Raw genomic sequence first — 72,089 nt, 5'->3', positions numbered from 1 at the left:
TATTTCCTTTCCCTGCCTAGGTCCCAAGCTAACTGAAAAAAGAAAAAAAAAAAAATCCCAGTTAGCCAGGCTGTTCCAGTGGCGCACTGAGTTCTATGATGGCAGGAATTCTATGAATAATAATAGGACGTGCCATCCCGTGCAGGCTCCCGGAGAATTCAGTCTAATCACCCGGAAATTCTGCTTGGTCACAGTTCTTTCTCTTTCCATAAACTGCTTTGGCTCCCTGTTTGCTTCCACATCACTGAAGCCTTTCTGCCACCCTCAAATCCATTCATGGGGCTTCCACGGATCCTCATCCTGGGGTATCCCAGGACTTCCCAGCAGCTCTGGTCCAGAGCCCTCCTTTCGGGACCACACCTACTCTTCTAGAACGTTCAGGCTACACGGGACAGAATAAGGAACAGACATTTTCCTAAATTCTCCACCTAGAGACATCCTCCGCCAACAGACTGGAGACCATTCTTCCAGATGTCTCCCTAGCATTTGTACATTTTATACGTACAAATGATGCCACACCACACATGCCATTTTATAAACTACGGTTTGCTCAACAATATACTACGGAGATTTTTTTCCCATATCCCTGACTCCAGGTCTGCACATTCTTTTTAAAGGTAGTGTCAGAGTCCATTATCCAGGTACTCCTTATTTATCCAACTATGCCCTTTTTTGTGGGCCAATTAGCGTGTATCCATTTTCTTCATATTATAAAGAACATAGAAATGAGCATCTTCGTGCAAACATTTTTGAGTACTTCTCTGGTTAAAGAGGAATGATTGGGTCAATGGATCTATATAGGTTTGTACACATGTGGTTAAGCTGCCCTCTGGGGATGGATTACATAATACAAATCTTCCCAGCTGAGTTTCTATAGGCAGGATGCACAGTGGCTGGGAAGCGATACCAACCTGTATAAATTCAGCCTCTCCCAACCAGCAGCTTGCATGCCTTCAGACTGTGGTTGTCTTGTGTTCTCTTTAGGTTGTCCCAGCAATTTACAAAATAACTCTGCTGCCTTCTCCCTCTTTCTTTTTCTTACCTAAACAGCGTAAGACATTTTGGGGACCAACTTTCTCAGGCTTTCAAAAGTCTCTTGAATTATTTGAACAGGTTGCATACCTAAGACAGAAATGTTAATCCTTATATTTTGTATGTCCTATGATTTACTTGGCCTGTGGGTAATCTATCCACTGCTTTCTCCAGCTTTGTCATCTTCCCTTTGTCATTTTATGTGTAAGGGTGTACCTTGGCACATGCCACACACTCTAGCTGTGGTGGAGATTCACTCTATTTTATTTTTAGTCAACAGTTCTTGAAATTATAAAGCCAACATTGTCCAATTCCATAAAGATAGAAAAGTAGGGGGGGGAACCCCACCATTTCTCCGAGTTGTGACTAATCTTCATTGATCTATGTCTGTAGTTTTGTACCAATATCATACTGCTTTGAGTGACATCATCTTCAAAATGTCTTCCAGAAGGTTACACAAATGTTTGCCCCCTTCGTGAAGCCGCCACTCTCTTGTGATTGAAATGTGATATTTCATCTTAAACCAAAGATCCATAGCTACAGGGATTTATGAAATTTCAGAACATTGGCATCTCAAAGTAAACAATGTTTTCTCTTTCTAAAATAAGGTTAATTTAAGGGTTAAAAAAAAAACCTATTTCTACCAGTGCAGTACATAGCACTTGTTTGGTTAAAAAAGAGGGTACCTGGGTGGCTCAGTCAGTTGAGTGTCCAACTCGTGATCTCAGCTCGGGTCATGATCTCAGGGTTGTGAGATCCAGCTCTGATTTGGGCTCTAAACTCAGTTAGGAGTCTTATTGAGATTCTCTCTCTCCCTTTGCCCCTCCCCACCACTCTCTCTCAAAGAAAAGAAAAAGAAAAAGAAAAACAAGGAAAGAAAAGAAAAGAAAAGAAAGAGAAAGAGAGAGAGAGAAGGAAAGAAAGAAAAATGAAAAGAAAAGAAAGGAAAGGAAAGGAAAGAAAAGAAAAGAAAAGAAAAGAGAAAAGAAAAGAAAAGAAAAAAAACAGAAAAATACTGGCCTGAGTATTCATGATTTCATCATGGAGTAAATGACATACCTTTTGTAGAATGAAGTAATGGCAACAAACTTTGGGTCCTAGTAAATGAATTTCTGAACGTTTGGGACAACTTTCCACGGTGGTGTAGGAAGGATGAAGACAGCTGAAGTTGTAGATGTGATCTCAAGATTGGTCCGTCTTCTGTGTTGTCCGGCACCTCCCCTTCCTGCCTCTCCTCTGATGCGACAGCAATCATCCACCTCGACACGGGGTGTCCCCCGGAGTTTTGCTTCTTTGATGTGTGTGCATGGATTCTTGCTTTTGGATATTTTGACATTTTTCATTTCCAACAGCTGTGGGCTAAACACTTGCAGGCAGTGCGTGGTTCCATTCTGCTAGCTGCCAGGATCTTTGCCAAAATTTAATGTCCTCTTCTCTTGGATGTAAAGCCTTTAAAAATGCTTGGTTTTCTCTTATTTCCAGCAGTCTTGCCCTGTGTTTTAGATGTGGCTGCTGAATCTGGATGTCATGCTGGAGGACTGTGTTTTCATGGGGTTTAATTATTTCTCTCTATGAAACTTGCATGCACACTGCTTCCTCTTTGTAATCAAGAGTTGACTCATATTTCTAACTCCTACATTCACCAAATTGTGTCAGTAGAGAATTTGGACAGCATCTTTGATTCTAACTAGGTGGTTCCTGAAAATTGTTAAAATAGACACCTCTAAATGGAAACTAGAACCAGGAATTTAAGTCAAATTGAATCCCTGGAATGGGAACTTCATGAAAGCGTGGAGTGTTTTGTCTGTTTGTTCATTGCAATATCTCCGGCAGCACCCAGAACCTACAAAGCACGGGGTAAATATTTTTGGCATGAATGAAGGAGAAAATCCAATGAAAAAGAATGATATACTCTGAATAATTCAATGTAGTAGTGATTTAAAAGCCCTTCCTCACCTCTCATTGATTTTTAAGTAAATAAAATCTCTGTGACTTTGTCAAGTGTCTTGAGCTCTCTGACTCCCAGTTTCCTGTCTGGAAGGTAAACACTTGATAACTTCTAAAACCCCTTCCAGGCTTAGACCTTTATCATGATGTGTGAGGCACACGTACCAGTGATGGTCTAGCCTGTGGTCCTCCTGCCAGGCAGAACTGCTACAGGAAAAACAAAGTGCCAAACAGAAGTGCCAAATATTTGGGAATGAAGGTACTGAAGAATGAATGTGTAATCTCAGGGTAACACAATCGGAGGATAATGTTAATTTGGATGCACAGGTTCCCTTTCTCCCCCTCTCCCTCCTTCCCTACTTCTCTCTTCCTACTAGTCTTTGGTCTCATTGTCACTCCAGGTGATTCATTGGTGAATCACCATTCTAAGTAAAATGAATTTAAAAATGAATCAAACAAACAGTCAGAATAAATAAGGCATTTTCTAGAGTACAATACTTTGTATTTTCAAGCCTGGGGAAACAATATATGGCTTAAGTGGCATAGCTAGAATTTTCTTGGTCAATACCATCTTAGTTATAATAATGCAATGCTCTGGGCATCTGGGTGGCTCACTGGGTTAAGCCTCTGCCTTCAGCTCAGGTCATGGTCTCAGGGTCCTGGGATCAAGCCCCGCATCGGGCTCCCTGCTCAGTGGGGAGCCTGCTTCCCCCCTCTCTGCCTACTTGTGATCTCTCTCTCTGTGTCAAATAAGTAAATAAAATATTAAAAGAAATAATGCGATGCTCTGAAAAATAAATTTTAAAACAATATATTGAGTATAATCATATTTTAGAGGGAGCTGGCTTTGTTCTGGAGTGAATTTATTTTGTCTATTTTAAAATGAATTAAAGTGCTAGAAATTCTATTGCTGGTCACAGATTACTCTATGTTTTAGTGGCTCTTGTCTTTAAATGTTTTCATGTCATTATATTTTTCTCACTAGTTATTTTTTAATCCTTAAGGGAAAATGAGCAGTAAATCTCTTGATCCCGTGATATAATTTGACATGAACTTGTAATTTTATCACCATTTAATCCTATAAGAAAAAAAAATCCATCCATTTGTGCAGTTGCTTTTCTTAAAGTTATATGCCTAGTTCTAGTATATTAGTTTGCTGAACATTATTGCCCCGAGATACAGAGGGGATTATAAGGACTCATCCACTTAATATATACTGATACATTTTTGAGAAGGGAAAGAGAAGGAAAGAAGGAAAAGCCCCATGGCTGTCTGTAAAACAATGGTAAAAATGTCCTGTGGGCCAAACACACATGCTTCACTTTTAAAATTTAATGATGATTCCATTTTAAATGCTGGTCATTTACTTTTGTTTTAGGGAGATTTGTTAAAAAGGGAAAACAGAGGATGCCTGGGTGCCTCAGCTGGTTAAGTGGCGGCTCTAGATTTTGGCTCAGGGTCCTGAGACCAAGCTTGTGTTGGTCTCTGCACTGAGCAGGGAATCTGCTTCAGATTCTCTCTCTCCCTCTGCCTCTGCTCCTTCCCCGCTCATGCTTGCTCGCTTTCTCTGTGTCTCTGCCTCTCTCTAAAATAAATAAATCTTTAAAAAAATAAAATAAAAAGGGAAAATAGATATAAAAAGAGAGAGAGAGGAAGGAAGGAAGGAGGCAAGAAGGAAAAAAGGAAGGGAGGGAGGAAACAAACTAGCTATTGCTGAGGCCATGCCCCTTGGTTATCTGGGGAGAGAACATTACTGTGGTAAAAGCTTTCAAATGCCCAGCAGCTCACAGAACCTCGCTGTCCCCTCCTTCCTGCCAGTAGTCTCTCAGTTTCACCTCCCTTCCTTCCAGGTTTTTTCTTGGCCACTCATCCTCCTTTCTCCCTCTTGTCCCTGAGTATTTCTGCACTCTTGCTGTGATGTGCCCATCACTCGGGATCCAGCGGAGACACCAGCGGCATGATAGCACACACGTGGAGCTGACCCTCTCCTCGGGGAGGAGAGAGACAAAGCAGAAAATCACACGGACTAATGCAATTACAAATGCTGAGCAATACTGTGATGAAGGTGACAAGAAGGGAATAACCGTGGGACAAATCAGCAGAGAACACTCTAAGGAAGTAAAACAGTTCAACTGAGACTTGAAGGATGAGTGGAAGTTCTCCAGGAGGCAGGGGTGTGTGTGTGTGTGTGTGTGTGTGTGTGTGTGTGTGTGTTGGGTTAGAAGGTGCTGAACTCAGGCAGAATGATTAACAGGTACAAAAGAAGGCTGAATGTGTTAAAGATGTTGACTGGTGGCCGGAGCTACCGGGGGGGGCGGCGGGGGTGGGGAAGCGGGGCTGGAGATGACAGTGAGGTGAGGACCAACACAGATCAAGCCTTGTGAACGGTGTCAGCACTTCGGATGCTGTCTAGAACATTCATGGGAATCCGCTGAAGAGCACTGAGTTGGAGGTTAACATGATCTGAGGGTCTTTTTGTTTTGTTTCGTTTTGTGTTTTTTACATTTTACTTATTTATTTGAGAGAAAGAGACAGAGATAGCAAGAGAGAGCATGAGCTGGAAGGAAGGGGAGAAGCAGGCTCCCCGATGCGCAGGGAGCCCAACATGGGGCTCAATTCCAGAACCCCAGGTTCATGACCTGAGCCAAAGGCAGACACCCAACTGACTGAACCACCCAGGCACCCCAACATGATCTGAGTTTTAAGGAAATTTTAATAGTGTTAAGGCTTTTCTGACCATCCTCTAGGGAATGGATGGCAGCGATCTGAACTGAGGAAAGCCACAGTGCACCTATGCAAAGCGTCACCATAGAGCATAACCATGAGAGTCAACTCCTTGGGTTCAAATCCCAGCCCCGCACATAGTTAGCTGTGTGGTCTTGGGCAGGTGAATGAAGCTCTCTGCAAGGTTCCTTTATTCGAGGAAGTGGGATGAGAACAGAATGAACCTGAGGATGAACCAAGCACGACATCTGGCACGTAAATGCTCCATGACCATCAGCCATTATGATGACCCATTCCTGAAGGGAATGAAATCCATTCCCATTTCCCTCTTGTAAGACACAGGTCCGTCAAAAGGTAAAACCAAATGAAACTTTAAATAAATGGGATGGCATTGTAAATGCTTTCTCGGAAAAGTAGCCCATGGAGAATCTGTGACTAAAGTAAGTGAGCAAACAGCACCCTGTTATCTTTCTAGTTGGAAAAACCATTTCTCACAGGAGGTTGCTTTGCATGGGGATGGTCGTCACACGGCCTGAGGAGTCCTCTAAGGGCAGTGCACCAGCCCAGCCTTCCTACTTTAATTTAATCCATCAAATATCCGACTATCTCCTACCTGCAAGGTCCTGGTATAGGTTGAATTTGTTTTGGCTGCAAGAGACGAAAACTCTTCATCAGCTCCAACCAGGAAGCGCTCTGACTTTGACGTGTGAGAGATCCAAAGGTAGGGTGGCTCTGGCTCTGCCTCCATCTTTCTGGATTCCTTTGGCTCTGCCACCTTCTGGTGCTGGCTTCAGCAGGCTGCTGTTCAGATGGCCAACTTCGTTCCACATGTCTCACCCAGACAGACAACATCCCTCGTAAACAGAGGAACAACCTCTCCCTGTATCTCTTTTTAAAAGTGAAGAACCCTTCCCCTGAAGCCTTTCCACAGGACTCCCTCACACCTCATCGGCCACAAAAACTAACCTGCAACTAGGTTGGAATCGGTCATTGGCAAGGGGAATGGAGTCATCATGATTGATTTCGACTCCTCCTGGTCCATGTCCTTGGGCCGTGGCTTCCTCTAAAGCATAGAAACAAAGTTGAGAAGGAAAGACACCTAAACAAAATCAGGCTTGTGTCAGGATGGGGGAGAGAAGCATCTGAAGGTTAGGCAATGAACAGCATCTGCTATTTCCTTATAAGGCAAACCACCACCCTCAAAACCTCACCCCTGCAGAGGGAGATGGAGACACACACAGAATTTGAACATTGATCAGAATGCAATAATTGCTGGAATAGACTCTTGATCAAAGGACATAGGAGTGTGGAAGAAAAATTGATTGATTCTTTCCTGGCTGGTATCCGGGCTAGTGAAACCTGACCAGCTCATTGAGGAATTGAGCATGAATCTGCAGAAATATAGATCTCTTGGTAGGCATAAACCTTATTCATGAGGTCCCTAAAACCAAGAATGATTTTTTCCCCAATGTATTAAAAAAATTTAAATTATGGTAAAATACACATAACATACGATTTACCATCATAACCATTGTTAAGTGCATAGTTCTGTCGTATTAAGTATGGTCTCATTCTTGTGCAACCAACTTCCAGAACTTTCTCATTTTGCAAAATTGAAATTCTACATGCATTCAACAATTTCCTATTTCTTCCTCCTTCCAACATTTTACTGCCATTTCTGTGAATTCGATTACTCTAGATACTTTCTAGAAATAGAATCCTGCAGAATTTATTCTTTCATGTCTGGCTCATTTCACTTAACATAATGTCTTCAAGGTTCATCCATGTTGTAGCATGTGTCAGAACTTCCTTTCTTTTTAAGGCTGAATAACATTCCATTGTATGTAGGAGCCACATTTTGTTTATCCACTCATCCATGGATGGACACTTGGGCTGCTTCCACGTCTTGGCTATTGAGAATTGCACTGTTACAAACATTGGTGCATAATGAACCGTTCGAGTCTCTGCTTTCAATCCTTTTGCATAGATACCCAGAGGTGGAACTGTCAAGTTTGATTTTGAAATCTCCAATGGAAAACCGTGTTCTTTGCGTAACGCTAGTAGTTGAAGTTGGATGCATTACGTCTGTGTTTGAGTCTGGCCGCTCAGTGTGGTACCTGGTCTGGCAGCAGCTTTAGCAACACCTGGGAGGTGGTTAGACGCGCGGGATCTCAGCCCCAGTCTCTCTCAGCGCGCCAGCATCTACGAGTCGCCGGGAACCCCAACTGACTCAAATGCACGTTCGAGTTTGAGAAGCCCTGCTTGCCAGGACCCCTCGTTTTTCTTCCAGAAATTCATGATCAGATGTATCCTGCTGTTTGAAGTTTTACCTACGTTCAAAAATTTGCTCTGCTTTCCCTTCCGGCGCTACGGATGCATCATTTGCTTCTGGGGATTTGATGTGGAACGCTGCAGCTGCATTCGTCCCATTGACTGTTTCATCTGCCTCTAAAGGAGGGAGAAATTAGATCAGCAGGAGTCAGAAAAGAAGGCCCACATAGAGGTGACTGTTAATTAAGTCCCATCTTGAAGATTATTAGTTTAATACAGCGACAACGCAAACAAACGAAAAAAGAGCAAATTTGAGTTAGGGTTGAGAAGGGTAGGACGGGGAAACAGAGGTATGTGAAAAGAATTGCTAAGTGGCTGGTAAATGGGCTTAAGTTGTTTAAACTGGCACCGAGCGCAACTTAAACAGTCTGTTCCGCATCATCTAAATTTCCAAATACCTGGAGTATATTTGTAAACATGGCAATCTAACGTGTTATTGAACGGCACATTCGTATTCAAATGAGCATAAATGAGGATTTAACAGCTGATTGCACAGTGTGAATGATAGTAACTAATTGTCAAGTCGGAAAGTTGCAGAGATAATGGTACTAATGCGATCAGCCCGCGGCCGCGGCGATGGGACTTACAGTAGCCAATCCGCGAAGTTGCAGCGTGGGCTGCCCAGGTCCCTGTTCATAAAAGAACGGTTCTGGATTACGGCGATGTAGGCAAAATGGGCAGTCAGAAGGGAAAAGGAGGGCGAGAAAGAAGACTCAGAGCTAGGTTTGAGGGGCGGGGTGAGACTTTTCTTTCCCTGCACCTCTTTCATGGCAGCCATCAATGGGGCTCCCTGGCCATTCAGCGCTGTCCCTCTTAGAGGAAGCAATTGTTCAGAGGTGTGGCTCATTTCAGGCATTAATCTCCACTGAATGGCGGCTGTGTTACCCATTTTGTCTTTGCCCGGAGCCTGCAGGCAGCTGGTCAGTGGAAAGTAACAATGACCACAGGAGGAGAATGGGGCAGAGGCTTTGCTGCAGATGCTGCGTCCCCAACATTGACCTTGGTCATTTCCCTCCCAGGGTGGCTCGGCCCCTCACGGCGGGAGCCTGGCTCCCCTGGGCTGCCATTGTGGGCGAGGTGGCAGCTATCTGCGGAATCTGTCCCCTCCTCAGGACATTCGGACCCAAAAGGCAGGCGCAGGGTGGGCTGGACCCTGAGGTCGATGTGGATGAGGCTGCCGAAGGCAAGAAAACAACCCCCTCATTTCCAGGGAGGGACCTTTTCAGCCGTGATTAGCAGCTACATTCTCAGCAGGTCCGCTGGGGGGGGGGGGGGGGGTTTTTTTTGGGGGGGGGGGGGGGGGGGGGGGGGGGGGGGGGCGTTCTTCTGATCTGGAGCCTGGTGGTAGGCGTTTGATGGGGGAAGCAGCTGTTGCAGCCCTGTACTTACTTGTTGTGTCCTCCGGCCACCTAGCGCCACCACCAGCCGCCAGCCACCAGACCGGCCCCAGCTGTGCCGACCCGGAGCAGAGGACTCTGCTCTGGGGCGGTTGCAGGAGGAGAAATGTAACAAGCAATCCTGCTTCTGCCCACCCTTGCCCTTCTATACCTCTAACTCCCCAGGGGAGAGGATATATGCTCCTTATGTCCCTGTCCCCACACCACACCCACGTCATCCCTACCTCCTTCTCCATCTCTCCCCACCTCCACTCCCCCTATCTATGTATCTACGTATCTATCTATCTCTATCACCTCTATTTATCTAACACAGAAACACAGATTTGGTCAAATACCACTTACCACCTCCCTGATTAAACCATTAATGATTCCCCGTTGACAACGGAAAGCCCAAACTTTTTCCTAGAACACTGTCTTTCATAAACAGTCCCACCATTTTTCACCCTTTTCTTCCTCCCTCCCTTCCTTCCTCAGAGGGGACAGGCATGGTGGCAGACACAGGACACCCTGCCATTCCCTCCCACCTACTTCCCACTGACCCCCTTCAGCACCCCCTCACCGCCTCTCCCCCACCCTCACTACAAGGAGCTGGTCTGAGTCACATGAGACCTCCTGTCTTCCCCTCCAAATACTCCACTCACTCCCACCCCACTCTTTCCCTCTCTCAGCCTCTGTCTTTGAGGTGTCCTTTCTGGAATCCTTGTCCTTGTAAGCCCACATCCTGTGGCATGCACGGCTCCTTCTTTAGAGCTTCTACTGGTCAAGACCAAACACGGCTGCACCTCTCACCCGTCTGAGGGTTCCTTTCTCATTGGACCCCAGTGCCTAGAAGGGTTCCAGGTGAGTAATTTGTGCAAGTGAGGAGGAGGGGAAATAAGCTTCCAGTGCCCATTCCATCCAGACGGAAGTCAAGGCATCGGGCCCTGGAAAAAGGCTGACCGCACCATCCTTCCTCTGCCACTTGCCCGCTATGCACCCTCAGGCCACTTCCCTCATCTCTCTGAGCCTTGTTTCAACCAAGGCAGGGTGCAGCTCTGAGCACTGAATGACTGAATCAGTGAAGAGCTTGGAAGAGTGCTCAGGGGCCCATAGATGCTCCCACAGAGGCTCCATAAATACAATGTGAACTCCCTGAGGGCAGGGATGCCGGGTCCTTTCACTGGTGAGCCTTCAGTACCTAAGACTCTGCCTGGAGGGAGAATGAAGGGGAGGAGGGGGGAGCTCTAGCCACAGCCAGAGCTGAAAAGGGGAGCTATTCGTGGGTCCACAGGCTGGAGCAAACATGGACTAACCAGTAAACCCCTCTTCACTCTGCATTTGGAAAGCCTGTGCCTGGGGCTTCGCTCTTTGGTTCCCATTGTCCCAACACATCTGGAAACATGCATCTCTTTGTGCTGTCCTTCAGGGGGGCCTAGGACCCCGCACTTCCCAGTCCCTCTGCACAGTTTGAAACCGTGTTTTCAAAGGTGCCTTCCTCCAGCTCTGTACTTTGGAGATATTTCCCTGCTCCTGCACCACTGGTTGGGTCAGCTTGTTGGGAGGTCTTGGCTTGCTGTCCCGTGTTTACTCCCATAAGCTTCACGCGGGGCACAGCCAACACTTGAGTCCCCCACCCCTTATACATCTAGGTATCCTCTGACCAAGGTTATTTTGGTTTCAAGTGCCCCAGATGAACTGAAGTGACCATAAGGAAGACCAAAGCACTGTGTATGGTATGGTTGATTGGGAGGAATCAGGAGTAGCTCGAAGGAGTAGCTCGTAGAACTAACGGTCAGGAAAGGCTGTAGGAACCAGCAGTGGGAGCTCGGCCAGGAGCAGAGGTTACCTTCTCCACTGCACAGAGCCTGCAGATGGGCATGCTTGGCGGGATGAATGTGGGACGTTAGGCTCTGGACCTGTGTTACAAGAGAGCAGGTGCCACTCCAGGGCGGGCTGGAGGAGCGTTTTGGCTATGGAACCAAGATTTCCTGATTCCCAGTGGGATGTATGGTTTGCTGACAGTCGGTTTAGGAAGAGTTAGTTTCCTGAAGCAGGTTACTTTGGGGCTCTGCAAAAAGTGATCTTTAGGTAGTTGTCTTCCAAGGCAAACCTAGAGGAAGGGCATGCTGGAAAAAGAGAGGGAGCCAGTCGTTAGGGCCTGGTGCAGCTAGGGTCCCCCATCATGGGACATGGGACTCCGCTTTAGCTCAAGAAGGTGCCCTGAGCTGAGTCCACCCTCACACATAGCCGATCCCTGGGCTAACTCAGAGACCAAAGGACTTGGAGGGGGTGGGGACTGGAATTGGGACAGGAATGGGGACAGTGAGATACAGGTGACATGAGATAGAGTTTCTCAGGGATCCTCCCTCTGTTCCTCAAACTCAGGTTACACATTTCACACCTAATTTGGGTTTCTGGGTTACAAAAGGATGATTTTTAACCCCAGGATAAAAATGTGCATTTTAAGATTTTTGTATTGATGGCAAGTTGTTGAAGACTAGCATTGCTGCAAAGAATAGAGAGCCAGGTTCCTCTCTATATTTTCTTAAAGATTTTATTTATTTATTTGACAGACAGAGATCACAAGCAGGCAGAGAGGCAGGCAGAGAGAGAGAGGAGGAAGCAGTCTCCCCACTGAGCAGAAAGCCTGATGTGGGTCTTGATCCCAGGACCCTGAGATCATGACCTGAGCCAAAGGCAGAGGCTTAACCCACTGAGCCACCCAGGCGCCCCCAGGTTCCTCTATATTCACCCATTCACAGTGATGATAGGGTTTGTTTTGGGTCTCACTTTTCCATTTCAAGTAGAATTGTTTTTCTGTTTGTTTGCTTGCTTTTGACATTCTTCTTCTCTTCAAAGTTCATAAACTTTACTTTTTTAAAAAGATTTTATTTATTTATTTATTTATTTGACAGAGAGAGAGAGAGAGATCACAATTAGGCAGAGAGTCGGGCAGAGAGGGGGAAGCAGGCTCCCTGCTGACCAGAGAGCCCGATGTGGGACTCAATCCCAGAACTCTGGGATCATGACCTGAGCTGAAGGCAGAGGCTTTAACCCACTGAGCCACCCAGGTGCCCCATAAACTTTACTTTTGGGAGAAGCTTTAGGTTCGCAGAAATAGAATTGGTTTTGTTGTAGCTTTTACATGATTCCTATTTCACAGAAAATGTTCAAAATCTATACATCTCTATTTGTGTCCCGGTAAATTCCATTCTGTTTTACTTTTATAATTTTCACACAAAAGAATAAAAATGAGAGAAAAGTCAAGCTACCAACTGGGAGGAAATATTCAAGGATCGTACCTCTCAAAGGACTTTCTCTGGAATATATAAAGAATTCTTATCAATCAATAATTTTTTTTAAAAATCCATAAAAACTGGACAAAAATCTTTAATAAGCCCTTGGCAAAGCAAGATAAACTTGAACAGCCAAGAAATACATGAAAAGGTGTTCGACATCATTAGGCAACATACCTTGTTGGTGGAAGATATAAAATAATATAATCTTAGTTAAACATGTATCTACTTTATAATCCAGAAAATCCACTCTGGATATATACCCAACAGAAATTAACATGTACAGGTGCCTGGGTGGCTCAGTCGGTTAAGGGTCCAATCCTTGATTTCTGCTCAGGTCATGATCTCGGGGTCGTGAAATTGAACCCCATGTCAGGCTCTGTGCTGGACATGGAGTCTGCTTAAGATTCTCTCTCATTCTTCCTCTCACTCTCCCCTCCCTCTTTGTAAAAAAAAAGAGAGAGAGAGAGGAGAGAAATGAACACATATTCCCCCAAAAGATACGTCTCAGAATGTTCGTGATAACTCTATTTATAATAACTGGAATCACCAATAGGAAAATGGATAAACAAATTGTGATATGTTTTTACAATGGAATTCTATTCATCAGTCCAAAGGAGCAAATACAGGCAATTGTGGATGAATCTGAAAATGTTGTTATGTTGAGCACAAGAAGCCAACACAACAGAATACATATTTTACAATTCCATTAACACAAAGTTTAAGAATAGGCAAAATTTATCTATGGGAATAGAGATGAAAATAGTGCTGTTTGAGAGAAAAAAGGCACAAGGGAATATTCTGGGATGATGGGAATGTTCTGTATCTTGCCCTGGGTGATAGTTATATGGGTTCACGTTTGTCAAAATTCAAAGAGCAGTGGACTTAAGATGTGGGCATTTTACATTGCAAAGTAGTGCTGTCAGCACAGAAGAGAGAGAGAGAGAGAGACAAAGGGAAAGAGAGAGACTTGTATTTCAGGACTGGCTCTTGCATTCATCAAGTAACAGAAAATGAAAACAGCTCTTTCCCCCCTCAGATTATAGACATAAGCAATACACTGCCGAGACTGTATCCTATGCCTTTGGGTTCCTAGAGGACTTAAATTTTCTTTTCCAAAGTAAACTAGGGAATAATGATTCTCATTGGGGCAAAAACCAAGTTGAACTTGATTCTAAATTCAAGTCTGTGCCAGAGTTGGTAGCATTAGGGACTGCCTCCCCAAGCTCCAGGTCTCTGTGCAGCTCTAAAAAGTTGGCAGTTCTGCAAAGGAGACACTTCCTACCATCAGCTTCCTTAACTTGAAAGCCCAGATGGCTTGAAGATAACTGTGTCTGTACCCCCATAAGCCTCCCGCCTTTGACGGGTTTCTCCTCTGTTCCAGCTATGCCACAAGAGGCATTTTACTGGGCCCTTCCCAACAAGGGACAAAACTGCAAACATATCGGATCTATCCTTTTGTTTTGTTTCGTTTTTTAAGGAAGGACTGCTTACGGCCGAACCCCGTGATAACCACGATTATTAAATTGTAGTTGCTGCTGCTATGGCCTCAAGGGGAAGCAGACGGGCTGGGTCATCTCTTCGGAGAAATCAACATCAGATACCTGTAAAAAATGCTGGGTGCCTTTAGATGACCTGTCAATCAACAGTTCTTATTATTAATCCTGGAGGACTTGTATCTCTTTAGAAAGAAAGGGTGGGGAAGGTAATCTGCAATTCTCAGCTGTTCTCTGTGCCCACCACGGTAGAGGCAAAGTCTCTATTAATCCACGTAAATAAAATTGATGATTGTGAAAAATGAAAAGGTCAGGGAGCAGGCACACAGATTCCTGCAGGGCATCAGGCATCTTGTGACACAAGGATGAAGGCCACGCTAAGGATGTTTGGTCAGGGTGACAGAAGAGCTCGTCTCCTTGATGACATTGTTGATCTGCCAGTCCCCCATCTTCTCGTTCATGAGAAAAATTGACATTTTACTCGTTGAAGCCAGAGTCAAGATTTCTGTCACCCATTGCCAAACCCATTCCTTATTGAAAAAGATTCATAAATAGATAAATCAGGAGGTAGATATTACATATGTATATATTTTTTGTTTGTTTGTTTTAAAGCTTCAGAGATAGAGGATGGTGATTTTATTTGTAATTCTTTCCTCCGCTCCAGGTGTCCTCAACCTTCACCATGCTGCTTGGCCATTTGCTCATGCAGCACCAAGTATATTCCTGACTCACTGATACAGGGTGTGCCTATGATCTTGCTCTGGCCAACCGTATGCTGGTGGATGGAAATGAGCAGAGGCTTTATGTGTGGTGTGGAGTGAGGCTTATTTTGCTCCAGAATGTGCCCCTGGGAGCTGCTGCTCCTGCTGTGATAGAAGACAAAAGGGACCCCACCTGCAGCTTAGAGTTCACCCAGCTGCCCCCAGCCTGAGGGACAGCCGCCCAGCAGAGCCCAGCCTAGATCAGCCAGATTTCAGACAATCTACACACCATGAAGGTAACAGTAACTGTTTTCGGTCAGCCATGGAGAATGGGGTGTTTCGTTTTGCAGTAACATTGTGGCCAATCAGCCTAATATTAACCCTATGGTTTTATAGCGTAATCGTTTAATTAGCAATATATCGTAAACATAAATATGCTTCTACAACTTGCGTTTTAAAGGCTGAATAGTATGCCATAGTATAGAATATCCTAATTCTTCTAATCAATTCCCTGTCATAGGACAGTCAGGTGTTTCTAGTGTTTCTAGTGTTTCACTGATAGAAATAAAACTGCCATGAGTATCCCTGGGCATGATCTTATGCTCCCTAGAACAAATATTTATTATCTTTGGCTTTTTCCAAGATATTTATTTATTTATTTGAGAAAGAGAACAAGCAGAGAGGAGAGACAGAGGGAGGGGGAAAGGGAGAAGCAGGCTCTCCGCTGAGCAGGGAGTTTGATGAGGGGCTCAATCCCAGGATCCTGAGATCATGACCTGAGCTGAAGGAAGACACTTAACCCACTGAGCCAGCAAGGCACCCCTTCCCTGGAACAAATCTTTAAAGAAGGAATTCCTAGAAGAGGTATTGTTAAGCCAGAGCGTATGCACACGTTATGAAAAGTTAAGACTTTTCATACATATTGCCAAATGACTCTTCGCAAAGGTTGGAAAAATTCACATTTCTACCAGCAAAGAATGAAAGTACTCATTCACCCAAATCTTTCCAGATTAGATATTTATCATGTTTTATTACTTTGTGTCAAGTCATGATAGTTGGATGACAGTAACTCTTATTTTTTAGTGATTTTTTTATTATAAAGGAAATGTAGGTTAAATATGAAACTACAGGTTTGTGACTAGAATAAAATGCAAACCATCTCTCAGGCCATTTCCAAATGCTCTCCAAAGCTAATATTTTATATAAATCCTCTAGTAGTTTATATATTCATACTTAGGTTTAAGATACCTACACTTATGATAGTTACATGTTATTATTGGCAGGCCCAAGACTTTACTGGTCATACACTCAGATGTGAATAGAGAAATTTAGTTTATTTCTCTATAATGGAAATAAACTTGCTCTTAAGCCCTTAATCTAACTTGGTAGAAGAAAACACTTAACTCTGCTACCTGTTTTGGACTGAATGCTTGAATTCCCCCAACCTCAAATATCAAAGCCCTAACCCCCAGTGTGGCTGTACTTGAAGCAAGGAAATATTAAGGTTAAATGAGGTCATAAAGGTGGGACCTTCTCTGATGGACTGATGTCCTTATAAGAAAGGACACCAGAGAGCTTTTTCTCTGTCCTACGTGTACAAGAGAGCACGTGAGCACACACAGATATGGTGGCCTTCTGCAAGCCAAGACAGGAGGCCTCAGGACGAAACTTACTTTACTTGCACCCGGATTGTGGACCTCCAGCCTCCAGTTTAAGCCACCCAGCCTGTGCTTCTTCTTACAACAGCCTGCATGTAATAATAATACATGGCCATTTGGTTGTTTCAGGTTATAGATAAAACCTAGTGTTCAAAACCTCAGCGAAGTCTCTGTAGGAGAGTTTACCTTCCACACCTTCCTGACCTTCAGTTCAGGCTCTATCCCCAACTTCCTGAGGCTCCCAGTGCCTTTAGGTTAGGTTTTGGGAATCCTATGGTTCTATGGCCTTTGTGGCAACACACCCTCCGATGTGCCTTTGTTTGCAACAACCCCTCCTGTGGATCTTCCAGACCTTCCCTCTCAGACACATTTTCCATTCCTTTATTTGTTTTTTTGTTTTTGTTTTTGTTTTTTTAGGATTTATTTATTTGAGAGAGAGTGTGGCAGGGAGGCCGGGCAGAAGGAGAAGGAGAGAAAATTTCAAGCAGACCCCATGCTGAGTGTGGAGACAAAATGGGACTCAATCTTACAACCCTAAGGTCAGGACCTGAGCCGAAACCGAGGGTCAGACTTATTCAAATGACTGAGTCACCCAGGCACACCTCCATCCCTTTTAGATGCTGTTCTTTGCTAAGTAACAATAGCTGAGACGCTAATAATTTCTACTTGGTTGAAGTGTTGGTGTATTGGTTTCCTAGGGCTGATATCACAAAGAACCACACATAAGGTGACAAAATAGCAGCAATTTATTGTCTCAGTTCTGGAGGCTGGAAGTCTGAGATCCAGGTGTGGGCAGGGTTGGTTGCTTCTGGGGGCTGTGAGGGAGAAGCTGCTCTCTGACACTTGGCAGTTTGCCATCAACCTTTGGCGTTCCTTGGCCTGTGGCTCCATCATGGCAGTCTCTGCCTTCACATGGCGTCCTGCTGTGTCTCTTCACATGGTCTTCCTCTGAGCACATGTATTCGTGTCCACATTCTCCTTTCTTCATCAGGACACAAGTTACTTTGGACTCGGGCCCACCCTCATGACCCCATTTTCACTTCATTACCCCAGTAAAGACCACATTTCTAAATGAGGTCACATTCTGAGGTATGTGGTATGAGGTAATCTTCAGCCTGAACCTCAAATGGACTTCAAGCATTTGAACAGAGAAGTAGCAAAAGAACTAGAGTCGACCCTGGAAGAATGCAGGGATGAGGAACACATCATTTCAACACAGTTGAAAATCCATGTGTAACTTTTAACTCCCCCAAAACCCCCAACCTTCAGCATATATTTTGGGGGGGGCCCGTTTCAACCCATTAACATTCGGTCAGCCAAGTGGCACAGTTTCATTTTAACATAGCCTTCTGGATATCTGGATATCCACTGTGACTCTGGCAGGAGAATCTGAATGTGGGAGGGAGCCCGTTCTCCCCTCCCCTTCCCCTGGTCCAAATTACCTGACCCTCAGTCACCTCTCACTGGGGCTGTGTTCTCCGTGTATCACAGTGATGCCTAACCTCAAAGCTTTATTGAAATTTCCATCTCTGCAAAAACCTCATGGAAACAGTGCCAAGTGATGACATAGAAAGAAATGCAGCACTCGGGCGCCTGGGTGGCTCAGCAGGATAAAGCCTCTGCCTTCGGCTCAAGTCATGATCTCAGGGTCCTGGGATCAAGCCCCACATCAGGCTCCCTGCTCAGCAGGGGAGCCTGCTTCCCTTCCTCTCTCTCTGCCTGCCTCTCTGCCTATTTGTGATCTCTGTCAAATAAATTAAAAACAAAACAAAACAAAACAAAACACAAAACAAAAAGAAAGAAAGAAAGAAAGAAAGAAAGAAAGAAAGAAAGAAAGAAAGAAAGAAAGAAAGAAAGAAATGCAGCACTGAAGCAGGTCGAGTGTGTCCACAGAAAGGCTATGGATCTAAAACCAATGGCCAGGGACCATTATTTTCAACCAGAGGGGAAGCTGATGATAAGTATTAACAACAGAAAATGTTCTGGAAATCAGGCCAGCAAAACTCAAGCAGGAGGGTCATGTACAGCTTCTTATAAATGCTTCTTGTTTTCGTTAATCCTGGTTTTAATTTCTAGCCTTATTAAAGACTTAACGCTTTATCTCCATTCCTTCCCCCTGGAAAACCAGATGCGTGTAATGATCTTTATTTCTGTCATTTTCTCAGTGGTCACATTGTCTGTGCTGTTTAATCTTTTTTATTTCCACGTGGATTAATGAGCACTGGGTGGCTCTGCCTTTGTCCCCCTGATGAGTCCCAGAGACAAGCATCTGTGGGATTCAGCATCATTTCTGAAAGCTAGATTTTTTTTCCAGGTAGACAAATGCCACAGAGGAGGGGGCAAGTACTGGGCACCAGTTTGGCTGAAGTTGGTTGGAACAGAATCTGGCTTCACCAGCTTTTTGTCTCCCCACAATCATAATTATGTTCCACCCACGTATGCCTACTGCAAGCGCAAGCCGCCCCCCCAATAACACAGAGTAACAGGGAAATAATAATCATAGGGGTAGAGTCTTAGAGCCAGAAATGACCTTGAAGAGAATTTAATGCAGCCTTCCTTCAACAAAACAAAACAGAGCAGAGCAAAATATCACAGCGGATGTGTGATTTTCTGAAGGACATACAATGAGCCAGGAAGAGAAGATCTGGTCTTAATCTAATGTTCCACTGACTGTAGCCTAGTGACCCATTGGTAACCAAGGGTAGATGTTTGTTTTTCACCTGCTTTGAGAACGTGTGCAAAGTTACAGGGTGGAAATTTCAGTATCCGCTGTGGGCATGTCCTTATTCAATGAAGGGCAACAATCTTAATAAATACGTGCATTTTGTAGGGGAGCAGGGCTTCATATCTATGTTATTTTTCTTCCTCCTCAAAAAAAAATTGATCTGAGGACATTTCAAGAGCATAAATTCCAAAAGCGTATATGACAAATATTTTTAGAACGGACTTTAAGCATTTGAACCAAGAAGTAGCAAAAGAACAATGTAGGGGTGAGGACCACCGAACCCCCACCACAGGGGAAAATCCACATATAACTTTTGATTCCCCCCCAGAAACTTAACTACTAATAGCCTACCACTGACTGGAAGCCTTACTGATAACACAGCTAATATATTTTGTGTCTTTTAGGCATTATATACCATACTCTTGCAATAAAGTAAGCTAGAGAAAAGAAAATGTTATTAAGAAAATCATAAGGAAGAGAAAATAAATTTATGATACTGTATTGTATTTATTAAAAAATATGCACACAAGTGGACCCATAGTGTTTAAATCCATGTTGTTTAAGGGTCAACTGTGTACCATCAGTAAGAGACAGGGTATATTTATAGCTTTGGAATTAAGAGAAATAAGAATGTTTTAAGAGCTTTGTTCTATTACTCATGATGCATTGGCCACAATTAAAAATTTTCAGGATTTATATGAATCCCCTGCCTTTCTTGCTACCCTGAGCCACTAAGGGCTTGGGGTGCTGTCATGGCTGGTGGGCTCTATGGAGTTTCTAGGAGACAGTTGGTGTTCACCTGTGCATTGAGCTAACGATACTTGCAGGGAATATCTCCAAGACAAAGGAACTGGTGATAAGAAAGTTAGAATTTTACAAATGGAAAAAGAGAGGGATACAGAAAACATAAATTAGGATATAGGATTACAAATAGAAAGTTTTGCATGCAGGAAGAGTTTGGTTCAATGAAGATTACTTGGAAGCCAGGCCTTTGTTTGTTGGGTTGTGTTTCTTGAGTCCGAGTAAGAAGGTTGAATGCTGAGGTCAAAAGGAAGGGTAGAAATGAGAGGGTGGGGCTTAACTGTGGAGGGGGTAGGAGCAGCTGCGGTCCAATGTGAATAATTGCCTCTGTCCTTGCTCTTACCGAACTCACCAGCATACTTCCCCTCTGTATGGAAACTCAAGCCCCTCTGTGTGAATTTTCTAGGGCTACCATTACAAAATACCACTGACTTGGTGGTTGAAAACAACAGAAATTGTCTTTTTTTTCCAGAGTCCAAAGTCTCATATCAATTGTTGGCAGGACCATACACCTTCCAAAGGCTCTGGGGAGAATCCTTTCTTGTTTCTCAACTTCTGGGAACCTCAACATCCCTTAGTTTGTGGAAACCTAACTCCTTCCTCCACCTCCCTCTCCACAAGACTTTTTTGTGTTTTCTCTTCTTCCTTTTTTTTTTTTTTCAATATTTATTTACTTATTTGAGAGGGATGGGAGGGAGAAGGAGAGAGAGTGGGGAGGATGGGCAGAGGGACAGAATCTTCAAGCAGACTGCCTGCTGGCTGTGGAGCCTTACATGGGACTCAGATCTCACCATCCATGAGATCATGATCTGAGCAGAAATCAAGAGTCAGATGTTCAACCGACTGAGCCACCTGAGTGCTCCGACTCCTCTTCTTTTAAGGACAACAGATATCAAGACCCTCAATTGATTATACACACAAAGACTTTAATTCCAAAGAAGGTCATATTCTGAGGTTCTGGGTGGACATGAATTTTAGGAGGACACTACTCAACCCACTCCACCTCCATTTTGTATTAGTTCCCTTTCCCTTTGGTCAGAACTACCTGCTACAGGATGCTGCTGCCATTTCTTTCCTGGTAATTTGTCAGGAACATTTTGCCAAACATGAACAACCTCCTCTACATTAAAAATTTCTTTTCAATTTGAATCCAATCTCCGGAGACATTAGAAGGCTACAGGTTTAGGTCTTTCTTGAGTTTACCTCAGGAAGAGATGGAACCCTAAGAGGGTCAGATGGAGCTCCTCGTGACAGGCCAGATTGGTTAATGCCTAAGCGTCTCCCTTGAGAATGTCATAGACAGGCCCTGGTAGGGCCAGCTTCTGACAAATAGTGGGACCCAGGACATGCTGACCACAATGTTGCTGTTTTTCTTCATCAGTGGGAGTTCCCACTCAGAGGAAACGCATTCATTCATTCATTTTAAACGTACAAACAACTGAGGACTTCCTATGTGTATAGAAGCTGAAAGTGGCTTCTTTGTGTCCCCTTTCTCCTCTTTATTCTAAAGGACAATAGTTGCCTCTGAAACTCCGAGCATATGGCTGCTAGGGTTTCTGCAGCAAGGACTACCATTTCAAAGATGTTTCCTCCAGTTTCATTGGGATCTAACTGACATATAACATTGTATTCATTTCAGGTAGACAACGTAATGATTTGACATATGTACCAAATGATCACCACAGTTTTTCCAGTTAGTATTCATTATCTCACATAGTTAAATTTTTTTTTCTTATGATGAGAATTTTTAAGACTACTCTCTTAGCAAACTTCAAATATACAATCCACTGTTATTAACTGGAATCACCATGCTATACATCGTATCCCCAAAACCTTTATTTTATAATCAGAAGTTTATGCCTTTTTTTAAAGAAGATGTTATTTATTTGAAGAGCGAGCATGGTGGGGGGAGGGGCAGAGGGAGAAGCCGACTCCCTACTAAGTGGGGAGCCCGATGCAGGGCTCAATTCCAGGACGCAGGCAGACACTTAACTGACTGAGCCAGGTGCCCCAGAAGTTTGTACCTTTTCACCACCTTCCTCCGCTTCCCTCACCCTACGCTTTCCCTGTCTCTGGCAACCACCAATTCTCTGTATCTCTGAGTTCAGTATTTTATTATTTTTTTATTTTATTTTCTTAAGATTGTATTTATTTATCTGAAAGACAGATCACAAGTAGGCAGAGAGGCAGGCAGAGAGAGAGAGGGAAGCAGGCTCCCTGCTGAGCAGAGAGCCCAATGTGGGCTCCATCCCAGGACTCTGGGATCATGACCTGCGCTGAAGGCAGAGGCTTTAACCTACTGAGCCACCCAGGCACCCCTATTTTTTATTTTTTAGAGAGAGAAAGAGAGGTGGGGGGGGACAAAGTGAGAGGGAGAGAGAATCTCAAGCAGGGTCCATGCCCAGTGAGGAACCCGACTCAGGGTTCAACCTCATGACCATGAGATCATCATCTGAACTGAAATCAAGTCAGACACTTACCGACTGTGCCACCCAGGGGCCTCCTGAGTTCAGTATTTTTAGATTCCACACATAAGTGACTGAGATCATGCACTATTTGTCTTTTTTCTGACTTATTTCATTTCATATAATATCTCTAGCTCCCTCTATATTGTCTCAAATGGCATATTTCATTCTTTAATAGTTGAAAAATTCCATTATGTGATTTTGTGAGTGTGTGTGTGACATTTTCTTTATCCATCCATCTGTCGATGGGGATTGAGGTCGTTTCCATTAGCTATGATCATTAATGCTGCAATACACGGGGTGTCTCTGCAGATGCTTCTTTGAGGCAGTCATTTCATTCTTCAGATATATACCCAGAAGTGGAATGAGTGGATCACAAGTTCTATTTTTAATTTTTTGAGGAGACTCTATACTGTTTTCCCTAGTGGCGGCTCCATGAGTAACATTTTTAAAAGTTGATCTAATTTCATGGCTTCTTAAAAGATGTTCCATTGTTTCTGACTTTAGCATAGGTCCTTCTTTTTCCCCCTGTAAAGAACCAAAGAGTAACTATTTCATGGTTTGGGGGCTCATCACAAACACTCAATTCTGCCGCTGTACCACAAAGGCAGCCAGAGCAAGTGAGTGTGGCTATATCCCAATAAAACCTTTTCTGGATTTCATATGATTTTCACAAAATATTTTATATGCAACCATTAAAGAAATGTAAATTCTTAAATTTCTGGCCATATAAAAATAGGCAGTGGACCCTGGGCGGGCTCACGTAATCCAAGGAATTGTTGCCCAATGGAGAGGCAGGAAGGAAGGACAGAACTTAGCTTTAGGAACAACTGCTTCCTGGGACCCCACAAGTCCCCAGAACCTCCCTGCCTCTTGTATCCGTGTCTTCCTTCTCTGTAGCTGCAAACTGTAGTTTTCTTTATAGGGGAAACATGATCCCTGATGGCACTGAAGCCTCATGTCCCATTGCCATGGCCATGAAGACTTGTAGAGCTCACTCTATGTCTCAGTTCTACACATTCTGGGTCAGGGAGGTACTGGTGCAGATGGGTCAAGAACCAACCCAGGAACAGACATCTGAGGCTGGCAGATGGGGGAGGCAGGAACATGGTAGATCCCTTGGGACTCCTAAAGGTATGAAGGGCAACCCCAGACAAGTAGGAGCTTGGGGTGGACCAAGCAATAGCTGTCTCCCTCAGGGGCTTATGAAACTGTGAGTGTGTGTGTGTGTGTGTGTGTGTGTGTAGTGGGCAAGACAAGACATTCAGACATTATTACAAATCCCCATAGGATCTTTAGAACATGTGCTGGCTCAGTAACTGCACACATCACCTTTTAAGGACCCCTAGGAGTGATTAACAACAGTGCCAGAAAAAAAAAAATGTTTGAGGCAAGCTGTTGAGGAAGAGATGTTAACACTAAGTATTTTTCATTTGAAAATTTTAACATTCCTCAGGATTTGATAAGCATTTTTCACAGAAGAACTTTTTCTATCTCTGTACCCAATATTTGCTCTCATTTCAGAGAGAAAGTTTTAACGACTCTTGTTCTTCTAACAGGGAAGTTGCTGCTCTTTTTACAGAAGTTTAACTAATGGCTTCTCAGCAAGATCAGAGCAGACAGGTCGCCACAAACACCCAAAGGTCTCGGTCTCAGATGGAGCCAAAGGGATGGCAATACAGGGGAGGACGAGCCGGGGCAGGGAGTCAGCCAGCCATGTACCTGTTTTCAGCCTGTTTGCTTGTTAGTCTCTGGGAAAGCATGGGATCTCACAGTCTAAGCAGAGGAACAAACCCACATAGACCAAAAGCTCAGCAACAAAAAGGCTGGTGATGAGAGTCAGTGCTCATCAGCCTTTCTAAACCTGCATGTTTCCTCTTCCTCCTTAACTGTAGAAGGAATGCTGTCTGGTTTCCTTAGTTGGCCAGCACACTTGAAACAGGAATGCAGGGTGCTCGTGGACCCGTCACAGTGTGGTCTGTCTCTACAAAAATCATCCACAGCCACTGGGAAAAACTAAAATATTACCCAGACCAACCCATTTCAAAGCTAGTAGGTGCTGAAGGAAGCGGGTCAAGCCCCATGTGAAGAGGGGGCAAATTGCCTTTGTGCCTGCATGGTAAGGAGGCACATGCAACACACATTTGGGAAGTGGGAAACATTTGTCTTCTTGTCTCTCTTCATTCTCCTCTTGGTATCTCCTCTCACTGTTGACATCCTTATTCATTCACCAAACAGTAACTGAGAACCACATATATGTCAAAGACCCTCTTAGAGGGCCTGGGCTGAGAAGAAAGAATAACATGACTGAGGGGAGCTTACAGTCTGGGGAGATAATCACACATGTGGGCCAATAATTAGGATATAACTCGGTAAGTATTAAAAGAAAGGAAGACAATCAGGGTGGGCTTTAGAGAAGAGGTGACATTTGACAGAGGTCCCGAGGTATCAGTGAGCTCCACCAGGTGGCAAAAAAGAAAGGCTATTTTAGGTAGAGGAAGTGGCAGGAGGTGAGAAAAGTGGCAAGTTCTAGGGGGTAGAGAATTGGTGAGTGATTCAGGGATGAGACCTCAGGGCACCCAGCAGGTGGTGATTCGAGGAAAGTCTGGACGGTTGGATTGGAGACAGACTGTACGTGGTTCCTTGGCATGTATTGGGTGCTCAATTAATATTTATTCAAAGAAGAATAGCACACACGTAATAGTAAAAATGACCACGACAGTAAGAGTAACGGCTGTGTACTGATCGCCTACCTATTGTTTCACAGATTATGAGGTATTAAGAGAGGAATAAAGAATGACACAAATTCAACTATTATTACATTGCACTACATAACTATCCATCTGTCTTTCCACCATCTCTCATCATCAGTGACCCTTGATTAATCATCTATCTGTGAAACAGACAGTAAAGATTAAGAGCTGTAAAAGGGAAATTTGGGCTTCTTGGCTCTTGAATCCTTCTGAGATGTGATGACCATGGGGAAGAGGGGTGACGTCAGGCCATCTGCCCTTTCCGTTCTAGCATCTGTTCTGGGGAGTGGTCACTCGGAAGATGGGACCAGACTCCTATGAGATGCTGAGGGCAGCTTCTCAGGGGCAAGTTTCCTCCCAGGGGTCCCAATAATGCCCATCATGGACGCCTTCTTGCACAGTAAGGGCATGACCTCAGACAGAGTTCACCAAGCTGGCCAGGTCTGAGCCCGACCCTTGTGAGAAGAGGGCGTCGAGTTACCTGGCAAAGCATAGTGTCTTTTTCAGAACAAGGGCTGAGTTAAGAGTACATATGTTAACACGGAGACCCTTAAAGATTTTGGGGGATGAGCAACAGCAGGAGACATCTGCATGGATTTTCTGAGATGATCTTTTCACCTGTTCTGAGGGTCAGGTCACTGCCCAGGGCACCATCATCTGGCAGGTCAGTGGGAGGGAGCTGCTTTCAACAATGCAAGGAAAGTGTGTAACAGACCCCTCTATGTTGCAGAAATTCGATCTCTGCAGTAACCGGAGAGAAGACAGGAGGACTGAGCAGTAAAGAAGGAGGTGTCCACTTGCGTGCTTCAGGTAGGAGCTGGTTAGCACACATGACCAACAGCACACTCGCCCTGCTCAGCTAACTTTCTGGTCTGCGGTCCCCCGGGAAAGCTCCAAATACACTCCCCCACTGCATTGCCACAGTGCAGACATTTTGGGCATCCCCAAACTACTTTCAGAGCCTGTTTATGAGTCATAAAAGAAAGTGTGTCTCATTATCATCACGTCTCATTTAGGACCCTAGATAACACAGCCCAGATTGGTCCTACCTTATTTCTCCAGACAAAGTTCAACCACAACACTTGTAGTAGGTAACTGTTACTAATCTCTTCCTTGTGCCAGGCTCTGTGATGAGCACTTGGCATCATTTACTGTTCTTAAGAACACTAGGAAGAATAAGTGATTGTTTTCTCTATTTTATGGATGAGGAATCCAAAGTACAGATTTACCACTACTGATTATAATCAAAAGAATGCGCCTTTGGCTCTGCAAAGAATTTAGAAATAGGAGCCTCACACTGCTTTAAGTCAATTAGATACCAGCCCATTGAAATAAACATAACACAAAGGCTTTCAAGCCTACAACTTGGAAGAGGCAGCACCAACGCTGAGCATTGATTTGCATGTGGCGGGTGCACATACATGGGTCTCGGAGTAAGGCAGCACGAGGAAATAGGCATCACAGCAAATTCTGTCTCCGTGTCTCTGTGTCTCTGGCGAGGACGACAGTGACAGAATCCCTGAGTCCAGTGTCTACCATGGTGAGTGCTATGTCTGTGTGTGCCTGGTGGGTCAGTCGTGGGATCTTTGTTCCACAGTGTGGCTGGGTTTCTTGGCTCCCGATCTTCTGGTCCTCCTAAAGACGGTGAACTCCCTATGGAACACTTTGATAAGAAGCTTTTCTCCATAAGCTAGCTGGAGTAGGTTCTCTTCTTTGTTGTTGAGAACCCCACTTAGGGGCGCCTGGATGGCTCAGTTGGTTAAGTGTCGGACTCCTGATCTCAGCTCAGGTCTTGATCTCAGGGTTGTGAGCTCAAGCTCTGCATTGGGCTCCATGCTGGGTGCTGAGCCTACTTTACTTGGAAAAAAAAAAAAAAAAGAAAGAAAACCCCACTTATATCTCTGGGATCCTACTCCCTGCATATATTGACTTCCTCATGTACAAAATGGGGTTTGAAGCAACATTTTCACCTCGCAATATTTTCACAAGGATTTTATGAGATTCTTTAAGGAAAGATCACTTTGCAGGCTCTAAGTGACTGTATAAACACCAGTTATTTGAATTTAAGTTAATGGAAGCAATATGATGTGGCCACTGTGGAAAACAGTCTAGCAGTTCCTCAAAAAATTAAGCATAGAATTATCATGTAATCCAGCAATTCCACTCCAGAAGAACTGAAAGCAAAGACTTGAGTGGATATTTGTACAATGTTTATAGCAGCTCTGTTCACAATAATAGACAAAATAGACACAAAAGGAGTTTGGAGACAACCCAAGTGTCCATTGACAGAAGAGCAGATAAACCAAATGTAGTCTCTCCATACAACGGAGTATAACTCAGCTTTGACAAGGAATGAAATTCTGACACGTGCTACAACATTCTTGAACCTCGAAAACGTGCTAAGTGAAAGAGACCAGACACCAACACACAAATACCGTATGACTCCACTTATGTTAAGACCTGGAATAGACAAATTCATAGAGACAGAATGTAGAATAGAGGTTACAAGGGGTGGAGGGAGAGGAGGTGGGGATTTGGTGTTTACTGGCTAACGTTTCAGTTTGGGATGATGAATACATTCTGGAGATGGGGGGTGGCGATGGGTATGCAACAGTGTAAACACACTTAATGCCATTGAATTTCACACCTAAAAATGATTAAAACAGGAACTTTTCATGTTATGTATATTTTATCATGGTAAAAAAAGAAGCCCAAAAAGACAGAGAAAAAGAAATATCTGGTGATACACTAGATTTTCAGAAACTTTGGTGTCAGGTGTTTTTCATTTAACGGATTGGGGAAAAAAAAAAATCCATCAGTTTGGTAGTACATTCTGCTTGGGAGGCTGGGAGGAAACAAGGCATCCTTAGCCAAGGCTGGTGGGCATGCAAATGATACACCCCCTAGAGGGCAGTTGGGCAATATTTGTTAAACTAGCAAGTGTATCTACCCTTTGAGCAGCTTTTGTAACTGAGCCTGATTAATACACCTGTTATGGCCCCCACCTGTTCATATCGGGTCCTTCCATCCTCAACGCCACCTGTGGATATTGGTGGGACAGAGATCTCAAAGAGGGGGAGTGAGTGTGTATGAAAGTTGATATTTCTTCTTTGTATATAGCTGAATATTGGCAAGATCATGTTTGTTTAGAAAAGTTTTCACAAATCCTTTGTCATGAAGATTTCCAGGAAGGTGATGGTGAATCTTGTTAAAGTGCCATTTTATACAGCAATTAAGTGTCCTGATTCAAGGACTGCAGTACATGAAGAGAACTTGCAACAGCCTTGGGTGTATTGATCTGAGCAACTCATCAGTGTCCGATAGCTCCTTTGCTACACAAATGACCAAGCTTACAGTTTTTTACCCTCTCTAGCCTAGGTTTTCTTTCCCTCAGGAAATACAAACATTTCTCTGGCTACTGCCTCACCATCCTCCATTTTATGTCCTGGAAGGGGGAAAACTCACAGAAAGAAAAGCAATTTTTCCTGGTACTAATATGCTACATATGTGCAAAAGGGTAGTTTATGAATTTCTTTCAAAGATTGTATGATTTGAAGGAATTTGGTAAACTGTAATGGATAATTGTGAGAAATGAGAAATTAAAGGGGCTTGGAATCTTTTATATATTTTCAAATTTAAAAGCAATTTGGTCTCTGCATCATTAAAACTAAACCTTCACCTGCTACGAATTTCCTTCCTTGTTCCACAGGCTATTGTTTGTTTGAACAGAGAGGGAAGGAGGCTGTCAGGGGCCCTTCATGCAGCACGAATGAGAGCAAAACCCAGAGGGACCACAAGAGTTCATGAGAGAGTAGCTACTGATCAGAGGGTGGGCTTGGGCGCAGACACCTTATCTGAATTTTAAAAGATTTTCAGTTGGTCACTGTTGGCTACAGCAAAATGAATTACTTTTAGAAAACAAATATTGGGGGGCGCCTGGGTGGCTCAGTGGATTAAGCCGCTGCCTTCGGCTCAGGTCATGGTCTCGGTGTCCTGGGATCGAGCCCCGCATCGGGCTCTCTGCTCAGCAGGGAGCCTGCTTCTCCCTCTCTCTCTGCCTGACTCTCTGCCTACTTGTGATCTCTCTCTGTCAAATAAATAAATAAAATCTTTATAAAAAAAAAAGAAAACAAATATTGAAGGATTCAAGATGTTTTACATAATTAGGGGCACACTCGGCTCATGACTTAAACTTCACATTTAAGCAATCAACCCGTACTTAAGATACCTAGATCTCAATGTGTATTTCTGTACATATATTTTGAAAAGTATACACAGAGATATAGCATTTATATTGATACATCTAAAAATAAATTTCTTCAAATAATAGAAAAGTACTGCAGTTTCTTCCGCTACTGATTCACAGAAATAGTACTTAACCCATTTGTTGCGGATCTAGTATGTCATAAGCCAATCTGTCACATGGCTTTTCCATCCAATATTGTCTCATTTTATCTTCAGAACAACTTCGCAGGTCAGGAATTATTCTTCCCATTTTACAGATGTGGGAACTAAGGCTCAGAGGATAATATTGACTAACAACTGAGACAAATGTTTGAACCAGGGAGATGGATGGGAAGATGATGAGTCTCTGAGAAAGGCAAATAAAATAAAAGGCTGAGTTATTGTGAATATAGTAAACTTGATTAGAAAGATGAGAAATGTTACTCTCCCCCTGGAGTGGGGGCCAGTATCAGTGTAGGACACTGAAATGTAGAAACGTATTTAATATAGGGAATTGTGCTTCCATTAGTATAAAATGGCCAGAGAATTGGAAGGCAGGATGCATTCGCTAGTCATCAAGATCACATCACAACATGCTGGTCCTCAAAGCCAATGTCAGAGTGGAGCAGGAAATCTGGCTGGCACAATGCTTACATCGGGTGGACCGTACCCATTGGACACCATATCCATAGCAAGAACAATGAGTGGTGCCTCACCTCTGACATGCAAATCGTGCACAAGGGCGTCTGATTGGCAGGACCTACTTGCATCTAGCTTCCTTGTGGGACAAAGTCTGGGAAATTCAGTTCAAGGCTTCCAGTTTCTGAATATGTGCGGGCAATGAAAGAGGATGGGGGAAAGGTGGTCTGAACTATGGGACAAAAAGACTCCCCACGTTCAGTGCCTTTAGGAATAAAATAAATGTTTTGGGGCACTTGGGTGGCTCAGTGAGTTGAGTGTCTGACTCTTGATTTCAGCTCAGATCATGGTCTTAGGGTTGCAGGATTGAGCTCTGTGTCAGGTTCCGTACTGGGTGCAGAGTCTGCTTGTCCCTCCAAACCCCTTCTTTCTCTCTCAATTAAATAAATGAAATCTTTTTTTAAAAGAATAAGTATTTTATTATTCAGGTGATTGTCGGGGTAGGGGTCTGGTCAGTGGCAACTCTACTCCATACAGTCTTGCTGGAACTCAGGCTATTGATGACTTTGCTGTCTTGAACACGGGGCTTCCAAGTTTGTTAATCATCTTCCTGGTGTTCATCAACTTGGTCAGCTTGAGGAAGGGCAGAGCATGGAGGAACATGTGTGAAAAGTTTTTGTGGGTGTGACTGGAAGTGGCAACATCGTTTTTGTTTGTGTCCCATTAAAAAGAACGTAGTCTGGGATGTCTGCATGACTCAGTTGGCTAAGCATCTGCTTTCCACTCAGGTCATGATCTCAGGGTCTTGGGATCAAGTCCCACATCAGGTTTCTTGCTCAGTAAGGAGCCTGCTTCTTCCTCTGCCTGCCACTCCCTCTGCTTGTGCTCTTTCTCTCTGTGTCTAAAATAAAAATAAAATTATATATACTAAAAAAAGAATGTAGTCTGACAGCCACAGTTAACTGCAAGAGAGGCTAGAGGGTATTATATAGCTGGCAAATATGTGCCCGGTGCCTTTTCTAGACTGGAACAATACAAATATGGATGTTAGGATAGCTGGTTATCTCTTTTAATGGGTGGAAAGGATGCCATTTTCTAACAGGTGATATCCAGCAAGGAAATAGACAGTCTCTCTTGCCAATTTTTATTTCCCATTATTTGCAGGTGCGATTTGGAGTGAAGTTAGCCCAGAAGGAGCTACCTGTCTCTTAATAAGGGGAACTGTGCATTTCCTCCCTTGCTCCTCACAAAGATAAAAAGCATATTCTATAGTCCAGAATTAATACATTCTGCTCTAGCTGTGTTTCCATTTATGGTCAGTTGTGATGGTATTGCAATTTTAATTTCCCATGTCAAAATAAAAAATCCCCTGTGCTGACCTGCTGTTATATTATGTATTTTAGTTTATAAATTCACTATTGGAATATTTCTCTTCACCCTTTACATACCCTCCAATACCACCTCCCCCTGCAACACACACAGAATATTTTGCCTGCAATTACAGGTACTGCCAACAGGTGGTAGTAGTGTACAGCGAAGACTAATGTTCTACACTGAGGGCACAGGTTCTTAGAAATAAAACATAAATTTTAAACTGATTTTTAGAAAATAAACAATGTATTTGTTTAAATGCCAATCCTTACAGACTATTACTGAACACTACATTTTAAAACTACATATACACAGGCTTGAAGTCATTAAATTTACTAATGCACAAGTGAGATCATGACATATCTCCTAGGACTATTAAATTCATGTTCTCTAGTTCGATCCTTAGCTATTCTTACTCACAACGTGACACTTACTGCGTCCTCTGATCAAACTCTTGAAAATAGACTCAACTTCTTAACTCCCAGACTTTGCTCAAGCAAGACTTGAGAATCTTCCTGCTTGAGAATTTTTCCCCTTTTCACATTTCAGGACCAATCATGATACTATGGTAAAAGGGAGCTCCCTTTCTATAAACTCTCTACCTCTCTTAAGATCGTTACTTTTCCCTTTATGGTCAATTTGTTTGTCAAGGTCCCTCCCAGAACCAGTTTGCCATGATTCTGGTTGCTGCTGTTAGCAACTGACTTTAGGTAGAGAAATATTGGCAACCTTTAATTTTTTGTTTATTTCTACATTTTTTTATTGCAATAAGCTGTGTATAACAAAAGTTTACCATTTTAACCATTTTTAAATGTACAATTGAGTAGCAATAAGTATATTCACATTGTTGAGCAATCAACACCACCATCCATCTTCAGAATTTTCTTCTTCTTAGATTGAAATTTGGTACCCATTAAATAATAAAACTGCATTCCCCCTCTCTCAAGCCTCTGGTAATCTGTATTCTCTATATAGTAATCTATATTCTATGGCAAAGTAGAATATGACCATGACTATTCTAGATACCTCCTATAAGTGGAATAATACAGTACTTGTCCTTTTGTGTTTAACACATTCTATTTAACATAATGTCTTCAAGGTATACTCACATTGTAGCATCTGTAAGAATTTCCTTCCCTTTAAAGGCTGTATAATACTCCACTCTAAGTATATACGACAATTTGTTTATCCTTTTATCCATTGATGGGTGTTTGGGTTGTTTCAATCTTTTTGCTATTGTGAATAATACTGCTATGAATGTAGGTGTATCAATATTTGTTTGAGTCTCTGCTTTCAATTCTTTTAAGTATTAATCTAGAAGTAGAATTACTGGATCATGTGGTAATTCTATGTTTAGTTTTTCTGAGATCCGCCAGATTGTTTTGCACCATTTTACATTACTGCCAACAATACATAGGGCTTCCAATCTCTCCACATTCTCGCCAACACTGGGTATTTTTTGTTTTTTGATAATAGCTATCTTAATGGGTACAAGGTTGTATCTCATTGTGGTTGTTTCTGATTTCAAGTAATGAAACCACACTAATTTAATTTTTTAAAGATTGAAGGGAGAACTGTTTCTATTTTTCTTTCACATCACCAATTTATAGACACACTTCTCAGGGCTCTGTGATCATGCTGAGCAGACAACAGCTGACTTGACTCTTATCACATACCCATTCTTACTCTTCTGTAAAATGAGATGATGTGAGGAATGGGGGGAGTTCTACCTCAAACTGTTGGACCCATCGAGGGACATGAAAGCGTGAGCAGGGCTTGCTTCAAGGCAGTCTTCCTGGCTGGGAGGGGGCCCCATGGGCTATGATAGCCAATAATGGCTGCACTGTGTTTGAAAAATTGACTTAGCATCTGTGACTATGTGTGTGTGTGCGTGTCTTTTGAACAGTTTTATTGGGATATAATTCACATGCCTTATCATACACCCACTTAAACTATATACTACACTGGTCAATACAGGCTTCCAGTTATGGAAAGAATAAGCCATGGGAGTGAAAGGTGCAGCTTAAGGAATACAGCCAATGCTGTTATAATAGCATTATATGGTGACAGATGGTAGCGACACTTGCAAGCCAGCAAAACATAGAGAAGTTAAATCACTATGTTGTACACCTGCAACTAACATGCCATTGTGTGTCAACTATACTCAAATTTTTTAAAATGTAAAGAAAATATAAAGTGTATACTACAATAGTTTTGGTATATTACATTACTAATTTAAAATTTCATTTATATAGCAAACTGATGCCATGTGTCCCCCAACGTGCTACACTGTGGAGGACACCCATTACTTACATCGTACGTGTACCAAAAGTGCAGAACCTGACCCTATTCAGCTCAAACCCAGGTTGTGGCATAGCCTACAGAGCAACTGGCTTGTACTCTTCAAAAAATGTTAATGTCATGAAAGCTACAGAAATACTGAGGAATTTTCCAGATTAACAGACACAAAAGATACATGGCAATGAAATATAATACATGATTAAGATTGGAGTTTGGGTCAGGGGATAATTTCCATAAAGAACCTTCTTAGGATGATTGACAAATTTTAAATATGGTCTATATATTAGATAATAGTGTTATATGAATGTGAATTTTTTTAATTGACAACTACTGTGTTTATGTCAGAGAATATCCATGTTCTTGGGAAATACAGAGTGAAGTGTTTGTGGGTGAAGAGGTTAATGTCCACAGCTAACTCACACTGTTTAGGAAAAAAATGTGGGGAAGGTGAATTTCGGGTGATAGAAGTGGGGAGAAGGGGAAAGAGAGGGAGAGATTGAGGGAGAGAAGGAAGAGAGAACAGATGATTAAGAAAATGCAGCAAAATGTTAACAATAGGTCAATCTTGCTAAAATTTGTTTCTGCTCTGGAAGTTTTTGTACTATTGCAACATTTCGGTAAATTTGGAATTATTTCAAAGCAAGTAACACACAAAAATAAAGAATTGGCTGAAATGCAAAGAAGAGTCCAGCATCTAAGACATTTGCAATCCCCTATGGCCTCCTCCCTACCATGCTGGGTGGCTCAGTGGGTTAAGCCTCTGCCTTCCGCTGGGTCATGATCTCGGGGTCCTGGGATCAAGCCCTGCACTGGGCTCTCTCCTCAGCAGGGAGCCTGCTTCCCCTCTCTCTGCCTACTTGTGACCTATGTCTGTCAAATAAATACATAAAATCTTCAAAAAATATATTTAAAAAAAAGATATGAACCCAGTTCATCTGAAGCAGGTCTAACCTGAAATTGAGAAGGACCAACATCATGGCTGAGATTGGGAGCAATCTGGGACATGGACATTGTAATACCAGAAATAAAACAGCGTTTGTCACTTAAAGTAGCTGTCCAGCTCCTGGGGCCTGCAGGAACTTTTATCCAAGAGTTGGGGAAGATTATTACCACAAAATATTCAAAGTGATGGCGCGAGACCAGAGATCATGGTGTCCCCTCGGTGAGTTTCCCATTGCTGGCCCATGAGGAGGAGGCAGTTCTAGTTGGGGAAACTGCTGCTTCTTCACACTCTCACCTCATAATTCCTTCTGGAAACCTACACTGAAGAGAGTTCTCTCACCTGTTGTGAACTTCTTGGATAGCACACTAGAAAAATCCGTTAACTCCCCCCACTTACCAGGTGACTCTGGCGAGGGGTTCCTAAGTATGAGGCATTTGAGTGGCAGCTGGTGGGGACAGAGGAAGGAGGAAAGGACGAAGAGATGGATTGAAGAGGGGGCAGATGATAGAAAAACTTTGCCTGTCATGCTCTGGGTGGGGCCCCCAAAGCTGCTTCATGATGACATGGGGTGCTGATTTTTTGCTTATACAGTGTTGTCCCTATGTGATTTGATGATCCCTGGACATCCAACATTCCCCAGCTCCTCACCCCCCAGCCTTTCATCTTGTTGAGTTTCACCTTTGTGGTCACTTCCTTCTCCTCAGAAGAACTTGCAAAGGGCTCTTCACACACAGGTTAGCCCAAGAGTCACTCACAGAGACAGAGGCCAAAGGAAGGAGGGGCCAGGAGGTGAGGATGGGCCTCTGTTTGGCCAAATAACCTGGTGTTTATGACCCCACCCCTAGCAGCTTCAGTTTGTCTCATGTGAAAGGAATGTGGTCTCAGTCCTTCCCAGTCTGCCAGTCTTTGATAAGTCTTTGGAGAAATCCTTGGAGAGCTTTAAGTAACTCTGTATGATTCATGGTGTGTGTAAGAAACTGTCCAAACACATTGTGGTATTTGGGGGGAAATTCAATCGGGGCCAACTAACAAGGTGTGGGCTGTGGGAAGGGCACCACAAGGACAAGTGCTTCCCATCTAGGCTGGCAAGAGTGGCCTGAGGGCACAGAATGGAGACAGGGCAGCATGGGGGTGACGTCTGACCACAGTTGATCTGGAGGGACTTGGCCAGCCTGCAGCAATTCCCCATAGAGGGACTGGGGGAACACAGGGTCTGACCTCCTACCTCTAGCTCCCACTCACCTTTGGCGACATTGACTGACGACCCTGGGAAGTCAGTGTGGGATCTGCCACCCCGATGCAATCCTCCCAGGTCAGCATCCTGGATGCAGAGCAGAAGGATGGAGGAGGGGAGCAGGGCTGGGGGTTACAGACAGGAGATATCCAGCACAGGTCACCCCCTCTGGGCTCTAATTTTTACTCTCATCCTCTGTCCACTTGAAAAGTGTGCAGCCCCAACATAGGACCACATAAAGTCCCATCAGTTACTTACCATTATGGGTTGGTATCAATTCAGCCAAACTCCCACCATTAGCTACCATCAGTGCTCTCCATATTAGGTAAAGAGGAAAAGAAAGGCGGAGAATGGTTAATTCATGACATGGTTCTTTTTTGTAGCAGGTCACAAATACAAGGTGGTAACAGTAACCATAGCTGCCTATGTGTTCCCCCTTCTGTGTTCCCCCTTCCTCATCCTTCTGTGTTCCCCCTTATCCTATGCTAACTTCAGCGAGGTTGAGTTCTTTACTTAGAAGGATCACCTGAGCTTCATTCTAGAAGGATCTGAGTCCTTGGTGATTCTCTTTCCATTGTCTGGGGCTACTGGACAAGGAAGTGCTAAGAAGTATCCTGGTGAATGTCCTGGGAACCACACATGCTGCATCCCCCAATAGCTGATCTGCCCCATGGTTCATGGGAATGAACTGGGTTGGAATCAGTCACCCTGGTCAACACAGGGATCCCCTTCATGGTTGATTAGGTGGCATGAGGGTCCCTAAAAAACAGCCATGCCTTGACTTCCAGGGTGAATCATTTTCCCCCTTGGATACTGTATCAGTCAGGATCCCACCAGAAAAAAAAAAAAAAAAAAAACAGAGCAAATAGGTTGTAACGTGAAGAAATTTATTGCAAGGAACAAGCTGCCTGAGTGTGGAAGCTGACTGGGTGTGAGCCCCACAGGGCAGGCCAGCAGGAAGGGCATCCTGGAATTCTTGGGTAGACACTAAAGGGGCCATTCCCAGGGAGTCTCCTCTCCTGCAGGGAAACCTCAGCTGGGCCCTTAAGGCCTTTCAACTGATTGGATCAGGCCCACCCAGATTACTGAGGATTATCTTTACTTGACGTGAATGTATTATAAATGTTCATCCCATCCACAAAATACACAGCAACACCTAGGTTTGTATCTGATTAGATAATGGGACTAGAGCCTGGCCAAGCTGACACATCAAACGGACCATGATAGGCACTGAAAATTCTGAACCCTCCAGTTCCAAGATGGGAGGGATGGGAGGCAAACACCCCTTCAGAGGGTTACACTGTATAACGGTGGAAGGGATACTCTCATCCTCACTGCCTCACTTCCCAGCCCAATGTCTTCTGGCTGAGGGGAAGATGGCCCCATATAGTGGTTCCCTCGGAAGGTGTGGGGCACAGGTGCAGATAGTATTGTGACCTCCTGTGTGTCATCTCTCAGCTAGCCCTGTCCCTCAGACTTCAGCAGGCCATCCATTCTTCTATTAAGCTAGAAACATTGAGTGATATGGCATGTGGACATTAGCCCATTGTCACACTACTTTCTCCCCACAAAACAGAGGTATACAGAAAGGGAAATTTTTGGTATGAGATATGTTGGTCTCTAACAAGGTAGAACTGATTTTTTTTTCATTTCTAACCAACATTCATGCTTTCTACAGTATGCCAAATGATGAGGCAAATGATAGCAAACCAAAAAATGTTCTCCCTGGCTCTTAGGTACTTGAATTTCAAAAAACAGAGTTTCAGATCATTTTCTTGAATTCCATGAAGCATTTTATGAAAATGGAGAAAATATAGATTGTTAGTCCCTTGTCCTAATAGACACTGGAATTTGTTAATCTAGCAGCACACTTGGCTGATGATACAGATGTACATTTCAGCAAGAGTCCATTTTGGTCTATAACCGTCTTATCAAAGAAAATGAAAAGATCTTCCCTGCTAATTGTCCTGAATTTAGGGGATGTGATTTTCCTACTGGGGATATTGATGCTTTTGTAATGGAAGTTCACAGTCAACGTTTGGTTTCCTCAAAATATGTAGAAGCGCTTCCTGAGACTTGCCACTAGGTAGGAGACAACCCTCTGGGCACCGTGCCTGCAACACGGATGTCATTATTGCCCGCCACGGGAAAGATGCTGGCCTGTTGGAAAATCCTATATTCAAAGTTTGGGACAAGAAGAATGCGCTTCTTTAATTTGGAAAGACATTAAGGATGAGAACAGAGAAAAGGCTGAGAGCAAAACAATGAATATGCTCTTGAACAAAAACTGTCTGGTGGTCTTTGAAGGGGCCACAAGGAGCCTAGCAAAAGACAAACTGACTGCCCCTGAGTGGTTCAAGGTTATGTGGGGGTTGTCACAAAAGCTCATACTTTTAAAAAAAACTTGTTTTTTTAATAAGACTTTTGAAAGATTTTTAAAAAATCACTAGAAAAGGGGCCCTTGGGTGGCTCAGCTGGTTAAGCATCTGCCTTCGCCTTGGGTCATGATCTCAGGGTCCTGGGATCGAGCCCCACATCGGGCTTCCTGCTCAGTGGGGAGTCTGCTTCTCCCACTCCCTCAGTCCCTCCACCCATGCTTGCTCTCTGTCTCTTTCAAATAAATAAAATCTTTTTAAAAAATCTCTTAAAAATAAAAAAAAATAAAAACCTCTAGAAAAGGGCAACAGGATTTTCTCTCTCTTTTTTTTTTTTAACTAAATCAGTAACTTACACTCTGTATCTGTAAATTGTACACCAACTTAAAATTTCCTAGGTTAAAATGATTTCTGTGCTAAACCTGGCGATTCACAGACCTGTACCCCTGGGGATAAAAATACACTATATGTTTATTTAAAAATTTAAAAATTAAATTAAAAAATTAAAAAAAAATGATTTCTGTGCTTTAAAACCACTATTCCTGAGAAAGAGAGATTTAACTTGTACCATCTAATGTGCTTCCAGATACATAAAATGATGGGCGTCTTGGACGTGAGCACCCACATCATGAGCTTATAGATGCAAAGTTCCTGAGTGAGAAATCAGTGGCCTACCAAAACAAGCCTGGATACAAAGTGGGTGAGCAGTTTTGGAGAGCTGGAAACAAATTCTTGCAAGTCTAAAAACTTGCTCTTGATAGTTTATTAATCAGAGTTCTCTGTAGAAACAGAGGAGAGATATAGATATACAGAGAGACAGAGACAAGATTTTGAGGAATTGGCTCACATGATTGTGGCAGGTCTGAAACTTGTAGGGTGGTCTGGCAGGCTGGAAACTCAGATAAGAATGACATTTCAGACTTGAATCCAAAATTCATGAGGAAGGCCCATAGTCTGAAAACTCAGGCAGAGGTTTCCATGTTGCTGTCTTGAGGAAGACTCCTTCTTCCTCAGGAAAACAACCTTTGCTCTTAGGGCCTTCAGCTGATTGAATGAGGCCCACCTACATTATAGAAGGTCACCTGCTTCACCTTCACTCAAAGCCAACAGATAATAAGTTTTAATCACATCTAAAATATGGCTTCAGAGGAACATCTAGACTGCTATTTGACCAGAAAACTGGGCCCCACAGCCCAGCAAAATAACATAGAAAATTAACCTCCACAGCCAGTAAGGAAGCTTTCCAATTGCTTTTGTTGAGAAGATAGTCAGCTCAATGTCATCACCTTGGACTGATGTGGGCTTCATAAGAGAAGAGCTGTAAAGGTGCCTGGGTGGCTCAGTTGGTTATGCATCTGCCTTCAGCTCAGGTCATGATCCCTGGGTCCTGGGATTAAGCCCCAGGTTGGACTCCCTGCTCAGTGGAGAAGGAGGGGTCTGCTTCTCCTTCTCCCTCTGCACCCCCCCAACTGCTTGTGCATGTACATGCTTTCTCTCTCTGTCTCAAATAAATAAATCTTTTCTTTTTTAAAGGGAAGAGCTGTAAGTTAAAAGTGAATTTTCTTTGGACTATGTTCAGCTTTACCACATCATACAAGAAAAAAAAGGATGTCCTAAAAGCTGAAGGTAGTTTAGAGAAGAATTAGCAGAGGAGGAAATAGAAAGAATAAAAATATGTCTATTGTGTAAAAAAATAATAATAATTAAAAATATGTCTATTATATCACTAGACAGAAATAAACTTATTGTTGCCACATTTTACTAAATATAAATACTGAAGTAGCCCTATTGTGTTTATATTTTCCTTCTAAAGTTCTTACAGTCATTTATCTTGATATAGCCTATAAAACTTAAATATCCAATAAGGAGTTAAAATAAATTGCTATATTAGAGGACAGAAAGAAACATAATCAAAGTATTTTTATATTTTCTCACATATGCTATTTGTTTAATTAGTCCTGCTACTAATTATTACTAATTCGCTAGTCCTGCTGCTGTTTTGTTTAAATAATAGCATTTATGTAACAGGAAAGTGGGTAATATAGAATAATATATAATTTCAGGTACTTATTTTTCATATTTTCCTCCTATTCTCTTTTTTTGTTGTTGTTGAAGTATAGTGGACACACAATGTGACATTAGCTTCAGGTGTACAACACAGTGATTCAACAACTCTGTATGTTACCCTGTGCTCAGGGCAAGCATAGCTACCATCTGTCACTATACAACACTACTGTAACATTGTTGATTATATTCCCTTTGATGTACCTTATTATTTTTCATATTTTCTTTTTTTTAAAAGGATTTATTTATTTTTTTGAGAGAGAGAGAGCATGAGCAGGGTAGGAGTCAGAGAGAGAGGGAAAAAGAGAGATTCCTCGAGCAGACTCCCCGCTGAGCATGGACACCGATGCAGGGCTTGATCTTATGACCCTGAGATCATGACCTGAGCTGAAATCAAGAGTCTGCTGCTCAACCAACTGAGCCACACAGGTGCCCCTATTTTTCATATTTTCATGTTAGAGGAATAACACACATGTATCTGAGTATACATCTGAGTATATGTTATGTTGCTATAGGTGGTGATTATTGTTTAGTCTTACATGACTGTGTCCCAGGTTGACTTTCTCAAAGGCTGTCACCCTGACTATTGGCCAGTCCAGCCAGGAACCCAAGGGAAGGGGAGCCTGTGGATGTAACCGATGCTGATGCGGGACCCAGAGCAGAGTAGAGGTGACATGAAGTGCATGTGGAGGAGAAAGCAGACACCCTCTCAGTTTCCCAGCATAAAAGATGGAGTACATATCCGGGTGTAATTCAGGTGTCCAGGACCACCAATGGCATAACAACATGGACAGATCTGGGAAATGGGGAGTATCACTTTCCAGGGAGAAACCAGCATTTCCTTAGGGCTGCTTCCTAATCTCTTTCTGAGAAGTGGCAGTACTGCTGGTGCCCCCGAGGGTGTCAGCTGAGTGTGACTTTTCATTCATGTACCTCCTGTGAGTCGAAATCATGCAGTAGTTTAAAAAAAAAAAAAAGTTGTGCCCAATCCTGTGGTTCAATTTTTTCAACTGCAGAATGGGAAAAATAAAGCACAGGTTTATTGTGAGATTACAGATACCAGATATGAAAGCACCTTAGAAAACTGAGCAGTTAAAATATTTTTTGGCATTTCTCTCTTCTGCCTTTCAGGCCACTGGAACCTTTTGAAAAAATAATTCTCTGAATTTGGATATTTGATTCAAACCAAGCAGTGATAAATGCTGTAATAACAACAGACACTTACTGAGGGTTGACCATGTGCCAGAATCCGTGGGAAGGGCTTTTGCTTGGATTATTTTATTTAATCCTCATTACAACCTTGGAATGTTATACTACTGATACATTTCATGACGAGGAAAATAAGGCTTAAAGCCTTAGACAGTTTGGCCAAAGTTTCCGCAACTGGCAAGTAGTAGATCTGGGATTTGAACTCAAGCAGGCTGACTCAGCCCACACTTCTGAGCATTTTGTAAACTAAGATAACAAGCAGGCAACCCTTCTCTGCAGGGAGATTTTTTATATGATATTGTAAAATGGTGATAAGACACATATACAGCAGGGGATATTCAACTCCATCAAGATTCGTGATTTGAGCTTTCCATTGGCACCAACACAGAGTCATGATAGATTTTTTTTTTTAATTGACATGCTCAAAAGAGAAGACATCTCCATGATCCAGAAACACAAAACAGAAAATAAGACTGAAGGTACCCGCTTGCCAGATGGGAGCTTATTGGTTGAAAGTCCAAATCATGCAAAGCAGGGGATGGAGCCAGGGATGGAGCACAGCTCTCCCTTACAGAGAGGCTAAAACTTGTTTCTATCCACCACTGCCTAGACTGCAGATGCACACCTATTAGAACGAGGAAAGGCAAAGCTTTGCAGCCAGAATCTGGGCATTTTACCAAATGGCTCAGTGACTACAACTACAATATCCCCACCTATCTCCTTAAGATGAACACTCTGAAAACCCACCAGAGGATGTAGTTCTGAACAGATCATAGGGGGCAGGTGAAAACAACAGCCCACTCCTCCACCCCTGAAAGAGAACAGTGAATATAGCTATCACAAAATGAAACAAAACAAAAATAAACTAATTCTGGACAAGCCACACCAAATCAACAATATCAGGTCAGGGAATGAAATCACTTTAAAGAAAATAAAAATAATAGTGCAATCTGAAAAAGACTTTTAAATTATGTGCTGACTATCTTCCAATAGTTAAAGGAAAAAGTAACAAAGATGAAAAAGATAAAAAATTAAGGACTTGAGCCAGGCAGAAACAGAAAATGAACAGATGGGTATGAAAAGGGACCATTTCAAAATCCTGGAGATAAAGTAGCGTATCACTGAAATTTAGAAAACTTAGTAGGGCAGGAGAAACTCTAGATTGAATGGTTAAAGAGAGAGTTGATGAACTGGAAGATTACAATGGAGGAATTCACCCAGAAAGTAGCACAGAGGGATAAGTTGTCTGAAGAGACAACATTATGAAGTGTTTGACATCATTAGTCTCAGACTGCATTAAAAAAAAAAAAAACACAGCTAGATACTGTCAGTCAGTCCTAAAACAAAATGAAACAAATGTTGAAAGAAAATACGAGATATAAAAAGTTACCATGACTAAAAGCTGACCAAAACGCCGTATTAGTCAGGGTTCTCCCATGACACAGAACCAATAGGATATATATGTATATATGTGTGAGTATGTATATGTATATAAAGAGATTTACTATAAGGAATTACCTCATGTGATTACAGATCAAGATCTGCAGGGTAGGCTGGTAAGCTGGAGGCCCAAGAGGGCTGACAGTGTATTTCTAGTCTGAAGGCCAACAGGCTTGAGATCTGGGGAGATCTGATATTTCAGTTCAAGTCCAAAAGGCTGGAAAAAGCAATGTCTCAATTCAAAGGCCATCAGGCAGGAGGAATTCTCTCTTACTTGGAGGAGGCTCAGCATTTTGTTCTATTCAGACCCTCAACTAACTGGATACCCCCACCCACACTAGAAACAGCAAACACTTTGTTGAGTCCACTGATTCAAACGTTAAGCTCATCCAGGATTACCCTCACAGACATACCAAGAATAATTTTGAAAAAAAAATTTTTTTAAGATTTATTTGGGAAAAAAGAGAGAGAGGAAGAGAGAGAAAGAGTATAAGTGTGGGAGTGGGGGGAGGGGTCGAGGGAGAGAGAGAATCTCATGTAGCTCAGCATGCCAAACCTGATGTGGGGCTGGATCTCATGGCCTCGTCATGACCTGAGCTGAAATCGAGGTGGGCGCCTAACCAACGGCACCACCTAGGCGCCCTAGACCAAGAACAATTTTGATCAAATGTCTAGTCTCCCTGGGTCAGTCAACGTAACACATAAAATGAACCATCACACATGGTTCTGGGGAATGTACCAGGCACAGCATTCTGGTCAGTCAGGGAAATAAAGGGAGGAAATGCCCCTTCTTTTTGGCAAGATATGAGAATGGGTTCTAGGGATGGGGACCCTTGGTGCAGATGGCTGTGATTCTGGATGCTGTAGCAGAAAACACATGTTCTTTGAAACCAGGGACACCTGGATGAGACTCTCACCCCTACTGGCTACGTGACATTGACCTTGGACATGTCACTTTAATTACTCTGAGTCTGTTTCCTCATCTTTTCAAACAGAAGATTTAGAGTACTTATGTCAAAGGGATATGGGGAAGATTTTAAGAGATAATGTATGAAACCCTTAGCAAAACACCTCACCTCTATTAGCTCTGTAGTGGTCCCCTGGATTCAGACAGCTGACCCGTCTGTGGTCACAGCTAGATCCACCCTCATTATGACCAAGAGAGGATCCCGCAAAAGAGGGATCCAGGAGATGGCATATGACAGACTTGGGTTTGAGCCCTGCTCTGCCTCCTGCATATTAGCTGTGAATGAGTCCCCCCTTTATACTCTGTTTGCTTCTCATCTACCAACTGAAGGCAATATACTGCTTCTAGAACAATGTTTCTGAACAGGGAGCAACACACCCCATGACATTTGGCAATGTCTGGAGGCAATTTTTTAAAAATTAAAATTCAATTTCGTCAACATACAGTGTATTATTACTTTCAGGGGTCGAATCTAGGGATTCGTCAGTTGCACATAACACCCAGTGCTCATTCCACCACAGGCCCTCCTTAATGCCCATCTCCCACTTACCCCATCCCCCACCCACCTCCCCTTCAGGAACCCTCAGCTTGTTTCCTAGAGTTAAGAGTCTCTCATGGTTTGCCGTCCTCTCTGTTTTCATCTTATTTTATTTTTCCTTCCCTTCCCCTATGTTCTTCGGTCTAGAGACATTTTTGATGGCCACAGTCAGGATGCGGTTCGCTTCTGGCATCTGGTGGGTGGAGTTTAGGGAGGCACGGCAAGGTACTGCAATGCCCGGATCAGTCCCCCGCAGCAAAGAACGATCTGGCTTAAAGCGTCAGTTGTGCTGAAGTTGAGAAATTCTGGGATAGAAAACTTCAATGAAATCATGTTTACAAAAGGCTCGGCTGAAGAAATGAAAATTAAAGCTATCATCGTCGTCATCACCACAGGAAAGGGAACGGAGAGAGAGTATGTGGGTTTCTGCTTTTCTTCCCCTTCCTCCTCTTCCTCGTCCTCCTCCCCGCATGGCTGGGTACTAAACAAGGAGAGGAAATGTGACTGGTCCACTGGCAGCATTCCTGTGCTCAGACCCCAGGAGGGAGAGACCACTCATGACCTCCCATAAAGAAGGTCTGGAGGTTTAGGTTCAACGGGCCAAGTTCTGGAATGCTGCTTCCAGGCAGCCACACCCAGAACACCTTCTAGGGCTCTCCCCAGAGACAGCTTTCCATAGCTCCTGGGTTGACTTGGCTGGAACCTTGGGCCTGGGGGTCTCTGCCACCAAGCCCAGCCACCCAGACGGGGCTCTCCCACAAGGGTGCCTGCCCCACCTCCAAGCTCTGGGGATTTGGTGCACTCTGCTCAGCCCTTAGTCTTAAAGGAGGTCTTAAAGGAAATCTTAAAGGAGGTTTTTCTTTATGACTCTGTGACTCTGGGCGAGGTTGTTCTGTGCACAGGCATCGAAGGAGGACAGGATGGCTAAGGAGAAAAGGTGGGAGGAGAGAAGAGCCACATCCAGCCCCCGCGGGAGTGCTGTCCCACTCTCTGGACTCACTTTCCAGAAATTTCCCAGGACAGAAGGTCTTCCTCCCGCCTCTGCAAGGGAGGCCAGGGGAGAAAAGGCAACCACACAGAAGTAAAACACGACCAGAACAAGTGTCCCTGGCCAACGCATCCGTGCAAGCTCTGGCCATATCTCCAAGGCCCTCACCTGGAGCCCAGTGTTCCTGATCCTGTCCTCAGCTGGATTTAAAAGGCAGAGGCAGCAGATCCCACTCACACCCCTCTGAGGAAGCATCGCTGCTTTTCATGAGCTTAGCCCCAGCAGAGAACAGTCTAGGCACCAAACTTTCCCTGGGGGTGGGGGGTTGCAGATCTCCCCTTTGAAGTAGTTCCCAACAATAATACTGTAACCTAAACGAAGCCTGCTCTTCTCAAGCAAAGCCTGCTTTCTCTCGGAGAACCACAGCAGGGGTGGGGGGTAAGCCTTCCTCCCCAGAACATGCTTTCCTGGCCGGCCATGGGTTGAACTTTTTTTTTCTTTTCCACCAGAGAGCCATAAACACAGAGATACCAAAGAGTTAATTTGCGTTTTTTAAACCTCCTTCCCAATGCCCGCTCTCATTCCTGCATAAAATCCTCATGTCCAGACATCAAATCAGTAAGCCCTGTTGCCTGTCAGAAAATACAATGTCAGGCCATTAGTATGTTAATAAGTCCGGAGGGCGACAGGTGGCCTACTAGACAGCTCAATTAAGCTGCTCATTAAACACACGCTAACGAACAGCCCAGGCAGGGCCTGAACAGCACCATTCTGTAATGACATGATGTCAGAGTGAACAAATGAGGAAAAATAACAAAAACATTACAGCAGGGACAGACGCCACTAATAAGGACCCCTCGCACTACATCAGCCCGCAAATCAATGAGCCACAGGGATCAAAAAACTCGACCCAACATTCTCAGGAGACTGAATGCAGCAAGATTTTTTTGGTCAGTACTTCACAAAAAAAAAAAAAATAAAATAAAAAAAAAAAAATTCCACCCCCCCCCCACACCTAAAAATGACCGCAAAATATCACAAATTAAGTGTTTAAAAAAAAAATAAGAGCAGAAGTTGGACACAGGGCTTATCACAAAGTCTGAGAAATGTGTTTTGTTGAGTTTTAATGAAAATCCTTATTTAATGGGATCATCATTTACATTTGATTGGCATCTTTTTTTTTTTTTTTTTAAGCCCACAGGTTCGAATCATTTGCCTTCTCTGCTGCTCAGCCAGGTTAAGGGCGCAGAGGAATTGTGAAAGAGCTGGGAGCCAAGTTTCGTAGGTGAAGATTCTTCTTATTATTTGAAAAGAAGGGATTTCCAGCAGTCGCTAGAGGTTTCTCTCATTTTCAAGTAAGGGGCTTCCTGAATAATAAAAAATCAAATCTCCACCAGGCCTGGCTCTGACGTTGGAGACACATAATGCTAAACTAATAGGCTGGTTTGCCATTAGAAGGTCATGATCTTGGCTCTTATCTTTCGTTAAGTTAGCAGCTGACACCTTCTCGGTGTGTAGACTTTCTTCAAGCCTCACAGAGGTGCTGTTCCTCCCCAGGCTGGCAAGCTGAAGGCAGGCAGGAAACCATAACCATGGCGTTCTGAGCGACTTTTATGGGGTTGAAGCAGAGACCCTTGGAAGCATAGTTCTTCCCACTTTGGTTGAGCTACCTCTGTCCAAATCCATGGTCTCAGTGTATGATTGGGGCAGGCTGTACCTGGGTGTCCCTGAGCAGGTCACTTTACCTCCCCGACTCTTGTTTCCTTATATATACATGTGATTAGACTGGGTGTTCTCTCCACCGTTCCATTCTAAGAGGGTCTCCAGTACAATATAAGTGTAAGATGCTCATGCAGTTTGCCATTTGGTTAGCAAGACAAAGCTTGTTCCTGAAAACAAAGAATTCAAGAACAAGTCCGGTGTGCTACCGGGAAGTACACTAAGAAACTGAAGACATCAGGGGTTGGTAGGGGCTTCTATGTCTGTTCCCGGGAAACCTGCTGAGCCAGACTAGATTGGAGCGTGCAGGGAGGATGGGGCTCCTGCTGGTCCTTGAGAGGCCAGACCGGGAAGTAGAAGGGCTCGATGTAGGCTAGGGCAGATGCCTTTTTTTGCACACACTCCTATCAATAAAAATAAGTTAGCTCATACTCCAAATAGTGTATTTATTTTGTTAGAAAGCATATATTACCACACTAATCTATTATCGACATATTAAACTATTTGGCAGAATAAGGCAATTTTAAATATTGAGACTTTTAAAAAAAAAAACAGGAGTCCAAACATATTTTTCTCTGCACTCCAGAGGATCATCATGGAAAGCTCCTGGGGATACACACACCACAGTCTGGAGACCACTCTTCCAGGTGTGAGGACAGAGGAGAAAGGATGTTGAAGGACAAGCACAGAGTGCACACGTGTTTGCACGTGTGAGGATATGCAGTGTGTATACAGAGGGTTGGGCTGTGCATGATCGGACCGGCCTCACGGAGGCAAGGTAGGAGCTGCAAAGCAGAGAGACATAGGGTAGGATGTGGCAAAGCCACAGGAGGTAATAATGTGCAAGGACAGAGGTGAGGGGGAGCTTGGTGGGCTTGGGGGCAAGGGGGACACAGCAATTGGGCTTTTTGTCTTAGTGATGCTAAGGTATGGCCCAAGGCCAGCAGGTGTAGCAGCATGCAAATCTCTAACAGACAGAAGGTCCCTCTTTGCTCAAGGAACCATAGGGAATACAGACAAGAGAACATTTCATTCCTGCCCTGAGGGAGTTTACAATTCAGTCATTCATTCAACTCACATTTATTCAGGAACTTCTGCTTGCTAGTCTCTGCCGTATGTGTTGGGAATAATGGCAAGTGATACAAGCTTGGTCCCAGCCCTCATGAGCTATGGTCAAGTGGGAGAGACAGGCCTATTATTTAACTAACTGCATTTCAAGCCAGACTGTGTTAAAGAGGGTGGCAGGGGAGGGAACAAAGGCTTGCAGGAACATAGATGTGGCTGTGATTAATTCAATCTGTAAGAATCAAAGGAAGTTCCTGGCACCATTAAGAGCTCTAGACCAGTGCGATCCAATAGAACTTTCTGCAGAGAAAAAAATGTTCTCTATCTGCCTGTTCAATAGGATAGCCCCATAGGGCTGTTAAGCACTTGAAATGTGGCTGGAGTGACTGAAAAACTGAATTTTTAATTTTAATCAGCTGAAATTTCAATAGTCACACCTGGCTAGCGGCTACCATATTGGGATAACACAGCAGGTCATGGGTGAAATGACTGGGTGTGACTTTCATGTGGAATGACACGTCTTCTTTCTTAAAACATGTACTTTCCCTCTGTGCAGGGTGATGGCATCCTAGAAGCTGGGGGAAACAGTTGTTCCCTCCGTAATGCTGAATTCCCGGTGATAGTTACAAGGCCACACACGGTGGGTGTACTGATTGGTGCTGGAATGGGCGTAGTGATTGGTAGAAAATGAAAAAGAACTTTAAATTTAGAATATCTTTCCAGCACTTGTCCTCTGGTCTGAGTTCAAGTCTCACCTCTGGCAATAGTAAGTGGACTTCCCTTCAGACAGCACCATCTTGGAAAGCTTGGAGAACCCTAAAACCAGTACCAGCTCACCCACCAGGGGGCAGTGCATGTGCCTCAAGATCACTCCCACACATCAGGAGTTCCTGGACCTGCCGGGCTACTGTTTTTCAGGGAATGGGGAGAACCACTTAAGTCCTACCTTTTCCTTGCCTTCATTGCTGTATTAGATGATCTAAAACAAGTGAAGTGGAGAAGAGAATTTTTCTTTAGATGTTAAAGCAAAGTTAATCAAATGACAATGGACATTGGAATGGACTTCAGTTTTGTTTTGGTTTGCATACTTTATTGTCACTGTGATGATGACAGGAAGAGAAAATTTCCAAAGCCAAGACTACTGAGTGGGGATGGGGGGAAGGGGGAACTTCTATTCAAAGATGGCAAGTTGAACACTGGGTTTAGTCCCCAGTCCCTCCTGAAACCTTCCTAAAACAGCAGCAGAGAAGATATTCTGAAGAAGACACAAACCTACAGGATGAAGAGAACAGGAGTGATGATAGTAATAAAAAGATTGGAAGCTGGAAAGCAAATGTAAGCTTGGTAACTGATGCGACAGAGCTGAAAAAGTGGAGTCATAAGCCCCAAATGGGGACAGCAAAAAGCAGCCCACCTGCTCAGGAACTGATGACATTTGGGACCTACTGAGGTGGGAATAGAGATAGATCTACTAGCAGAATGATTGACTAAAAGTCCTCCTAAGAAGTAGTTGTATCTCCAGTCTTCGTCTGTTCTGTAAAGTCAGGTCAGAAAAATGTTCACATTTGGAATGTTGAGATCTCCATCAATTTTCCTGATCTTGTTTCCAGAATAGTGGTAGCAAGAGTTATAACTTCCACATGAGAGATTATGAGAAGTTTCACCGCAGCTCTTCCAACAATGCAAGAGAAAAGATTTCAAGATACTGAGATCCAAAGTTTCCCAGGAAGATCACTGAACCAAAGCCCATTGTTGCCAAGCCCTACGCATGTGCACAGAGCATCAGCTTTTAGTGCCCCACTTATGAACATGAAGAGACATTTAAGGGCCAGTTCATATTTGAGAACAGCCTCTAACAGAAAAGGCAGAACCAGAGAGGAGGGGGAAGTAACTTGGAAGCAACAGAAGTGATAGAAATTATATAGGGAGAAGAAAAAGTTTAAGAATGATTATTAATATTCTCAGAGAGTAAGGAGAAAATAGTGCATCCATGAAATAAGAATAGGATTCTATTATGTTGTACACCTTAAACTGTCCATTTTTTCTCAATAAAACTGAGAAAAAAATAATAGGATTCTGATTAAAAAAAAAACATTCAGGGAATGCCTGGGTGGCTCAGTTGATTGAATGTCTGACTCTTGATTTCAGCTCTGGTGATGATCTTGGGGACTGTGATCGAGCCTTGTGTCAGGCTCTACACTCAGCAGGGAATCTGCCTGGGATTCTCTCTCTCCCTTTGCTGCTCTTCCCTGCGTGAGTGCGCTCTCTCTCTCTCTCTCTCTCTCTCTCTCTCTCAGGGTGCCTGGGTAGCTCAGTTAGTTAAGCATCCGACTCTTGATTTTGGCTCAGGTTATTATCTCAACATTGTGAGATCTAGCCTGAATCAGGCTCAGAGTGGATCTCTCTCCCTCTCCATGTACCCCTCCTCCCACTCATACTCTTTATAGACAGGTAGATTGATAGATTAAAAAAAAATCTCTAAAACAAATAAATCTTAAAATACATTCAGAGAACAGACAAGAGTGCTTGGGAAGAGCAGAAATTTAAAAAATCTAAGGACAGCACTGAGAATGTATAGCAAAATCACAAAGAGAAAAAAAGCAGTGACGAAACGAGGGGACCACACCAAACACTGAAGTCCAAATGTGGGAAGCAGATCCAGACACAATGGGAGGAAATTTCCCACATAAATAATGCATGAAAACTTCCTAGATATTAAGTTCCTGAATTTCTTTTTTTTTTTAGATTTTATTTATTTATTTGACAGACAGAGACCACAAGTAGGCAGAGAGGCAGGCAGAGAGAGAGAGAGGAGGAAGCAGGCTCCCTGCTGAGCAGAGAGCCCTATGTGGGGCTCGATCCCAGGACTCTGGAATCATGACCTGAGCTGAAGGCAGAGGCTTTAACCCACTGAGCCACCCAGGCGCCCCAAGTTCCTGAATTTCATAATTATATCCAGCGCCGTGGATGAAAATTGATTTACCAAGACACATCATTGCGTAATTTCATCACACTGGGGATAACCAGCAGATATTAAATGTTTCCAAGAGGGAAAAAAGAAAAAAAATAGCTTTATATGAAGGATCAAGAATCAGAACAGCATTGGACTCTTTTTTAAAGATTTATTTACTCATCCTGGGGAGTAGGGGCAGAAGAAGAGGGAGAGGGGGGTGCCTGGGTGGCTCAGTGGGTTAAAGCCTCTGCCTTTGGCTCAGGTCATGATCCCAGGGTCCTGGGATCGAACCCTGCATCGGGCTCTCTGCTCAGCGGGGAGCCTGCTTCCTCCTCTCTCTCTCTGCTTGCTGCTCTGCCTACTTGTGATCTCTGTCAAATAAATAAATAAAATCTTAAAAAAAAAAAAAGGAGGGAGAGGGACAGAATCCCAAGCAGACTCTCCACTGAGCACAGAGTGCTACATGGGGCCGGGTCCCAAGACCCATGAAATCATGACCTGAGCCAAAATCAAGAGTCAGATGCTCTAAAGACTGTGCCACCCAAGTGCCCCAGCACTGAACTTTTTAACAACAATATGAGAGAAGACAATTGGGAAATGTTTCAAAATCACAAACACACACACACACACACACACACACACACACACATAAAATAGTTAATGCCTATATATATATATACATATATATGTGTATATATATATATATATAGTCAATGCCAAAAAATCGGTATATATATATATATTTGGCATATATATTCCCAAAGGTAGAATACTATACCTAACAAAACTATTAATCAAATGTGAAGGTGTAATAAGTATGTTTTCATATATGCAAGGGCCTTTAAGGAGTCTACCAGAGCTATTGTTTATAAAAAAAGTAGAATTTTCAAAAGTGGAAGATGCAGGGTCTGGGAAACAGGGGGTTCCAGCACAAAAGAGAGGTGAATTTACCTCTAATCAAATGGCCGCATAGTAGACATAGGGGGTAACCAATCAGAAGGTTCTGGAAGTACTTCTTCAGAAAGATGAAATTATTGTGTGAACACATTGAAAAGAGGGCAGAGGTGAGGAAGAAATTATTAAAACAAACCAAACAAAAAAAATGAAGCAATTGTTAACTTTAGCAAGACTGTGAGTTGTTCAGGGATGGAAAAATAAACACAGCATCTGGGAGTTAGCTATTCACAGCATTTAGAGAATTAAAATAATGTAAAAACTTCAACATTAATCTCCAAAAAAAATTTTTTAGTATAGTTGACACACAATGTTACATTAGTTTCAGGTGTGCAACATAGTAATTCAATGTCTCCATACATTATGCCTCGAGTACTGTGCTATTACAGTATCATTGACTATCACAGAAATTACAGGTAGGCAGAGAGGCAGGCAGAGAGAGGGGGGGAAGCAGGTTCCCCACCAAGCAGAGAGCCTGATGCGGGGCTCGATCCCAGGACCCTGAGATCATGACCTGAGCTGAAGGCGGAGGCTTAACGCACTGAGCCACCCAGGTGCCCGGGATCTTTTATTCCTGTGACTTCGTCATTCCGTAACTGGAAGCCTATACTTCCCATTCCACTCAATCTCCAAAATTTCAATGAAACCGTCCAGGGAGAATGGAGGAAACACATCCGTATGTATATGTGTATGTGTATACACACATGAGTATGTGAGTGTGTGTGTACATGTTGTGTGTCATATGAAACAGTAAAATCCTTTCTTCTGTAGAGGAAGTCAACAGTCAATGCCAAAAACCAAACACCAAGAAACAGCAGCACCTGCGTGCAGCACCTGAGTGGCTCAGTTGATTAAGTCTCCATTTCCGGTTCAGGTCATGATCCCAGGGTCCTGGGATTGAGCCCTGCTTAGGGCTCTCCGCTCAATGGGGAGTCTGCTTCTCCTTCTCCCTCTGCTGCTCCCCCCGCTCATGCTCTCTCTCTCTTTTTAACATTGAAATAGCAATAAGATCATATTCCTACAGACACACAGATGTAAATATCAAGAGAATCAGTTAAAATGGAAGTGATTGCCTTGGGATTAAGAACTAGTGGAGAGTTGAGGAACTGCTGTTCATTGTGAGCTTTTTAAACCTATCTGACTCTCTAAATTCTGTGGATTTATAACTTTGATTTAAAAAAAAGCTAAATTAAAACCATTTTGAAATAAAGGGAAGAGAAAAATGGCCCAGAGTTACAGAGCGGGTATAGGAGAATGAGACTTGCTTGAAAACCTGCAGAGACCAGCAGGCTGCTGCTTGGCAAAGAGCCGGCTGGAAGACTGGGCCACCCTCAATGCTACCGTCTGCCTCCATCCTCGATCTGCCCTTAATAGGGGACGCTTTGCTTCGTTAACCACGTGAAAACTGTTCAGATTCATCCCACAACACTGGCTTCATGGCCCCACTCTCTGCCAGTGTTTATTCAACACGTACTGACAGTTTGCTTCTCGATGAGTCTCTCCAGCTTTGCGTCTCCCTCTCTATGCCATCTCCCCTCAAAACTACACACATGACATCTCAGAGCAGCATGCACATTTCAGCATGAGTGTAACAAGCCGAAGAGATGAATCCTGCCTCTAGCTGATGCTTCACAGAAATTAGTTTGTGAAATCAAATGAGTTGAGTATTTCCCTTTGCTTTTCCCCACAGGGCTTCATGCCTCCTCCTAAATTCAAGCCCTAGATTATGCCTTACCTTCTCTAGGAAGTCTTTCTGAACAAGGGCCGGCTTCCCAAAGATCTCTTCGATGTTCATCTCACCCTCTTCTTGCAAGGTGTCCAGAGCCCTTCTGAGCAATGGGCCGAGTGCCTCCTGCTCTGAATTGTTTATTTTATTTTTCCAAGTGCCACCCGAGGACAAGGGAACAGACCAGATCTTGCATCTGGCCCCAGACGGTATAGGAAAAGCTTAGTTGAAACTTGTAAATTTGGTTCCAGGAGCCCTACAAAATAAAAGGAAATCCTGAACACACCTACACAAATACACACACATTGCGTTCCACCAACTGGTTACATTTGATGAAATTGAATTTGTTCCTCATGTTTTTCAGTAATTATAATCATCTTTAAATAAAGGGTCCTTATCTTCGGGGTACCTGGCTGGCAGGTTGATGGAGCATGTGACTCTGGATCTCGGGGTTGTGAGTTCAAGCCCCAGGTGGCACATAGAGATCGCTTTAAAAAAAAAAAGTCTTTATCTTTTACAGGTTTATGGTAAATATTCACATATGAAACTGTATGATATTTGGGATTTGCTTCAAATGAACTGGGTGCCTGAAGAGAAATAGGTGGTGGTATAAACGAAACCAGAGTCCAGGAATTGGATGAAGAGTAACTAGAGGCAATGTGTGTCATTTCCTCTAACTTTTAGTTTGTTTGAATTTCTTACAGTAAAATGTTAAATAAATAAATATCACATAGATGTATGATTTATTTGAATTGAAATGGAGGAGTGTTGGACATTGGTAATTTGTTTCCCAGTTCAACCTCCTTTACCTGAAAGAAGGGCTGGAGGAGTTAATGACTTGCCCGAGGTCACAACATGGCTGACTGGTGACAGTGTTGGGCGCAGACCTCAGATCTAATAACTCCCAGTGTAGTGGACTCTGGGACAGCACAGGTAGAGGAGAGGGAAGAGGGGGAATGCTGGCTGTTTTATCTTTTCATCTGCAAGTTGTTTTTTTTTAAAGATTTTATTTATTTATTTGACAGAGAGAGATCACAAGTAGGCAGAGAAGCAGGCTCCCCGCTGAGCAGAGAGCCCGATGCGGGGCTCGATCCCAGGACCCTGGGATCATGACCTGAGCTGAAGGCAGAGGCTTAACCCACTGAGCCAGGCGCCCCTCATCTGCAAGTTTTAAGTCTTCTTAAAAATATAAATTTCCTAGTTAAGGTAATAGTTTTAGCTGTTATCATGCAATTATACCTCAGTGTGAGTGAGTGTGACATCCTTTTCTGAGAATCCACTAAGACTCTCCAGAGGAAAAGGAGTAGAAGCTGAGGGAAAGTGCGGGACTTCAAGGACAAGGGCTCTGACCATAAAAGGTATCTACTCAAAATGTTTGAGGCCAGAAGATATTCGTCCTGGCTTCTCTGGGTGTTGAAATTCAAGTTGGGCTTTTTAAAAATACATTTTCATGGAGAGCCTGGGTGCCTCAGTTGGTTAAACGTCCGATTCTTGATTTCAGCTCAGGTTATGATCTCGGGGTCCTGGGATCGAATCCCACATCATGCTCTGTGCTCAGCTCCTTTCTCTCTCTCCCTTTGTCCCTTCCCCAGCTCACTCGCTCCCTCTCAAATGAAGAAATCTTTTAAAAATACTTTCTTATATTTTCCATGTTTCCTGCAAAGAAGACATATTACTTTTGTTATTCCTTCACTCAGTTATTTAACAAATATTTATTGAGTGTCTTCTATGAGTCAGACTCTATCCTGGGTGCTGGAATACGATGGTGAATAACAAATCCGGTTCTTCCTTTTGGGGACTTGTGCTAGAGGTGGCCTTGGGAACACACCAAGTTCTTCTGGAGACCCCTGAATCTAGATCAACAGATTGGTGCTGGAGGGCATCACACCCACCTCCATGAAGTGAGGCTCCTGGTGCTGAACTATCTGAGTTTAAGTCCCATTTCCACTGTGTAACCTTAGGCAAGTCACTTAACCTCTCTGTTCTTTGGTTACCTCATTCATAAAATAGGGATAGTAATAATTATACCCAGTTCTCAGGGCAGTATTTGGGGTGTACAAACTAAAAAAATGTTCACTGTCAGAAATTCACATTTAGGGGTGCCTGTGTGGCTCAGTGGGTTAAAACCTCTGCCTTCAGCTCAGGTCTTGATCTCAGGGTCCTGGGATCGAGCCCCGCATCGGGCTCTCTGCTCAGCGGGGAGCCTGCTTCCTCCTCTCTCTCTTCCTGGCTCTCTGCCTACTTGTGATCTCTGTCTGTCAAATGAATAAATAAAATCTTTAAAAAAAAAAAAGAAAGAAATTCATATTTAACCAAGCTTCTGCATTTATCTGGCAATGCTTCTTCCCCAGTGTCCTCAGCTGGGAAGGTAGATGTTCAGAAGGACTCAGCTCAGGGACTTCTGTCTGTGCTGGCCTGCACAAGGTGTGCCTGGGTTGGCTCATTCCATGCCCTGGTCCCCTCCAGGCTGGGCTCTGAGGCAGCAACTGTGGGCTCCAGGCAGGCAGGGGCATGCTGGCCTTGATCATCACTGTTCCCCAGCACTCTGCATGGAATAAGGCACAGACGAGGTGCTCTATAAAGAGCTGAAGAATACATGGTTGATGAAGCTATCTGGGCTCTTAGAAAAATGAAACAGAAAGGAAAAAATCAGGTGTTTTCTAGCATATATCCTTTCTTAGAGGGTATTTTCCTAAAATCCTTATTTTAGAAGCTGTCAGAGAACAACTAATTTCACCCAGAAATGACTGTAAATGGCTCACTTTGCCAGGAATTTCATTGCAAGAAGAAATGTGGAGACTTGGATTTAATGAAATAACCATCGCCCCCAAGGAGGCAGTGAGTGCCGACTCCAGGCCCGGCAGGAGGCACAGAGAGTCTCAGCCACGGTAGAGGCTGGAGTCAGTGCAAAGCAGAATCAGGCCCAAGAGCCACCTCACAGCAGATCCTGCTGCCCATTCTGCTGAGTTTCAGAGCTTTCAGACTCTGTGTGTCCTGGGCCATCATCTTGAGCTGTACCTTGGTGAGGCTCTGTTGATGGGAGGATGTAGACAAAGGCTAGTTCAGTCCACTTTATAAAGGCAGTAATGATTTTTTTCAGATCAGGGTGTTCAAGGTCTAGAACAAGACAAGACCAAGGAGGTCAGGCCAGCAGCAGATGGTCTAAAGCAACAGCATTCACACGTTGGTGTGCTTTCAAATTACTTGGTGTGTGAAAAATATAGATGCTCAGACCTTACCTGAAACCTTCTGAATCAGACAACATAGGACTGGTCCCAAGGATCAGTCCTGGGCTATTCCCCTGAGTGAGTCAAGACAACTCATGGATATTCACGACTCTCGACAGAGTTCTTCAAGCTTGGTTTCCTGGGACAGCACGTTGTTTTCTTTGTGTCTCTCCTTTCAGAAGCAAATGTTACCCTCTGTGGTTGACTGCTAACTGGGCTGAAGCAGAAGGTCAAGTCTCATTCGTCTGGGTGTAGATGGAATTGTGGAACCATGACACCTGAGAGCTGGAAAAGAGGGAGTGTGGAGGTAATTGATCCAACTGGATGAAGGACTAGAGACCCGGAGATGGACTATTTCTTGCCCACCTCTCCACCTCATGTCCAGGTTCTGCTCTATCTACCCGATCCTATGAAGGGAGATTTCAGGCCCCAACGCATGGGGTGTGGACAAGAGGGTGCTGTTTGTTGCACCCCAGATGATGGGGCCACCCTGGAGATGGTTGAGTTTTGTGGTTGTACACTTCCCATCTGCCTGCTTTTGGGGCTCCAAGAATCCCCCCTTCCTTCTGCCTTAACCCCATGAGTGGGGTTGCTGGCCTTGCCTCCGGTCCCTGGCAGGGCAGGCAGGCGGGTGAGGACGAGTGTGAAAATCTACCAGAGCCCTCTGCAAATCCACAGTGCGGACTTTGTGGCCGTATTAAAGCGCCTCCCCTTCCTCTGAAAAAGGATTAAGGGCAACAAGTGTTTGAGCCTCCAGCTCTTTTGAAAAGAAACTCGGTCTTAAGTGCTAAGCTCAGATTCCGGGGACCGGGCTCCACCACTGCAGCTGCTCAGAGCTCAGGGTCACCACTGCATGGCGGATGGATTTGCACCCGCTCTCGGCATGGGGGTGGGGCAGACCAGATGTTTTAAGGGGATTATCGCCTAAAAGACAAGTCCGGTTTTCCTGTGTGTCGCTCATGTCTTAAAAGGCAATTTTCCCACATGGTGCCACCAAAATTGGAGGGAACGGAAAATAAGAGTTTGCATCTTCTGATTTGCATACAAACCCCCACCCCCACCCCCACCCCAAGGCTTCAAGTGCCTGATCTTATGTAATCCTCACAATGAGCACATTACAAGGGCTGCACTGTGTCCTTTCCAAAATTCTTATGTTGAAGTCTGAACCCCCACTACTTTGGGATGTGACTCGATTTGGAGACGGGGTCTTTAAAGGGGTAATTAAGTTACAGTGAGGTCATTAGGGTGGACACCCATCCAATATGACTAGTGTCCTTACAAGAAGAGATTAGGACACAGACATGCAGAGAGCGAAAGCCAGGTGAGGACCCAGGGAGAAGGTGACCGTCCACAAACCAAGGAGTGAGACCCGGAAAGAAACCAACCCTGCCAACACCTTGATCTTGAACTTCTCTCCTGCAGGACTGTGAGAAAAGAAATTGACATTGTTTAACCCACCCAGTTGTGATACTTTATTATGGTAGCCCTAGCAAACTAATACAATCCCTGCTTCACAGAATGGGAAACCAAGGCTTAGCCAGGTTAGATAAGATGCCCAAAGGTAGATAGCTCAAGTAGCGCATCTTGGGCCCACGTTGGTTCCCAACTGTGTTTGCAAATGAAAATCATGAGAGCAGTTTAGGAAAATCAAGAACCGTCTTTTGGGACCTAGCTAAGAGCTCCTTGAGGTGGTCTCCGAGAGCTGCATTTTTGACAGATTCCCAGAATGATTCTAATGCCTAGTCAATTTTTAAACCAAGTCAGTAGATAAAGCACACACAGGGCAGAGCTCACTGATGGGGAATATATCTTCACACATGAAGAACAGTTTATTTAAAAGACAAATTCACAGTCAAGCCTCTGTTTCTGTCCCCTACATGGTTGGTATGATTTATAGTGTGTGGAGGTACGTCAAGAACTCAAGACAGCCTCTGTTGGCCTTTCACCAAAACTCCCTGCCAGCTTTGAATCCACTCATCCCAGAGGCAGATCCATCCCACCCCTATTAATTTTCCCGTGATTGTTGCCGCTGCTCCTGTGATTCCTACTATCATTCCTACAACACAACACTTATCATTCAGGGAAATAAAATTATTTTGGCCCTGGAACTGCGTTTTCACACTAAGGACACCATATAGTGGCTTAAGAGAAACAATGCAAAAACCATGTAATTATAGATGTAATTATATGATATTTGGAGGGAAGAAAGCAAATATGGAAATTGAGGTTCTTCAAATGATGTGTGGCTATTAGCAAGGGAACTGGGTGTCTGCAGCTGCCCCTGGGAAGCCAGGGAAGCAGAGCACCTCCAACCCCTCTTCCCCAGGGAGAAGAGCTGGGGAACCTGTGACTAGGTGTGGGGTGGGGAGGTCTGATTTCCTGCCCATCAGCCAGTCTGTGGCCTGGATAGGGTGGTAGCCTTTTGCATCTGTATCTCCCAAGCTATGAAAGTTGGTAATGATTCCTGCCTCAGGACAGGACTGTAGAAAGGACAGCATGAGACGGGGCTCAGCACCGTGCCTGGTACAGAGGAAGTCCTCAAACAATGGCTGCTACTTCTCCTTCCCAACGCCATTAATTATTATTTTTATTATTTTTATTTTTTTAAATTCCAGTATTGTTAACATATAGCATTATATTAGTTTCGGGTGTGTAAGATGGTGATTCATCACAATTCTGTTATTCAGTGCTCATCAAGAGAAGTACACTCGCAATCCCCATTACTTATTTCACCCCTCCCACCACCTACCTTCCTTCTGGAGACCATTGGTTTGTTCTCTGGAGTTAAGTGTCTACCTCTTGGTTTGTCTCTCTCTCTTTTTTTCCCCTTTTCTCATTTGTTTTGTTTCTTAAAGTCCACGTGTGAGTGAAATCATATGGTATTTGTCTTCCTCTAACTGACTTATTTCAGTCAGCATTATACTCTCTAGCTCCATCCATGTCGTTGCAAATGGCAAGAGATCCTTCTTTTTAATGGCTGCATAATATTCCATTCTGTATACACACCACTTCTTCCTTATCTGTTCTTCTATCAATGGACACTTGCGCTGCAATACCACTTATTATTGATCGCAACAATCCTCATGGTCATCCCAGACAGTCCCAATGTCACGGGGGAAAACACCGGGCCCCATGGCCGTTTGCCAAGCTCATGGTGGCAGCTGGTGAAGCATCACAAACGTGGCTTTGGATGGTGGAAATGGACTCCATCACCACCAAGTTCTTCCCATCGTGTGACTTCAAGCAGGTGATTTAGTCCCTCTAAACTCGAAATACAGAGGAAAATAAACCCAGCCTATAAGCCTCCTTTGAGAATTTAATAAGAAAACATATGAAAGAGTATTCCGAAACAAGGCAAAGGCCCTGCAAATAATTTTTGAATATAAATAGTGATTTTGTAATGTTAAATATATGTATATTAAATAACTTAAATATTCATAAAACACTATGTACATTGTATATTTATATTATATATAATGTATGTATATTAAAAATATACCATAGATTGGAATATTAAGTTTTGTTCATTGGACCAGTGGTATCACAATAAGTTAGCATCAGATTAACCAAAAATATAAAAATAGGTTATGTATGACATCCAAAAGTCAGAGATGATGGCTCCATTTTTACAGAGGGAAAGATACTTCTTGGTTTTTTGTTTGTTTGTTTTTAGTTTAAGGAGCATGCGCTCAGTCTGGAAACATCTTTGACTCTCAGTCAGGAAGGAAGTGCTCCCGGTGTCGAGTGGCTGGAGGCCAAGGATACGGCTCAGCATCCCACAAGACACAGGACAAACACACCTATACACACACACACACACACACACACACACACACACAGAATGATCAGGCGCAAATGTCAACCAGGCCAAGGTTGAGAAACAGCTTCAGAAACCATCCCAACTCCCTAGACGGGCCCAGAGGAGTGGGACCGGATTCTCATTCCTCTTGCTCCGACTGGGCTGGTGTGAGGTTACAGGAACAGTGAGTGGAGCTTGGACAGACGACAAAATCTGAGGTTTGCTACCTCTGCTGTCCTTGGAAGCTTGTTACATACTACACACAGCAAGTGACTTATCCCAAAGTTCTCCTCCTGCGTCCTAGAGGAAAGCTCTACTTACTTCCGGCACCTTTCAGACTTGGGAACGAACGACTGCTGTCATCACTTGAGAACACCAGAGGGCGCTCAAGAGAGGGGGACGCAACCAGGTAACCCCAAGGTGTTCTGTTTGTCTTCCAGGGGGAGCATCTCAGAGGCTGGGGGGAGAAGCTGGAGAATCAGCCTTTTCCTTTTCCTCTCAGCCCCTCATGAACCAACATGGCTTCCTCCCTTTCTTCTGCTCAAGGAGGCTCAGCAAAACTTCCCGATGTCCTAGCTACACGAACTTTGCCACAGGGAGACCTGCGGGCACAGAGGTTGAAATCTCGGGCACCTTCATAGTCTTGGCCCCTTGGTACTTGACTGGGAGATTCTATTTTAAAACAAGCCTCTAGGGGCACCTGGGTGGTGCAGTGGGTGAGGCGACTGACTTGGCTTTGGCTCTAGTCATGATTTCAGGGTCGTGGGATTGAGCCCCAGGTCAGGCTCTGCACTCAGCCTGGCATCTGCTTAGGTTTCTCTCTCCCTCTCCTCACACCCCCCCACCATAAATAAATAAATCTTTAAAAACAAACCTCTACTAGAGAGTGATGCTGTAGGGACCTCTCGAGGCAAGGTCTACAACAATTTCTTTTGGCAGTAAGGTTAGTACAATAATGCAGAGAAGGAGGGCTATAGGGCAGGTTCTCAGAAGACTCAGGTGTCCCCTAACTACCTAGTGACATGGCTCTCTTGGACTCAGAGGCTCACCCGTAGACTTGGGTGGAGCAGGTGTTGTATTAATTTCCTGGGGCTACTGTAGCAAAGTACCATGGACTGGGGGCTTACCCAATAGAAATTCATTATCTCACACTCCTGGAGGCTGGACATCCAGGATCGGAGCATCGGAGAGTTGGTTCCCTCTGAGGGCTGTGAGGGGGAATCTGCTGCATGCCTCCCCCATCTTCTGGTGGTTGCTGGCAATCTTTGGCATCCCTTGGCGGGTAGGGACTAACTCCATCTTAACTTGGTCATCTGGAAAGACATCATTTCCCAATAAGGCCATGTTCACAGGTCCTAGGGGATTAGGACTTCAACATTTTTTGGAGGGATACAATCCAACCCATAACAGGTGGCTTCTAAAGTCTCCTCTGGTCTTTTGACATCACGGCTACGGAGTTCCGAGAACAGGACTGACTCCACGTGGTGCTGACGGCTCGTCCCCAGAATGCTTCCCGGGGTGGGGGTGGGGGTGGGGGTATTTTTTTCAGCCAGGGAAAACCGATTCCAGTTCAGCGGCTGGAATGTTAAAGTTCATTGGTGATGATTCTTCCCAAGGAGCTGTTACCCCTGCTTATTGCCACCCTCCGTGTTTCAGACTCACTTTGGTGCCAGTTGGAATAAATGGAAAACGTGTTTAACTTAAAAAGCGAAACATACAATGCTATCGTATTGCACAAGCGAGCGTGCAGTGGGGCAGGGGGTAACTACTGTTTCAAGATGATTTAAGAATCTGATCAAATGTCTGGCTGCACCACTGCACGCTTTGAAAGGCAGATGGGTTTCATAATTGAGAAATGCATTTGTTCTTTGTTGGTGTATAAAAATAACACGACTCAAAGCTTCGGGTCGGATATCTTTCTGAAAGTGATTTCCCTCCATCATGCATGCATAAGCTAGTACGTTTTCACAGAAATGACATGACGGTGGGAGGGGGGAAAGGTGGGATTATTACTGCACTCTTTTGGAAAGAAGCCTCCATGGGGGAAGAAAAAAAATTCAAAGGAAGTTTGCAGACACCGCAGAAGGAAGATGATAACCAAATTCAGTCTCTTAGAAGACTTGCTTTTTGTTTAGAAATATGAACAAATTGAAATGCAGAGCAGAGCGAGCTTCTCCAGGAATCATTCCCTTCACAGCATTTCCAGAGCCCACGCTACCTGAACAGCTCGAAGTCTCCTGTCATCTCTGTCTGCCAGTGAAAAGGGATGAGTTACTTTCAAAAAGGAAATGAGCTTTTCCAAGTATCACATGGCTCGAACTTCCCACGGGCAGGTGAAAAGAGGGATGTTTCCCCAACCCTGCTTACTCTGCTCCCATCCTGCTTGGTGGTTTGGGGCCCCAAGACATCGTGTGAATTTTCAGTGTTCCCGGGATTACTGCTTGCTTGCTTGCTTGCTTTTTATTTTTATTTTTATTTATTTTTCTTAAAGATTTTATTTATTTATTTGACAGACAGAGATCACAAGTAGGCAGAGAGGCAGGCAGAGAGATAGGGGGAAGCAGGCTCCCAGCTGAGCAGAGAGCTTGATGTGGGGCTCGATCCCAGGACCCTGAGATCATGACCTGAGCCAGAGGCAGAGGCTTTAACCCACTGAGCCACCCAGGCGCCCACTTTCTTTTTTTTTTTTTTAGAATGAAAAGGAAACCTGTCTGGTGTTTCCTTTCTTGCAAGACCTACGTATAAGAAGTTTCCAAGGGTATTTTCAGGAACGAGAACCACATGGGTTACTGGTTTTCATACACCTACATTCAGTCTGAACAAGTTCCTGAAATCATAATATACTAATACATGTGTTCACAACGGGCTCCACCTGAACTGTTCTCAGTTCCAAGGCCTGGGTCCCGTTTGTCTACGTTTTTGCGGAGGGATGCACAGAGAGCCAAAAGGCCACTGCTGTGGCCCACAGCAGAGAGCTCAAACTCTCACAAATAAGATAAACCCCTGGAAAGCTTGTCAAAACCCAGACTGGGCTGGGCTCGCTCCAGAGCTCCGGATTCAGTAGTCTGGGGTGGGGACGGAGAATTTGCTATTCTAGCAAGTTCCCAGGTGATGCTGCTCTGCCGCCTGGGGACAGCGCTTGGAGAAGCTCCTGCAAGAGTGGAAACCAGTGCCTCCTAAGGATCTCCCCCCCGAGGTCTCACCAGACGCACAGGGTCCACTCTGCTGGCCTGAGCTTACCATCCCTCCTTAGGAGCAAGGGGATGCGTGCCCCAGGAAAATGACGCAGGGACAGGTCACCATGGATGACCTAGCAACAGACACAGTCTTCCCTGGCTCATGTCCAGCTGGCTCAGGATGGGCTCACAGGAGTGTGACAGAGAGAGGCCCTCCAGGAGGGGCTGTGGTCCACGTAGCACACGTCATCAGGGAGGGAGATGAGGGTCTGAGTGCGAAGGAAAGTGGGGATGTCTTTGAGTCAGTGTGCCCTCTGTGGGCTTTGGGCGCAGAGAGGGTTTTCCCCTCCTCTCCCCTTGTAAAAGGGGTTTCAAATGTTGTTTGAGCTGTACACTCATTTAAAGAGAGAGAAACTAGAGAGACAGAGAGGGTGGGGAGAAGGACCCCTCTTGGCACCGTCCTTGCACAGTCTTTCTCTTGGTCCCTCGGTGCTTGACCTTGCAGTACCTCCAGGGAACCCCTGGGCTCCCCGGAATACTGTTTGAAAACCACTTGGGGGTTCTTCCCTTCTCTCTCCTTTGGGCACCCCCCGAAGTCTTTCTGAAACACACAGAATCCCGCAGCATACTTTCCACCTTCAACGAGGGAGAAACCATCTAGAAAAGGCTGGGTCATAGTTTCTTCGAGAACTGCTGAGTAATGCGGTACAAGGAGTGCATCTGGGCTGTTCGTGATCATGAGTGGATTTGCCTACCGACGGCAGCCCTAATAGAGACCTAGAAGCTTGACTGGGTAGAGGTGACCTCAGGCTTCGGTGGAAGGCCCATGTGAATGAGTGTGTGTGAGCGTGTCAGTGTGCACATGCGGCAGCTGGGATTCTTTTAGGCAGTTGGACTTTCCCATGCGGCGGGCCCTCGGGGAACATGCGACTGCTCCCTTTGCTTTCTCATAAGACACCCTATCTATTCCAGGACAGGGAGATGGAATAGCCTCACAGTGAAGAAGGTGGACTCCAGCACCATGTGGCTCAAGTTCAAACCCCAGCTCCTTCACCTACTGCCTGGGTGAGCTCCGGCAAGTTACTTAACCTCCAAGCACTTACTTCACAGAACTGTTGAGGAGGCTAAATTAATGTACATGAGGCACCTAGAAAAGGCTTTGGGGGACACCTGGGTGGCTCAGTCGGTTGGGTGATCTACTCTTGATTTTAGCTCTGGTCATGATCTCGGGGTCATGGGCTCCAGCCCTGGGTCAGGCTCTGCACTGGGCGTGGAGGCTGCTTAAGATTCTCTCTCTCCCTCTCCCTCTGCCGCTCCCTCCTTCTTGCTCTTTCTCTCCCTCTCTCTCTTAAAAAAAAAAAAGAAAGAAAAAGAAAAAGAAAAGAAAAGAAAAGGCTTTGGTATACAACAAAGACTATTAAAATGTTTGATATTTTAATTTTATTACAAGAGGTTTTTATACCTACACATCAAACTCTCAATAGATATTTGATTTTCATTTTTAGGGGGTGGGACTGGGAAACACTGGAAGAGATTTGTTTAGAGGCCTAAATTGTCCAACTTCCATCAAAGCTTTAAAAATAACTTTTTAATATCAGGTGTACCTCCAAGGTCAGCTGTGAATGTTGTGGCACCATGGGAACAGGGACTACCTGATGTAAGGGCTGTTTGCTCTTAAGAGATACAGAAAGGGGTGAGATCCAAGACTGACTCCTGGCCTTGAGTTTTTGACTCTCCCGCCTTCTCATAATTCAAGAATTAATGCTAAAACTGAGGAGCAAGTAAGAGAAGCATCCTTCAGATGCTTGATCTATGATCTTGAAGCTATGATCACTGGAAAGGCAAAACCGTTAATGAGCACATACTACATGCTCTGGGCTGTGCTAAGTACTTGACACATATTCTGTCCTAGGCTGGGTTTCCCAGGAGACTCAGAAACAAAGGCTTATGTGTAAGTGATTTATTCAGGATACACACCCAGGGAAATTGGGTAAGGAAATGAAGAGCAGGACAATGAAGAAAAGGAAACTAAACCAAGGTGGTGTGATCTCAGAAAAAATTGCCTAGAGGTAGCTTCTAACTGTTTGTATAGGGGACGGTGGAGTGTCAGTTGACCCCAGGGGAGGCAAGGAGGGTAGGGCTTTTTGCTTAAACATCATCAGTTAGAGGAGAAGAGTCGTCACCTTGGGGGAAGACGAATTCCCAAGCACTTCCAGCTCTATGTCTTCCAACAAAGCAGGACTCCTGTAGTTCAAGGCGGAGGATGGGGGGCATAGCTCTTGGCTGGCTATGGGAAGGATAAAAAGGGATCCAAGGAGATCTCAAAGGAGAAGGGCTTCCAAAGTGCAGTCCCTCCACGTCAATGTGACTTTGCCCCAGGAGACAAGACCTAGAGGTCAAGATCTTTGCCTCCACCAACCTATTGTCAACAAGGGCCAGCTGAAGCAAGTGGTAGATGGTCAAGGATCATCTCTTGAGTTGGATTTCAATCCTCCTCCATTGACCTGCTATATGACCTTGGTCAGCTCCTGGGGCTCATATTCCATATCCGTAAAATTGAGAATAATAGAACTTATTTTGAAGAAAGTTGTTCTGAAAATCAGATGAATCATGACATGTATAGCCCTTAAGACCTCATCTGGTATATAGTAGGTCTCCATCCAGGACAGCTGCTACTACACAGATGCAGAGTGCTCACACCAGGAACACAAACAGGGAGGGATGGTCTGGCCAGGAAACAGTGAGGTCTGGCACAAACTAAGCAGAAAGGGGCTCATGCAGCTTGCTGCCTAAGCAGGACACATGTCAGAGTCCAGGGAGTTCCGGTCCAGGCAGGAAAGCTCAGGCATCAAGCACAGACTGGGTTAGGCTATCCAGAACCAGATCCTGAAGATGAGGCATTTAGCAACATGAACCCTCAACCCCACGTTGCGGGTATGGTCTCTTTGTGCTTGGTTCCATGTCATTTTGGCTGCTGGTTAATTCTACTTCCATTTTAAGAAATAATCTTTGTTGAGGTAAAATTTGTATGTCATGAAATTCCTTCATTTAAAGTATTCAATTCAATGACTTTAATACATTCACAAAGTTGTATAACTGTCACCACAATGTAAGTTCAAAATATTTTCATTACCTGGAAAAGAAAAGCCCATTAGCAGTCACACCCCATTCTCACATCTCACCAACACCTAGCAACCACGAATCTATTTTTTTTTAAATTTTATAGATGTGTCTATTCTGGACATCTCATATAAATGGAATTGTACAGTATGTGGTCTTCTGTGACTGGCTTCTAACACTTAGCATACTGTTTCCAAGGTTTATCCATTTGGAGCATGTCTCAGTTCCATACTCCTTTTTATTACTGAATAATATCCCACCCCATGTATATACCACTTTTGCTTATCCATCCTCCAACTGATGGACATTTAAGCTGTTTCCACCTTTTAGCTATTGTGGATACTGTGGCTACAAACATTTGTATACAACTGTTTGTTTGGATGTATGTTTTCCTTTCTCTTGGTTAAATAACAAGGGCTGAAATTCCTGGGCCATATGGAACCTTTATATTTTTTAAAGATTTTATTTTCAAAACATGAGCAGGAGGAGGGTCAGAGGAAGAGGGAGACAAGCAGACCCTCCACAGATCAGGGAGCCCCACATGGGGCTCCAACCCAAGACCTCAGGATCAGGACCCAAGTCAAATGCTCAACCGACGGAGCCACCCAGGCACCCCATCTCAATTTTTAAGCTTTTGAGGAACTGCCAAACTGTTTCCCAAAAGAGCTGCATCATTACATTTTAACCAGCACTGGATAAAGTTTTCAATTTGCCCAAATCCTCACCAGCACTTATGATTATGTACCTTTTTGATTCTAGTCTGTCAGTGCGTGGGACAGTACCGCATGGTGGTTTTGATTTGCATTTCCCTTGTGGCTAATAGTATTGATCATCTTTTCATGTGCTTATTGGCCTTTTGTATAGCTACTTTGTAGAAATGTCTATTCACATCCTTTGCCCAGTTTTAAATTGGGTTATTTATCTTTTTATTATTAAGTTGTTAGTGTTCCTTATGCATTGTGGATACTCACATGGACGATCTGACAACGTCTTCTCCTTCTCTGTGGGTTGTCCTTTTACTTTCTTGAAGGCCTTATTTTCAGCACAAAAAGTTCTAATTTCGATGTGTACAGTTTATCTATTTTTTTCCTTTTTTTTTTTTTTAATGTTCTGAGTGTCACATCCAAGAAAACATTGCCTCATCCAAGACCACAAAGATTTACTCCTAATATTTTCTTCTAAAAGCTTCATACTTCTGGCTCTTTTATTTAGGTCTGTAATCCATTCTGAATTAAGTCTGTGTATGGTGTGAGGTAGGGGTCCAGTTTCATTCTTTTGCATGAGGATATCCATTGTTGATGTCTGGATTACCTCACTAGGGGTGCCATCCCCCTTGCTACCTCTGCTGGATGTTAGCAGCTYGCTACATAGAGGGACTAAAGTTCTCATTGGTCCAGTGGTTTATACAAATTTGCTACATGGGTCCAGGCCTTGCTTTAATGGTGTGGGAGAAGATAAAATTGGAAGGAAAGCTCTTAGTTGTATTATTATTTCCATTTCACAAAGGAAAAGTAGTGAGGTTCAAATAATTCATCACTGGGCATTTAGTTTTGGAGTCCTCTAGCCTTATTATTTATTTATTTATACATGCATGTATGCATTTGAATTATGTCTCTTCCTAATATCTCTGGGGCCTATCTAGCCAAATGAAGAATCCACACAAAGCTACAAAAACCAGCTGAAAATGAAAAAATATTAATTGAGAATCAGTTTTCCTTACCTATACAATCAGCCTGAAGGGCTCTCATTACTGGATGGTTTGTTTCATACAAGGCCAATTTTTGTCCATGAGAGCTGTGGATCTGGCCAGCTTTTCACCTGGGGCTGAATTCCCTGGGTTTTATCTTTTCACTTTGTCTTTCCAGTTGAGTCCAGAGACTCACATTGAAATAAGCATTTTAGAACTTTGATCTGAAGTTGGCAGGACCAAGGGAGACTCCCTTGAACACCTGTGTTTCTTAGAATTAGGTTCATCTGTCTGAAACCCAAATAAAAGTCACTTGAAAAAGACCCAAGATTATTTCTCTCCCGTGTGTCAAGGGCTAGTGGGACAGCTCTCCTTCACTGGGTCACAGATAGCTGCTTTGCCTCCTTAGCACACATTCTTACATTGTCATGCATCCAGCCATCAAATCTGCATTCCAGTCAGCAGGAAGGAAGGGAAGGAAGCAAAGAAGGGAAGCCCTTTCCCTTCGAAGACACTTTCCCGAAGGTGTATACCATTTCTACCTTCCGCCTTTGCCAGAACTGAGTCACAAGGCCACACACACTTCCAGTCCCATGAAATACATTGTTGCTATTCCAAGCAGAGAGCCCAGCTCTACACCGGGGTCTCTACAGTGAAGGAAGCAGAACAGAGTGGGTGGTAGGGATGTCTAGACTTCTCTGCCAGAGTCCACGGGCGTTCTGTCCCAAGATTCAAGAAACCTGCTTCCAATTTCATTTCTGCCAAAGATTTGTCAGCCCCATCGGAGAGCTGGCTAGGACAGTATGCAGATGCTGTCTCGCTCAATTTACCCTTCTTCACTTCTGCCTTTTCATTGAAGACGCTGGGATTTAGCACTGAGCAGAAGAGAGTTCCAGACATTGAAGGAAATGAAACCCCCAAATGGCTCAGAGTGTAGTGATTTTGCTACTTGAAATATGGCTGTACTCCCCACATTCAAACAAAGATGCTAACATTGTTTTCTAGAACAATCGTATCATCCAGACTAAGGAGCCCACAAAAGTGTCAATGCACCGTATGTTAGCTTTTTTTTTTTATATATAACTAATTGTAACAAGTGGTCACTGTGAAAACACAGGCTTCCTATGACTGCACTTCCAATGACCCATACCCTGACCTGGACAGACCACCTTCTGTCCAAGAGAGGAAAAGTTTTGTTCCTAGATGTGATGAAATACTGGCTTGCCCCTGGCCACCACTAGGATTAATCAGACACCCATACAACAGCTGACAGAAATACCAAACCAACTGACAATAAGAAGCACACACATTTCTCTGGGGGTCTCACCTTGTCCCTTTCTTTGCCCTAAGACACGATACCTGCTGTCTGGGATGCATAAAGGGAGTGCTATTTTAGGATCAATGTGGTATTCACCCCAGCCGGTTATGAGACACAATGCCAGGGACAGAATCTGCAGGGAGGCTTGTATGGGATTAAGCTGTTCCCCAGGATTCATCACCCAGTGCACAGCCGGCAGGGCCCAGCCGATGGTGGGGGTTAAGAGCAGGCAGCCGCCAGGCTCTGCCATTCGTTTTCTGGCCTTTGAAAAGTAAAATCCTCCCAATGTGCAAAAAGCAATCCCTGAAAATGAACCACATTCAGATGCAGAGAAAGAGGGAAAGCCAGCAAAAGGAAGACAAAAGTCTGAAATTTTACTTGAGAGGGGCCCAGGAGTCTTTCCTAGAGAGAGCATCACACTGGATACAGGAGCTTGAGTTTTGAAGATCATCCCAGAATGCAGAACTCACTTTTCCCCTTGCCCAGAGCCACTTTCTTCACTCAGCCATGGCACCAGTTCTATTTTACTTTTTACATTCACTCTGTTTTCTAGGGCCATACAGAAGGCCAATAAATAACTTCATAGTAAATCTACTTGGATCCCAAGCGATTTCTCTCCAATCTTATTTGAAAACACGTGTATCTGCTTCCAAAGACAGCGATCTCAAATACTCTTATGGAAACCCTGGCGGGAGTAGGGGTTGTGGTAGAGAGCAGGGGAGTGGGAGCAGCATAGAAGGACAAGCGCTGGGCTTCCATCTAAGGTGTCTAAGAAGCGAGGACCACACGTCACCCACCGGTGACTGTTTTTACAAGGGATGCGGAGGAGCGGAGCAGGAAAGAGAACCAGGAATATTTGAGACATAAAAATCAGATGTGGAAAAATGCAGCTGTGTGGGTGAAAAGATTTAATGAATTTAAATCAGATGCCAAAGGAATCTTTATTGGGGAATAAAATCAAATCCATTTTTCTGATATGTTCTGCGGAGGAAGTGTTTCAAAGCCATACAATCTCGATTTCCAAATGCCCCCACAAGGACACAACACCAGTGCTGTTAATCTCGACTTGGTGAATGAAAGTATTACAGGGATTTCATTCCAAACCTTCACATCTTAAAGAGCTCTGAAGAGCCTGGATAAAGCGACCCATTTTTACTTTGGCGATCCCACAGAGGTAACTCACTTTAATTTCCCTTTCATCTCTATGGGAGGACTCGGAAACCTTAAAAGCAAACAGGTTTCCTTTTCTAATTCCTGGAGAGAAGGCTTCTGTTGCTTTTTTCGGCTGCAAGACTGAAGGTGGGCGACCGGTCTTCATCTGTTACCTTGGAAGCTGTAGAGAACCAGAAGTAAGTCTGAAATAATGGGTAAATGGTAGATTCCTTCCTTCTCCGGGAAAAGTTATTGCCCTTCCAAATGCCAGTTTGTTTTTTGATTTTCCACGGTCCAGCCCTGTGTTTAGCACAGAAAGACACTTTAGAAGCCAGGACACCGATAATAACCCCAAATATACGGGAGGACAATGCAGAAGGCATGGCTGTTTTGTCCCGTCGGGCAAATTATGATCTAACTTTTCTGCCAACACCACTTTTTCGGGTTTGTTTATTGCAACCCCCGCCTGTTTATTGAGATTCTAGAATGCAATTAAATTTTCTGGGATAAAAAAGAGAGACAGAGAGATTGTGCGTGCTTATTACAGAGATGTAAACTGTTTGAAATGGAAACACAACTCCCATTGTGAAAAAGG

This window comes from Lontra canadensis, unplaced genomic scaffold (genome assembly GCF_010015895.1).
Source record: "Lontra canadensis isolate GAN:19392208 unplaced genomic scaffold, GSC_riverotter_1.0 scaffold29, whole genome shotgun sequence".
NCBI classification, from domain to species: Eukaryota; Metazoa; Chordata; class Mammalia; order Carnivora; family Mustelidae; genus Lontra; species Lontra canadensis.
This window is presented reverse-complemented; position numbering follows the sequence as displayed.